Here is a 71227-nt window from a genome sequence, read left to right as displayed (position 1 = left end):
TTTTGATAAGCTGCTTGGAAGAAACGTAAGACTTTGAGGGCCAAAGTCTCGAAGAGATTCAGCAGAAATGAAGAGGAATTTGGGGCGCAGGGTGAGAGAAAGAGAGCAGGAAAGGTGAAGGTTGGAGATAATGTGGCAGAACAGTGGGGGCTGAGTTGAAAAAGTGCAGAAATCTGTGAATACAACGATGGAAAATTCAGTTTGTGTTAGTACAATAATAACTCTCATGCTCCCCAAAGTTTCTATAAAGTCATCTACATATGGAAATGCTGGGGTGAGTGATGAATTTCATGTCAAGATCAAAGCTACCCAGATGGAGGACCACATATGCTAACCGATTAAGATAACTGCTACACGCGACTAAGTCAGTAGAAGCAGGTTCCTGCTGGACCAAAGGCAGCCCTGAGGAGGTATACCTCCAGAGAACTTATCAAAATGTTGGTGAAAGCACTGTACCCGCCACAGCAGTGAAATAAGGATTTAAGCAACTAGATTGGCTTTTTAGGGGTGGGGGAGACGTAAGGGTAATATGGGTAAAGTGATGATGATGCTGATGACAGTTAATATCTTTAAATGTGTATTATGTGTTAGATCCACGGCATCCAATATGGTTATTGGATTTAACCCTCGCAATATACAAGGTTGATTTATTGCTATTGCCATGTTGTAGATGAGAACTACAATAGGCCTAGTTACCTAGCTAGGAAGAGACAGAGAGGATATTTAGACCCAGATTAGCCTTGAGTCTGGAGAATTTGCAGTCTCCCATGAACAATGAGAGGTCTGTTCACGTGGGCACATGCCCTGGAATCACAGGTGAGCCCTGAGCCTCTGACATGGGGCCAGTTACCTGCAGAGACAATGGAGCAGAAACCCCTACGACTGTTCAGGCAGTACTTAGTGTAAGCACTATGTAGGTACACACTACTTAACTCTCTCAAGGAGGACTATTACCTTAGAGGAAGCAAGGAAGAGGCAGAAAGAGAGGAAACAGGATGAAGGAGACGGGGAGGTGGTGAGTGAGAAGCTTCTCTAGAGCTGTTTATACCTAAATAGGAGGAGCTGGACACAGAAGAAATTGGCCCCAGCAGATCGGTCTGGAGCTCTGCCCTTCTCACCTCTCCTCACTCAGAGTCCCCATTCTCCTACCTCTTACTCTGATCTCCAGAGGAATCTCTTGTAATTTTCAAAAATCTAGTGCACCGCCAAGATGCCAACCACAGCCAGGGTTGCCAGACTAACCACAAGGTGCCCAGTTAAGCTTGGATTTCAGATAAATAAGACATCTTTTTGGTGTAACTGTGTCCTATGCAATATTTGGGAAATTCACATTTAACTGCGCATCCTACATTTTTGTCTGCTAAATCTGCCAAACCTATACTTGACCAAGGCCAAACTCTTTCTATTTATTGTTCTACATCTCTCCACTATTCACTAATCCAGGGGGGAGGAGAGCAGAGCTAATTCACCGTGGTTTCCCTCAAGCTCAGATTCTCTAACAACAAAAGGCAGGATAGATAGGATGAGGCCTGATTCTTGTGTGGTCGGAGCTGTCTCAAGACACCTGTGAGTAGTTGTTTTTCAAGGTTGCCGCAGGTGCATGAGGGCAGTGGGGGTGATCTCAGGTAATCAGCTTTCATTCATTCATTCTTTCTTTCTTTTATTCATACATTCGGCTATAGCTGTTAGGCACTCCCTCTAGGCCAGACAGCATGCTAGGTTCGGGGGCTCCCCTGAAAATAACAACAAACAAGTTCCCTTCCTTCATTGAGGAGGCAACATACTGCTATCGGCTGGCTCATGTCCCCTAAAAGTTCATATGTTGACATCCTAACCACCAGTACCTCAGCGTGTGATCTTACCCGGAAATAGGATCTCTACGAGATCAACAACTTAAAATAAGTCCATTAGGTTTGGGCCCAAATTCACTACGACTGGTGACCTTATAAAAGGGGAGATTTGGACACAGAGAAGTGCCGTGTGAAGCATGTGTGACGACAGAGGGTGGGATGATGCGTCTCCAAGCCAGGGACACCTGAGGTCACAGGGAGTCAGAAGAAATGCCTGGGACAGACACCTCCCTCATGCCTCCAGAGGGAGCACAGCCTCGCTGATACCTTGATTTCAGACTTCTGGCCTCCGTGACCGTGAGACAATAAATTTCTGTTGTACCAAGCCACCCAGTTTGTGGTACTTTGTTACAACCGCCCTAGGACATTAATACACACATTAACCAAAAAAACCCAAAATGTGGGTAAAATTATGGTGGCTGGGCACTATGGTGGGGGGGGACAGTGCTGTGTGGGTCAATATCAGAGGGTCTTTCCTGGTCAGAAGACTCAGGGACCACCTCTCTGAGGAAGTCACACTTGCATTGGGAGCTGATGGGCAGAGGGGCAGGGGTGGTGTCCGTGAACCCAAGGGGAACAAACAGACCACCTGTCCCCATCCAGGTTGGGAATGTGGGTCAGCAGGGTCTCACTTCCCATCGGGAAATCCGGGACCTGACACTGGAGGTCAGATTCACTCATCAGCAAAAATCTTCCAAAAGCAATCCGTTGGATGACAAGATCTGTGAATGCATCATTGATACAATGAAGGCTCCTCAAGATGTCATGCCAAGGGGATGAATGAAGTGCGATCCTGAACCCGTAATGCACGCGCTGTGACTGCCGCAGCCTGGGGTGAGCGGCGGAATATTGTATAAGGAGGCAGGGGAAGGAGGTGTGTGTTCACGCTCTCCTGGCCCCATCAGGGAGGGCGGATGCCCCAATTTTAGATGCCCCCTCTCCGTTCGTCTTCTGCAAATAGCCCCAGAGTTGGAAAGGGCACTGTATCTTGCTACCACAGCACATCAGAGACATCCCGTAAGAATATCCAGCTCTCTCGGCTCCAATTTTATGCTTGCTAAACAGCCGTGTGAGTTGTTCTGTTGAGGTTCTGACTCGGTGATTTTTTCCAGGCCCTGAGCCAGGACTATTCTCAGAACCAGCGTTCAGGCTGCAAAGGAACAGAGAGGATGGGAAGCCCACACTTTGACAGCGGACGGGCCAGCCAGAAAAGGGGAAGAAGGAAGAACTGAGTCAAGTATGAAGAGCAGGGGAGCCCAGGCTACCCCCGAGGTCACAGAGGGCCAGCAGCCCAGCTGGCAGCCATGGGGAGGCTTGGCTGACCTTCCCTGGCACGTGAACTGTGTGGTCAGAAGAAGCAACTGGAACAGCCCTGGGAGGGGGAGGCGGACGGCAGGCAAGGCCACTGTCTCCAATCAAGAAGTATGGCGCCTGTGCTTGGTGGGACCCAGAAAGCAAAGCGGGTGTCTGTCAAGCCCTATAGCCCTGCTTCCAGAAGACTCGTGGACATCCCCCACTCTCCACAGCCAAAGCCCCTCATCCCAATGGTACCCGAGACCTCTGGCTCTAACACTGCACACAGTGTGCTTCTTACAGTTCGGTTCGTGCTGTACAGCCACTGAGAACCAGCTTCAGATACTTCCCTCGGCCTACGTTTGCTTTTCCATAAGCCAAGCACCGCTGATGTCCACAGTGGGTGTTCTTGATGCAAAATATATCATATATCAAGCTGAGAATTCTCCTGCCAGACCCAGAAGACTGTAGGATTGACTGAAAGTCTCGTCCAATGGCAGGTAAGGTAGTTTTGTGCCAACTAGTAATGTGGCAAGGTCGAAATTTGTGGTCACAAACTTGGAAGCTCAAAACTGGGTGGTTCTAGCTCCATCATGGACCCCGCGGCCTTGACACTTTGTCCTGAGCACCTGTGGAGCCGGCCCCACCCACACCTCCTTCCTCCCTATGTGCGTGACACCTGGGCTCCTGTGAACTTCTGTAATCATGTCATGATGCCAAGAAGAGGGACAACTTGATCTGTGGCTATTTCGTGTCCTGGCTGGCATCCACGGCAGAGTGCCTTCTACACCATGGTGGGAGCACACAGTGGTGCTCCCATGGCCTCTGCCTTGCTCCCTCTCCAGTACTCCTACATTAGCAGGTGCTCCCATAGTGGGTGCTCCCATGGCCTCTGGTCCTGAGCCCACATGCCTGATACTGGCCATTCTCCATCAGCACCTGTCTCTCCTGGGGCGATGGATGTTTGTGGGGAACCTTCAGACCCTGCTCTGTGCCCAGTGTGAGGGCTTAAGAGTGGGGTCGGGGATAGGGCTTGTGACATCATTCATCTCTGCTTAGATCTGCCTCATACAGTGGTGGTTGTGCCCCACGGATGCCCCTCTCCAACAGGAACTTGCCCTTCAGGAGGGAGGGTCAGGTGCCTACAGCACCTGTGGCCTGAGGGTCTGTGCCCCCTCCATGCAGGGGAATTGCGCAAGCACCCCCACTCCCACTGTCTGTGTGGCGGACGGCAGAGCCTTGACACTCTGAGGCTTCTGGACGTCACTCCTAATACTGAAGGCCAAGCTTTGGCATTCAAAACCCAAAACCCAATAAATAAATAATCATCCTTGTAAAATCCATCCTTGTCCTCAAAACCTCTTGCGCTCTAAAGCTAGAGTTCCCCCAAGACAACTCTTGAACGCAAAGCCACGATTGTAAATCTGCGTGTCCTCCCTTCCTGAGGCCACGAGCCTTGGCCTCACTCACTGTCCAGGTCAATGGCAGAGGAATTAGAGTGAAAGGGAATCACAAGGACAAACACGTGTCAGGTATGATTTCCAAGTAGTGTCCTGCTCCTGTCACCTGCCGGGGGCTGGGCGTGAATGTTCGTGTTGAGAGAGAATGAGGAGCACGGGCCAGTAGGGTGTGGGTTTTATTCCACTGGGCAGGGGCTGCAGGGACACCCAGAGCTCTGAGCCTGAGCCAGACTGCATCTAGGGCAGCTGGCGTCGTCCCCGTCCTCTCCCTCTTTGCTCCGCCCCCAGGATGGGCAAGATGGAGACCCTGAAGAGAGGGCCCTGGGAAGGCTGGCTGTCATGCCTCCCTCTACCCAGAAACAGACCCCAGCTTCAGAAGACACAGCCAACAACCCCTCATCCCACACTTGCCCTCGATTGTTCCACGTCCCAGGATTTGCCATCCACTCCAGCAGCAGCCAGAAGGGGGACCCAGATCCTCGCACCCCGTGCTTTAAACCCGATTCCCAACCAGGGTGCTTCCCTGACAGACAGCTCATTACCTGCCTCTCCCTCCCACTGCCCACTGCTTTGCGTGCTGTTTCAAACACAAAGCAAAACAAAACAGAAACAAACGGACCCGCTGTGCAGTTAAAAAGAAAACGAAAATCTTATGAAGACACAGGGGACAGTTCAATGTGAAGTGATGAGCCACCCAGAGCACTTTGGCTGATCAGAACTAATAGGACCTGAACGCCCAGGAAGGGTGACGCTTGATCACATGGCATGGAGGTGGCTTAACGTCACCACCGCATGCTGGGGCTCTCAGCAGTCACCTTAGGGGCTCACCCAGCCTCTGCCACTGGGCAGCCACTGTCTTCAATTAAAAGGTGACCGCTCTGTGGAGAGTCACTTGGCAAGTCTGTCGAACTCAAGCCCGTCTCTCTTGGATTCTGCTCCCTTCTGACCGTGACCCAAATACAGAAATTCAGGGTGGAACTTGAGGAAACGCCAGGCTCGCACTTTTGACACTTACACGTGGCTCTTCCCTGGGAGCTTGAAGAAAACATCTGTCCCCTGAGCAGACAGCCCCGTGCCCCTGACCGGAGAGCCTGCCACCTGCAACCTCGCCTCCCCCATCGTCAGCCACGTCTCTGGGAGCCCCGAAAATGATGGTGTAGGCTGTGGCGAGGTCGTGGCTGCACTATTACTGTTCCAAATTTACGACCCCCTGATTTATTCCTCCCGTTTTCAGAGAAAGAATAAAGCAATTTCAGTGTGGCTGCACATTATTTTGCTTGCACAGAGGGGCTCTAATCTAGCCGCTTCCACCTGCTTTCTCCCAAGACGCTAACAAAATAATTTTCTGCCTGAAAGAAAGAACTTCAGAGAAAAAGAAAGCCTTGCGTACATTCAAAAGTCATCTGAATTATGTTGCATTTTACCAGAAAGCTCTCAGAGTTGTATTTCGCTGGTGTGAGGGATTGTGAGCAGTTCTTAATTCCAACGTCCCGAGCAGGGGTGGGGGGCGGATGTCTGCCGAGGACCTGTGTCTCTTGTTCCCTGGCCAAGCTCGGGATTTCATGCTGGATTTCATAACTCCTCCTAACGAGAGGGCAGTGCCTGTCAAGGTACTTTCGGGAGCTCTGGGAGAGAGCTGACACAAGAGACACAAGGCCCAATGGAGCACGGAAAAGTGAACCTCTCATCTCTGGATCTCTCTGCACGCAGGCCAAGGAGGGGTTCTGAGCAAGAGGGATGTGTGAGGGGAACTTTGTATGGCACCTTCACACGTCACCCTCCCTGCCTCAGCATGGCCAGCAGCACCCAGTCGCTCAGACGCAGGAAGGAGGAGGCAGGTCTTGGTAACCGTGTTTCAGGTGAAATTGCATGGCCGGCCCAGACTCTAGTGAGACTCCACGTGCATGTGTGCGTGCGTGCGTGTGTGTGTGTGTGATTGGATTAAAGCTGTTTCTTTCCAGGCTTCTCTAGTTCCTTTTCTATTCAGCAGATAACGAGCATTCCCTTTTGTCCAAGAATATCCTCACTTCCCTTTGCCCCTAAACATTATTTAGCATCTAAAATTATATTTGTGCAGCCAGTGGACGCCAGTCGTGAAATGGGTGTTGAGCAATTGCGTCTGTGCTGAAATGCTGGGTCATGCCACGAACGCGCCATGGGCATGGGCAGAGAATGACAAAGGCCAAGGCGTACCAGAGCAAACAACGCACCATCAGGAGGGAAGGTGCCAGGAGCAAGCTGAGTCTTCCCCCTCTCCTTGTGTTTCCTGGGCCCGGTGGCATCACGTGTAGACAGCAGCTGTGGCACTGGGAAGGAAGAGAAGTGGGGAAGAGGCATTGGGAAGGAAGAGAAGTGGGGAAGAGGCATTGGGAAGGAAGAGAAGTGGGGAAGAGGCATTGGGAAGGAACAGAGTGGGGAAGAAGCATTGGGAAGGAACAGAAGTGGGGAAGAAGCATTGGGAAGGAACAGAAGTGGGGAAGAGGCATTGGGAAGGAACAGAATGGGGAAGAGGCATTGGGAAGGAACAGAAGTGGGGAAGAAGCATTGGGAAGGAACAGAAGTGGGGAAGAGACATTGGGAAGGAACAGAATGGGGAAGAGGCATTGGGAAGGAACAGAAGTGGGGAAGAAGCATTGGGAAGGAACAGAAGTGGGGAAGAGGCATTGGGAAGGAACAGAAGTGGGGAAGAGACGGTGGCTTGTTGCAGGGGTGGAAGGGAGCGTTCTCTGTCTTTATTCACAATTTCAGAATGTTGTTTTTTGAGCCAAACCAGAGACGACGACTTTCCCAGCTCCTATGGAGTCCCAGTAGACAAAAAGAAAATATTCTAAAGCCGGTATGTATTATCCTTTAGGTACCCAGAACCCAAGTGGCAGACAGTGGCACCGGTCCAGGGTGGCATTTACCGGGATGGGTGAGGGTGGTAGGAGGGACAGGTTTATGAGGAGCCACAGGGTACTGATGGCAGAGAGGTCAGGAAGCTTACTGTACTGTTGTCACTCCATTCGTGCAGGAGACGGAAGTACACTTGGGTGACAGGGACGGTTTGTGCTGGCCTGGACACCTGGTGCCTTCCTGGTGGGGACCCCATGGGTGGCCGAGTCCTGGCTAGAGGATCCCGGTCACATGGCCACTCATTTCTTCTAAAGCATTGTGGGGAAATGTGTGCCCCCGTCACTTCATGACACAGAGAGACGACCTAAGCAAGCACCCATGTCTGTCTCTTCAAGGTAGAGAGCAGCTCACACACGCGGGTGAGCAGACTGGAGCCTGACACCCACCCTGGTTCCTGGGATCTGCTGACCAAGTTAGCTGTCTTTGGAATGGATCAATTCCAGCAGACACACACGTGCCTTTGCTGATAGAGCTGTTTTTCCTCACCAACACGTCCTTGAAAAACGTCCCAAGTGGGAGAAAGAGAGTTACACCACCATGGCCCCTATTAGAATAAGCAGGGGAGGCGCGTGAATGGTCTGAGAACTTAGTTTCCAAGAATGTTTCTTCAGTGTCTGGGGGGTCTCTTCCCCCACTTCTTTTACTTTTCTTTCTTTCCTTTTTTCTTGTTTCTTTGTTTGTTTGTTTTTAGCACAACAGTGTTTTACAGGTTCTCTGTTGCTTAGGGAAAAAAACCACAGCCCATTTAACAAGTTGATTTCTTCCATGGCTGTGCAATTACTTTGTAGTTTATGAACAAATTCTGTCCACAGGGACAGCAGCAAATATTGGTTACAATGTAATCAGATGGATAGAGCCCAAGTAGGAAAACAAATCCTTTGAATTATTGCCACAGCTTCATCACAGACCTTGTTGTGATTCTGAGCAATTTGTGAGCCTGTGATGGCCAAAGGTCAGACGCATCGGCAGCAGAGAAACATAAATAGGAAATTCAGAAACTGTGTTTCAACACTAGTGTTACTCCCAAAATCTAATGGTGGGAATAAATGGCCTCCACCCACATGCATGGCGTCCTCACTTGTTGAATGAACGTTGAATGATTTACCAGCCATGGTGTATCAGTCAGCTCAGGCAGCCGTAACAAACACCACAGACTGCAACAACAGAAATTTACTGCTCACAGTTCTGAAGGTGGGGAGTCTGACATCAGCTTGCTGGTGTGACCAGGGCTCTCTTCTTGGCTCATAGATGGCCACCTCCTCGTGTGTCCTCCCATGGTCCTTCCTTGGAGCATGGGTGTGGGGAGAGAAACAGAGATCTCTTTATCCTCCTCTTCTTATAAGGCCATCAATTTTATTGGATTAGGACACCCACCTTGATGACCTATTTAAACTTAATTACCTCCTAAAAGCTCTATCTCCAAATACAGTGACAATGGTGGTTGATGTTCCAATGTATGAATTTGGGGAGAACACAATTCAGCCCATAGCATATAACCACTCTATGTAAAGTAACGTCCAAAGATTTGAGCTCAAAAACTGAGAATTTACTCTACTCATATACCATACTACATACATAAAATAGGTAGATAGACAGGTACATAAATAAGATAGATAAATAGACACGTAGATACAGATATGGATATATGGCTTGGGATTCTGTCTCTCCTTCTATCTAACCCTCCCCAGCTTGTGACCTCTTTCTCTCTCTCAAAATAAAAAAAATAAACTTAAAAAAATAATAAAAAGAAACAAAAAGCAGCACAGAGGTGCCCACATCCCTGGAGAAGCGAAACACACACTGTATCACCTCTGCTATGGATGACAGGTGCTACAGATGTGAAATAACCCATCAGATATGTTGTAATTAACAGTAATGAGGACCAAGGGTGTCAGTTGGGGCCACCCTCTAGAAATATCCCTGGTGGTACTGAAAGTCACACCTCCCGTACAGCAGGGTAATCCAATTTCCTTTGCACAACAGACAATTCAGAAGGGGGGAAAAACATGTGTGAACCACTCTTTTAAATTGAAAATGAAATGAGTTCTATGAAGGCATCCAATGAGGGTAGAAGTATATCCCCTTAAAGTCAGATGACCTCAGCGACTGAATGGCAGCATATCAAAGAAAACAATTAAAATGGGTTTTTAATCACGGCAAGCAAACACCTGAGCACATCTGAGAAGTTCCAACACATAGTCAGCTTTCTCCAGGCTAATCCTGTCACACTGGTTCACCTGCTTGCCACCCCCGGGACCCTCCCTCATTCATCACCAGCCTCAGCCAGGACGGGGCGGGGACAAGAACCTGGAGCTGCCTCCTGCGAGGCCTCGACCTCTTCACTGTGAACACTGGCGTTCTTTTCCTCGGCAGCCCCTGTGCCCTCCAGCCCTCTGACACATGAGGGCATCCATGTGTGCTGGCGACGAGCATGATTATTTTCAGATAGCACCACAAGGGAGGCCTGGAAATCACCAGGGAAAGGAAATTTGTCAGTGAAGAACCAACAAACGCACCATGGCATTCCAATGGAGCATACCGTTTCGCTGTTCACATTTCCTTATCTCCTCACCCCCGGGACTGGTTCACACGTCCCCCAATAACTGAGATATTGCAAGGCCCATGAGGTCTTACCCTGAAGTCTGTAATGTCTGCAACAAATAGAGCAGAGAGATGGGAATCACCTTGAAGAGCGGAAGCTCTCGGGCCACGGGCCTCCTGGAGCCAACTCAGCAGAAGGGAGCAGATGTGAGAAGAAACACGGGACGCCAACCAGAAGGCAGGTAGGGAAGAGACCCAGAGAGAAGCTGGCCACTAGAAGGTTGTTTGGCCTCCCTCCCAGTGGTGAGAGGGTACCCACTGTAAAATGGATGCTAAGCCTGGCACCTTTGAACCACTCAGCCAACCAGCTTTGGATTCCACCGCCTGTGGATATACAGTGTGCAAACATCCACTTCAAACCACCCACGCTGTGCACCTGCTGTGCCAGAATTTTCACTGTCAATTAAACAAATCAGGCTGCCGGTTCTATGCATCAGTCTTGCTAGCTTGGCTCCTGTGAGTCTACCCCTGAAAGACGGAGCCACTCTCTGCACGGCTGACCAAAGCCACCTGCGAGATCCTAGAAGGTTCCTTGGAACACTGCGTACCATGACAGACCAGGAGGGAGAACAGTCAGCTACATCCCCACGTGGCTACAGGGACAAGAGCAGGGTGGTTTCCTCTTGACATGGCTACCACAGTTCTGATCTCAGACTTCAGAAGAAGAGAAGGTACATAATGAACGGGCCCGCCATCCTCCGGATGGTGAATGGGCCGAGGACACTTCTCCCTACTCAGCTCCATCTGATCCACCCCCTGAGATGTCCCCCACCATAACTTCACTAGAACACCCAAGGCTCTGAAGATGCTCTGGAGGAGTTTTCAAAGAAACTGGAGGTGTCTCAAAGACAGAACAAAACTCCAACTCATCCTTGCAGGAACGGGCTTCTACTTCACGGCCAAATCCACAGCCTTGCAGGTAAGCAGAGAAGACACAGATCTGAAAGGATCACACATATGGGTCATTGGTTCCTCAGAAGCTACAGGCCCCGAATTTTCTCTACCTGGGTGAATGAGACGCTTTAGTGTTAAGGTTGGTATGGAAGGCTGAATCATGAGAAAAATGGATAAAAATAAAGCTACAATATTTTCATTTAATAAAACACACCATGTGTCACCCAGAGAATGGAGAATTAAGCAAACAGGTGGCAGTCTCAGTGTTTTGCAAGCTGTATCAACGATCACATGAGGATATAAAACAATGCCTGGCACAGAGTAGGTGTGAGGTGAGAGCTTGCTATGTTCCATTATTACTGTTAGAACAAATTAACAGAAGAACAACCACATCTTTTAAATGTTTATTTATTTATTTTGAGAGAGACAGCAAGCACAAGTGGTGGGGGAAGGGCACACAGAGAGAGGGAGAGAGCATCCCAAGCAGGCTCCATGCCGTCAGTGCAAAGGCTGATGTGGGACTCGAACTCATGAACCACGAGATCACAACCTGGGCCGAAATCAAGAGCCAGAGGCTCAATGGACTGAGCCAGCTGGGGGCCCCTCAGTCCCGAGGTTTGGCACCCTTCTGACACAGTGTGTCTCTGCCTGAAGCTGCTGTTCCCCTCCACACAACACTTGTGCAACATGGTGGCCACAGATACTCTGTCACGGGGACAAGAATACAGCAGAACACCCCTCTGGCTGGAATGGCACTCTCTCTCCCATGTGCTCTTTGCCTCCTCCTCATGAGAATCGAACTCCCTGCTTTGGGTCCAGAAGGACTGGTCCCAGGGCACCCCTGGCAGGTGGCTGGTAGACAGGAGACAGAGGCAGGAAGGGCTAACTCAGCATGCTCAGTGAATTCTGGCCCTGCCCCATTCCCCATCTGACGGTTGTTACCATCACAATCATTTTAGTGTTCTTATGTTGTTTTTTAAAAATAAGATTCTAGGGGCGCCTGGGTGGCTCAGTCGGTTGGGCGGCTGACTTCGGCTCAGGTCATGATCTTGCAGTCCGTGACGAGCCCCGCGTCGGGCTTTGTGCTGACAGCTCGGAGCCTGGAGCCTGTTTCAGATTCTGTGTCTCCCTCTCTCTGACCCTTCCCTGTTCATGCTCTGTCTCTCCCTGTCTCAAAAATAAATTAATTAAATAAATAAATAAATAAATAAATAAATAAATAGAAATAAAAAATAAAAATAAAAATAAAAATAAGATTCTAGGGGTGCCTGAGTGGCTCAGTCGGTTAAGCATCTGACTTCGGTTCAGGTCATGATCTTGTGGTTCGTGAGTTCAAGCCCCGCGTCAGGCTCTGTGCTGACAGCTCGGAGCCTGGGGCCTGCTTCGGATTCTGTGTCTCCCTCTCTCTCTGCCCCTCCCCTGCTCACGTGCTGTCTCTCCCTCCCTCTCAAAAAGATAAACATTTAAAAATTAAATAAAAATAAGATTCTAGTTAGGGATCGATTTTGTTTTAATTACCAAAGTTACAATATGAGCCTTGGTTATTTAAATCAAATCCTGAAATATGAGAACCTCCCTGAGGAAGACAAGCGATTCGGAGCCTCCAAAAGGAAGTGTTCCTCTACCTGCTGCAAGGCATTACAACCCCTGACTTGGGTTTCAGCTGAAGACTGCAAGCCAAGAACGATTCCAGACTCAGAAGCAGGAGGGACGGTGGAAGTGTCATTTCACAGACTTCCAAGATGCTATCCGAACGGGTAAGGGAAAAAGCCCCTGTTGCTTTTGTCTAAACCACACTACTGAGTTGGACAGGCTGTTTCTCTGACCCGGGAAATGGAGACCAGATATCCACCTGCTCGTCCCTTTCCACACTGGCCCCTGCAGAGCTCTGAGCCCAGGGCTTTTTTTTTTTTTTTTTTTAGTTTTATTAAGATATAATCAACATACAGTGCTGTATAAGTTTAAGATGGATAGTATAGTGAGTTGCATATATTGTGAAATGATCACCACAGTGTTTAGCTAACTCCCATTATCTCGCATAGATACAAAAAAAAGGAAAAGAAAATGGAAAAACGTGGTTTTGTTTCCCTTGAGAACTCACCATCTCCTCTCTTAGCAGCTTTCAAATACACCATCCGGCAGTGTTAGCTCTATGTATCATCAAGATGTACACTGCCCCCCCAGAACTTACTTATCTTATAACAGGAAGGTAGCACTTTTGGCCATCTGCCTCCAATCCTCCCCATCTCTCGCCTTTGGTAACCACGAAACTCATCTCTTTTGCTGTGAACTTCGCTTTTTTTTTTTTTTAATCCACCTATAAGTGAGCTCATACAGTATTTGTCTTTCTCTGACTTACCTCACTTGGCATAATACCCTCAAAGTCCATCCACATTGTCACAAATGGCAGGATCTTGATTTTTTTGTTGTTGTTGTTGTTTAACGTTTATTCATTTTTGAGAGACAGAGCATGAGTGGGGGAGGGGCAGAGAGAAAGGGAGACACAGAATCTGAAGCAGGCTCCAGGCTCTGAGCTGTCAGCACAGAGCCCAACATGGGGTTCAAACTCACGAATCGTGAGATCATGACCTGAGCCGAAGTCGAACGCTTAACCGACTGAGCCACCCAGGTGCTCTGGATCTCAATTTTTTTAATGGCTGAATAGTATTCCATTGTGTGTGTGTGTGTGTGTGTGTGTGTGTGTGTGTGTGTGTGTGAGCACGCGCATGGCACATTTCCTTTATCGATTCAACCATCAGCGGGCACTTAGGCTGTTTCCATGTCTTAGTTATTGTGAATAATGCTGCTACAGCGGTGCAGAGACCTCTTCGAGATAATGGTTTTGTTTCCTTTGAATGTAGTTCCAAAAGTGGGATTGCTGGGTCCCTTAGTATTTCTATTTTTCGTTTTTTGAGGGCTCTCCATAGTTAAGCCCAGCTCACTGTTCAGTGGCAGCAAGTCTGTGGACACTACACCCTATAGGTCTCTATTTTGGTTTTCCCACTGACCGTGGCCTCTGAGTCTAATGTGCATTTTGCTTGACCATTGTATATAACCTGTTTCTATTTTACTTTTTAAAAACTGTCCATGCTCTCTGCAAACTGTTTCTGATATTGATTCTAGTCATGCATTTCCTGCTTACTCCCTAAAGATTGTCTGCCCCCCCCCCCCCCACCCTCCACGTCTCCATGGGTCTGGCCCACTTCCCAGCCTGCTCAGGTGCCTCAGTGCACTGCCCTGTGAGTGTGGCCAATCTTACCAGCCCTTGGAGGCTCTCGCTACACACTGAGAAATGAGTGCTCCTCCTTGTCCCGTCTTGGATCATGAGACATGTGACTCTCAGGAAGAACAGTGCCTGACACATAGGAGCCACTCACTATTAATGGGATAAGGAAGGAGGGCATGAGGGAATGAACAAAGAAAGCAGGCTACCAGCTTGCTCTGAGGCACAAGTGTCTGTTTCACCTCCTCATGGAGGCATCAGTGAAATTGCTCAGGAATCCATTCCCTTCTATGGATGAATTCTCCTGGGCCCCGAGGCTACACCCAGAGACAGCTGCAAGAAATTCTGCCATAGGAAAGCTTCCTGTTCACCAACTGCCCCTCTGATCTCTGCCTGTCAAGCAAACAAGCCATGTGGAAAATTTGTGCAATCTTAAAACTTCATAGTAGCAGTGGCAGTAACAATAGTAATGAGAGAGATAAAAATAATAATAATAACAATAACACAGGCATCTAAATTTGAGTAGCACTTGAGAGCTTTCAGAGTGCTTTCAGATGCATTTGCTGCTGCCTTCCACACCTCCACTGACCCTGCAGGATACAGGTAATCAGTACCGTGGCCACATCTTTAAAAGTTCCTGTGATTTAAAATCAAGATTCATGAGTGCAGGGAAAAGGAAACTTTTTTTATCACCATATTGAAGGGGATTTATATAGTCCACTCACTGGATCATCCCAGGAAGGATAGGCACCTTCCTTCACAGCCAGAGACCCTGGACACAGGGACAGAGGTCAGGACTGCCACCCCCACTGTCCAAGGGGCGAAGGTCAGGATGCCACCCCGACTGTCCACAGCTGCTAAGGGTGCTCAGTAATGGTAACAACGAACAAGGGAGACTTTATAGGCGCAGAACTACCAGGGAGCAAGTGACCTTCTAAGGCTGTGTCACAATCTCATTTCTTTTCCTTCTCACTGGAATTTTAATCAGTCTGAGCATCAGTTAATGACTCTTTCTTATCCATTTGATTAAAACACAAAGTCATTGAGGCAGTAGCAAATTGGATTTTTTTTTCCCTGGCCCTCAATGCACTGCAGTAATGAAATCCATGACTTCCAACCTCCATGAATGAAGAGCAAACATGTATAGTATGAAAAGCAGGAAGGCTCATTTGTCTCCTTGCTGATGTCCCTCCCCGAAGAAGGCCCTCTGGGAGCCATGCATCTCTCCAACAGAGCACCTTTGTGGGTAGGGCTGAAGATTGAACGCCATGTGCAATACAATTTCATTTCTTTAAAAGCAGCTGCAGCTTTTATTATGTGGATGAAATCATATCCCACATACTAATTTAATAAGCTCTTTTAAGCTTACATAGAGTCGTTTCTTGGGAAAGGATGCATTCATATCCCACTGGCCTGTGCACTGAAAGATTTCCATCGATGACCCAAGGGAGAAAGAGTAATGAAGATAGAAAACAAGGCAAAGCCACTCCAATTCATATTCTGATTAAACCTTACAGATGCTGATTATCACAAATTTGGGTTGTAAAAATTAAATAGCAAGGTGAGCATCCAAACATTTGTCACCCTAATATATAAAGTGGTTCCCCATTGCCCTTGGTTAGGACTTTCCAATGACCCCCCCTGTGTCCTTGTATTTCATTGCCTCCGGTTCCAAGATCACCACCTACAGGCGAAGACTGTCTGGTTGGAGTTCAGCAGTAGTCCTGCTGGTGGGAATGATTTAGAGTAGTTGCTCTGGGTGAGCACAAGAACCTGTGGCCCATCTTTCCCACCCCTTTTCCTCTTCAGGAAGAAAAAAAAATCAAGTGACGAAGAACTAGAGACAAACAAACTGCTGAAGTAGACTTCTTCTTGGCAACACACAGAAAAGCCTTATTATTTACTTTATAAGAGGATAATGTGAGCTCACACAACTGATTTTATGTTTATTCATTCAATAAAAATGTATTGTTTTCTTTATGTATCAGGCACAGGAGATACATATATAAACAAAACTGTTTTTAAAACCCTATGTCCTCACGGAGCTTTCCATTATATTATAAAACTATGCCTTATAATCTTAAAAGTAACCAGGTAGTTTTATTATACCTGTGTGGTATTGATCCTCTGGCCCAAGAAACTTCAGCACCACGGTTCTGGACAGCTCTACATCTCATTACCAGTGCTCCCAGGCTAAGAGCACTAGTATCTCACCATCTGGTTTCTCTGCATCCCAAAGCTGCAAGAGGTGCTGGGTAAGTTACCTGCAGACGGACATAGTTTGGAAGTGGGAAAATCCGTGTCCCAGGGCAATCCTTGGGAGATGCAAATCCATGGGAAAATGTCCTCATGCCACTTGTCCTCCACTGAAAGAAATGTGAATTATGGTTCCTCAAGCCTCCAGTGGGTTGACATTCAGCCTTTCTCAGTGGTAATCCATACAGTAAGAAAACCTTTGTTGATGTTTCTCCTTTCCCTGAAGTACATTCTCACTCTCTCACTTCTATTTCCCTAGATGGTCCCTCTTATTAGTCAGGGTTCTCCAGAGGAACTGAGCCAACAAAAGGAGATATAGACATAGATGATACTGATACAGATATTTGCTTGTAACAGAGTAATATGAGACAGAGATAGAGGAAATGAGCAAGAGAGAGAAAGAGACTGATTCATGATAAAGAAATAGCTCATACAATTATGGAAGCTGAGAAGTCCCATCATCTGTAGTCAACGAGCTGGAGCCACAGGAGACCCAGTGTTGTAGTTCTAGTTCAAGTCTGAAGGCCTGAGAACAAGGAGAGCCAATGGTGTAAATTTCAATACCCGAGCAGGAGAAAACCAATGTCCAGCTCAGTCAGAAAGGTGAAAGAAATTCCTTCTTATCCAGTCGTTTTGTGTCATTCAGACCCTCAGTTGATTGGATAAGGGCCACCCACATTAGAGATGGCAACCTGTTTTACTTAGTCTACCTATTCAAATGTTCATCGTATCCAAAACCACCCTCACAGACATATTCAGAAAAATGTTTGACCAAATGTCTTGGCACCCCATGATCAAGGGAAGAGTAGGGAATACTATTTAAACTGTAGTGTGTGTGTCCTTAAGTTTCCATATTGGGTTTTAAGAAAAGAAAATATATAACTAAATTAAATGGCAACACCACATGCTGACAGGTTAACAAAAAAAAAAAAAAGGTATGGAATAAAACCTATATTAATAAAGACAAATCTGAATAAATAGTATTTTATCATCAAAGTCAAGAAAAGCAGCCAGTAAAACCATCAAGCAACTCGAGAGACATCAATCAAGTCAAGAGACACCAAGCAACTCAACGCACCATCCATCTTGACCACCTCACCTGCAGAGGGAGATTGGTCATGGTGCCCAGTTGGTGGACCAGCCAGGTTTCTCAGGAGAAGCTGTCTTAGTCCTCAGTAGACTAGGTAGAAGCCTCAGCATTTGGCCAGAATCTACTATTTAGCTCATGTTTGGCCTCTAGAAGGAAATTAGCCAAATGCCTATTACAGTATCATTGTTAGATCCCTACACTCGTGACAGCTTGACAGTCACATGAGTCACAGGTTACCATCACATCCAGTCAGCACAAAAATGCCAGCAATGTGGACAAATCACATTATTTAGATGTATTGTCAGTATCCGAAGATCGACTTTCAAAGTCAAGTATAACAGATAAAGCTGGGAGTTAAAATCCCCCAATGGTTTCCTCATGTTAAAAGTCTGTCACTCAGTTGAAGTGTAAATTTATATTTCAAATCATAAAACACAGTGCAGGCGGCACCACCCTCAGCACCAGGGCCACCAAACCACCTTCATGGCAGTGGCTATGGTCAGCAACACCTCACACTGGTCACACTTGCACTATACCATTGTCAGCAGAAAGCAATTGAACACTTCACATCACAAATGTACACAGCAGGATGACCACAAAAGCAATCTATCAAGCTTAAAACCTGACCACCAAAAAATAACAATGATCGTATTTTGAACAAAATTCAGACTTATTCTTATATCCTAGACATTTACTCTGTGATGGTAATACTCAGCAGATGGTTGAGTTTCAACACTTGGCGTGTTGTCATTCGATGCCTCTCTGATTGAAACACCAGATTTTATTGGCCCTTAATAACTTAGTAGGGTACTAATAAGTAGGCCTTAATCACACGTAAAAATAGAAGTCTACCAAATGCCTTTCCATTCATCCGTAAAAGCAAAGAAATGTCTTGCATTCAGGATGGGTATACAGCTCATAACTGTGTCTTACAGTCCACCTCTGGGCCACAGACCAGATGCTGACGATCACTGCCATCCAGTCCCATCCAGGTAACGTGACATGCACCTGCCTGTCATTGAGAGACAGTTCTTTATGGGTCTCTCAGGTTCCTACTTGCTTTGTGATCAGAGACACCGACTTCCCTTTGTTCTAAGAATGCCCATTCTTCTCCAGGATATTTAAATAGTGAGAACATGTTTTACATGCTACAGAGCAGTGATTCCCAATCAGGGGCAATGTTGCCCCTCGGCGGACACTTGGCAATGTCTGGAGGTATGTTTGCTTGTCACAATTGGGATAAGGATGCTAATGGCATCTGGCATGTAGATGCCAGAAATACTGCCAAGCAAACATCTTATAGTGCACAAGAAAGTCCTCACCAACAGAGAATTATCCAGCCCACAAAGTTCATGAAGCCTAGGTTGAGAAACTCTCTACAGAAGTAGTCTCTCCCTCCATACCAAAGAGCAGGCATGCTTACTGCCATTACTAAAAGATTCTGGTCCCCTACACTCAGGTTCTTCAGGTATAAAACACCTACTGTGTGAACAGGCATCCATCATCCATCCAGACTTACTTGCCTCGTGCCCATGGCACTTGCAGTCAAGGGGAACTTCTCCGCCATGTTTAATAAACTCCTTTGTCTCTAGGCCAGGAGTGTTGTATCTTATTCCAGCCTCCAGGAAACTGTGCCAGGCTAACTTGTAGGTTAGGATTAAAAACCAGTAGGATTAAAAACTCATACTCTTCACAGTCCTGACACCCTTCCGGGGACAACGGTTGTGCTTCAGATCCAATCTGTTGATGTCCACCAGCTGGGATGCTTAGATTTGCTAGAAGAGCAACTTCAGAACAAACAAGGTCCATGACGTGTCAGCAGGGGCAACAAAAGAGCTTTGTGCCCAGTATGCCTCCACCCCGCTTCACATGTAACATTTGCTAGGGATGCAGAGGGTGACAGGCTCTCAGAGCCAAGAAGCAGTCCCTGGAGCAAGAAGGGATTCTGTTATAGCTCACTCCAAAGCTAATAAGCAGCCAGACAAAGCAGAGGCTATGGCTGCCAGGTGTGACTGCATCAGGCTTTGGAGTCCATCAAAATAACTCAATAACTCAATATTATATTCCCAGCTTCAATTCATTTTTCTAACAGGCATCTGTTTCTATTTGATCTGGGCAGAGGGAATTAAGTAAGGCAAGTTAGCACTGGGCAAGGGAAGCCACAGTGGCCACACACCCAGCTGCAGCCTAGGGAGGGGTCCACTCAGGAGGATGTAGGGGTGGGGAAGAGAGAAGCCAGGCTTTGAATCCACGTCAGAAGGTCAGGTGCTGGAATTGCCTTCGAGGCCATCAAAACCCACCTCTGATTTCCAGAACAAAGTAACCTGAAAGCATTGCTGGGTGTTCCCACCCTCCATGTCAGGGTACTGACCCCTCAACTCATGGTCTCTCAAATGAGCTTCCACTGACAGACAGTCCTAAGGGTTAGTCAGAATACTGCACTCAAATCTCCTCCCTAATTCCACTCACGGGCCCTCAACAACCAGCCAGGAATCAAGGCCTATGCCTTGGGGTTCGAGTTCGGGCATAGGCTCCAATCCTTGGGTGAAATAAAATGGAAATCAAGTTCTATAACTTGTTATCCAGGCTGTGGCTGAGAGGAAAGATAATAATTTGGTGAACAGTGGAGTGCTCCAAGGGCACCCATGATATATTCTAGAGCAAGGATTGGCAAACTATGGCACTCAGGCCACATGTGGCCACACCCTCTCATTTACCTACTGCCTGCCCGTTGTCACTCCACACTGTGGTAGCAGCTGACTAATTACAACAGAAACCAGATGGCCAGCAAAGCTGAAAATATTGACTATCTGGCCCTTTACAGAAGAAGACTCTTAAATTCCCAAATGCTTGGGTCCAAGGAGAGAAAAGGTGAAGCCTCTGGTTGCAGATCTTCAGTGGATCCACATGGGTAGGCCCCATGAACACCAGAGCAGGCACAGAGATATCAAAGTCCCCCCAGCACAATGGTGACGGACATCTTTGAAGTCTTAGGGAGAAATCGGCAGGCAGAGCCAGGCTCTGAGACAATGAGACACTAGGGGAAAATGTTCGATGAAGAGGCTGGTGGAGGGACAGGTCAGTAGGATTAGGGTCCCTCTAGCAGAGAAGAAACCCTAAGCCAGAAGGAAGCACAGTCCAGGCCTGGGTAGCATGGAAAGTGAGGAGCACGAACCCCCAGAGACCATTTATAGGAGAGCCACGAAGAGGGACAAAGAAGACAAATACAAACCTATCCTTCTCTGTAATTTTTTTAATTTAATAACATCCTCAGACCCTGGAGATTAGGGCTTCCCAACTGATACCCATGAGGCCCCCAGTCTTTCACATCAGACTCAGACATAGATCATGGATGTTTGGGACAACATGAACATCACAGGCCACTGTACTTTAAAGACTCTAAAAAGTCCCACGGCAAAAGGACAGGGCCTGTCCACCTGAGAACTTCTGTCTATACTCTGGCACTGGTATTCCTGAGATTATCCTTTGGGGAATGATGTATTCCAGCCCAGCTCCAACCTTTACAGATCAGACAACTCCCTCCACACCTTGTATGACCCCCAGTGTTCACACCACAAAGCCATTCATGGACCAGCAGATGCCCATCAGTGGGATGGGGGAGAGTCAGAAGCCAGCACTGCTGCACACTGATGAGTCCCTCCCACAAAGAAAGGGCTGCAGTGCACTTGGTGCTCAAAATGTCCTCTCTAGAAGCCGGTGAACCAGAAGGTTTAGGAAGTATTAACCATCCAAGCTACGATAATGGCAGAAAGCTACTCCTACCACCTAGGACCCCATCCTGTTCTAAAACACTGACCCAGTGTTCACCTTGGCATTGACTGACACAGAAGGAGAGAGCGAGCTGAGAGTGGATGGTCACTAAGGTCTTTATCTGCTTTCTGCAGAAGAAGGAGCTAAGTGGCCCCTCCGGTCAGGAGGCTGGCTCCAAGAAGCTTCCACGGGCGTCTGACTCCGGGTGTGTCTGCCCCACCCACCACAGGTGAGGTTTGGGCCACAGGCTGACAGGGACAAGCATGCTCCCAGTTCAGACCATGGGATGAGCTCCACAGAGGCCCTGGGAGGTGGGGGGAGGGAGGGAACACTGCGCACTTCCCACTTCAGAGCCAGTGTTCCTGTTTATGAAGCCCCTCCCTTCAACAAGCAAATGTGGAAAAACAAACAACCTGAGACCTACGTTTGGCCATGGGACCTGCCCTTCTTGGAAATTCGCTTAGCTTCGGAAAATGCGTTTTTTATTTGACCTTTGGACCACTTCTCCAAAAATATTTTTATTCCTGTATCTTCTTGTTGAAAGGTGGTTTGTGCAAATTGTTTAAAGAAAAAAGTCCAAACTACAAAAGACTGTAGTTCTCTGCCACCCCTGAACCTGAGCACTCCCTTCGTCTCTGAGACAATGACTCTCACCAAGTTACCTGTCTAGGTCAGTTCTGAAAACAAGCCAAAAAATTAACCACCGATCCCCTAGGGGTGGGGAATGGGGTTGGAGGAAAACAAGGAGCCACCCTTTGTCGAGGAGTGCTCTCTGTCAAAGGGCACTGCCACTGTGCATATGGAAACCCATGCTCCCGATATAAGCAGCAGATGGAACCTGTTCTCTCTACAGGTAAGGAGCCTGACGTTCTAAGCTCTGATTGCATCTGTCCACCAAGGCCATGCAGCCAGTGCTTCAGGAATAGTGTCTGTGAATAAACAGTCAAGCCACAGTTCTAGACTATTACATACAGTCCATTCCATAGCATAAAATCTATTCATAAATCAGATTTAGTGATTTCTTGATGCAGAACGAATTACGCCGAGGCTTGGTGTCTTAAAACAACACCTATTTCTTTTGTTCACTCTTTTGCTGAGCAGGGGCTTAGCCGGGAAGCTTGGCTGTGCTCCACATGGCATCAGTTGAAATACAATTCATCTGTACCTGCTTCTAAGGTGGTGCATCACAGAACTGGCAAGTCGGGGCTGGCTGCTGGATCCTCTCCCGGTGGGCGTCTCCACAAGGTGGCTTGAGCTGCCTCACAGAAAGGCAGCTGGGGTCCCACACTCTGTGTCCCAAGAGGTGGAAAGCAGAAGTTACCAGTTTCTTGAAGCCTGAGAAATGAGACAGCCATCATCCCCACTGCTTGGCCAAGCAGAACAGACCCAGATTCAAGAGGCGGGGACAACAACTCCATCCCTCTGTTGAAAGCGTGTCAAGGAATTTTGGAAACATGTTTCCAAGCCTCCACAATTGTTTATTTGTTGTATCATTTATGCCTTCGTTTATTTATTCTTTAAAAGCTACTTTGAACATAATTAAAACTGTCATTCAGCTCAGGTACCCCATTTCATTAGACCATGCTCAAATGTTAACCAGAGCAGCCCCGAGTTTGTATCGGGAGACAGATGCAAATCCTCCCAAAAGCCTGTCCCCGTGGCTGGGTGGTGGTGACAAAGAGGAGACCACAGCTGGAGAAAGTAGCTTCTTTTTCTGAAAACTGAGGAGAGAGTGCCCTGTGTGGTGTCCGTGTCAGTGGTGGTGGTGGTGGAGCTCACAGCTGAGACACATTCCTCACAACAGGCTCCTCCTCGTTTCTGCTCAACTGATTGGTTGCAGCCCAAACCTCCATTTCATCACTCTCTGTGCTGTTTTCTCCGCTTTCTCTATCCTCTTCAGGCTCAGGGGAGTTTCAGCCTCCCAGTGTACTCAACCTCCCATCTGATGTTTCATTAACAGTCCTTCCCTGTTTCCTTGGTACTCTGACACCAGCTTGGCCTTTCTACCTCTTCTTAAAATAGGTATCTATTAACACACACTAAGTGAGCTGGAATTCTGTGAGCTGCGGGAAGAGCAGGCACCCCCTGAGAGGGGCCGTAGAACCCCCCCCTCCCACACCCATCCACTCAAAAGGCTAACTGCCCTGAATGGGCAAACATTCAATACTATTGTTGAGAATTACAGGCCTTTCCATCCAGCTGTCACTTTGCAACGATAACATTTACAAACAAGCAGGTGTGATTATCACAGGAACACAGGGTAAATTATGCACATGTGGGCTAGAGGGAGCCCAGGGAACCCTCTAGGCTGAACCTTGGAGTCAGTCCTGAGCATTTTCCATAGCGCTTCCCCCACCCCCGCCCCAAGGGAGGTCTTCACGGTCTCCCAGTCCGAGCCTCAAGTGTTCCAGTGCTGCTGCAGCCCCGTCATGGAGGAGTCTGTGCACGTGTGTGCCCACGCGCACTAGGGTCCCATCGCCTGGGGACACAGCAACTGGGGGCCACGGGTGCCCCTGTCCTTACCCTCTTGTCAGGTTGGGACTCTGCGAAATGCAGGGAGGCTGGGAGCTGTAGGGACAACTCAAGAGGACAGAGCTGAGAAGCTAAGGAGGCATCTGGAAACTCCCTCCTTAATGCCTCCTGACACCAGGCCTTTCTGCTTGGCCGCACATGCGCAGCACAGCCTGTGAGCACAGTTTGGCACCGCGTTCACGTGCACGTGCTCATGAGTGTCTCTGGAGGGCGCTGATCTTAAAGCTTTTTGGATGCCTCATGCCACGGCATCTGGGCACCACGGCCGCAAGGGGTTCAGTACCTCCCACGCTGAGCACTTCGGACACCTAGCAGGGACTTGACCGGTGTTCACTGAGTGAAAAAACGGGCAGCCACTGAGCCATCTCCAGGGACAGGGCCGCGCCATTCAGACCCTCCTCTGTCTCAGCCCTCGTCTCCGGGGGCACTTGACATGTTAGCTCAGCTCCGCACGGCAGGCAGCCCCCTCTTTTGTCAGCCCCATCCGTGTCCTAGAGCGCCCCCGCCCTCCAACCTTCCAGTCTTCCCCTTCTGCAGCAGAAACCTGCCCTCCCAGCCTTTCCCCTACCCTGTCTTCACACTTTATCTCCCACCAATTGGCTTTTTTGCCACACACACACGTGCGTGCACACACCAGCTCCTCCTTTAAACCTACATATCCCCCTGTATATGAAATGCCCTCCCCTCCTAGCATGAAACAGATCAACCTCCACAAAGGCGAGACCCCCACCTCCCTCGGGACGGCCTCCTCCCACATTGGGATGCAACCCTTCCTCCTCTCTTACTCCTAGGTCCCCTTTTACAGAACAATTTGGATCGCTACTGTGATGTTCATCTCTGCCTTCTGCACAGAAGTTGTGCGTGCTCTCTCGCTCTCGCTCTCTCTCTCTCCTGCTCTCTGTGCAGCTGCCCTCCATAGCGTCCGGTCCCTGGGGAGAAGCCACAGTGCATTTTCCAGCTTGGCTCTCTCTCTCAGGGTCCCCAGCAGAAAGCACTGCAGTAGGGATGTGCTCAAAGTCTACCGAACTGGGAAGGGTAAGGAGCGCTTGGACCAGAGAAGAGGGCAAGCCCGGCTGCCCGCTGAGCCCCAGTGCTGCCACCGCAGAGTCCTGGCATGGGCAGAGGGCAGCCCTGCCTCCTCTCCACCAAGGCTTCCCGCCCTTCTGTCCAACAGTGCTCCCTCCAGCAGCCTGGTGAAGCTATTAACCCTGTGCAGAACGTTGTTCTAAAAGGCATAAAACAAAACACTCAGATTACAAAGGACCCAGTGATACTGAAAACCAGATAGCTGCATGCACTTGAGCAGGGGAGCCTCACCCCAGCACTGTGCGTCCACGGGCTCTGCCCTGGAGCCCATCCCCCCCATACCTCTTCCCCTGCCCCCCCCCCCGTGGGAAGCACCCTCGAGGTGATGGGATGCAGAGGGGGTGCCACGGGGGAGGGAGAAAATGTAGGACAAGGGAGTCTGAAACAAAAGGCACGCTCACCAGGGATTCCTGAGAGGCTGCGGCTGCTGTTCATACAGAAAGATCTGAATCATGATTTATGGTTTGCAGAGCTTGGGTGCACATGGAGAGAGAGGGGAGAAAGAGAAAGAGAAAGAGAGAGGGAACTGTTCTCATGGACACAGCACAAGAAATAGCTGCCCTTAATTATAGCTGGTAAATAATTGTTCCTACTGCAGCGACAATGTTTTCAAATGAAATCTGTGGACTCTGGAGGTTTTTTCTTTGCTTTCATCATTGTCTCCATTAAGCACTTAGGCATACTGAGCATTAAAACCACCCGCAACCTAAGTAATATGAATTCAAGGACCACACTACCTGGAAATAGGAAAAAGAGCTTGTGGTTTTTTCTTTTTTTTTTCCTTCTAAACCAGCTGCAAAGCAGAGGAAATCGAGTAATTTTTATATTATGAGATGTCAGGGGTTTTTTCATACTGTGTCTATTTCCTTTTAATGACAGTTGTCAGAAGTCACTCTTAGGAAAGTACTTGGAAACTGAGTAGAAAATGTCTCACACATGTACTTTCCCTGTTTTTCTGAAATTCAAATACGATGTGAGCGACAGGCACTGAGTGCTTGTCCCCCACGCGCAGCAAATGGAAGTTTCCTTCAAACCTTTTGTTCGCAGAGGTAGGAGGGGAGACCAGGAGTCCGTCAGGAGGCACCTGCCTAGGATTCAGCCCGGATAGGCCAGGACTAAACGCACCAGGTGAGCTCCTGTTTTGTGGGGTGGGGTTGGATGGGGGGGGGGGTGCTGGCAACCTTGAGCACCCCCATTTCAGGAGTTAGAATGGAAGCAGACTCAGCCCCTCATGAGAAGCCAGATCCCAGGCTCCGGCCCCAACAGGAGGCAGGGTCATGTTGGGCTCTGCATTGAAACCTTGTGTCTGTCACTGGGAAGCAGGCTTGGCAGGAGGCAATCCAGCCAGCATGGTGGTGCCCCCACGCTCAGTTCCCAGGGGCCCAGGAGCTGGGGGTGTCAGGGGCTGGGACCCGGCTTCGGCTGGTCCCTCAGACCACTTCTGCAGAAGGCCAGGGGACAATGCTCCTGTTTGGGGCCCTGCAACCCCGTTCGTGGATTCTGCTAATGACCGAAGACCCATTCTGGCTAAAACTAGTCAGGAAGAAACGTTCTCTTCTTTATACCAAGATCCTGGTGAATGCACACACCTTCCACGTGGAGGCAAAAATCCCGAGTTCAAATCATGGCTGGGCCAGCCATCAGCTCTAGAATTCTGGCTACACGGCGTAAGCACTCTGGGTCTCTGTTTCTCAACAGCGATATGCGAAGGCTCAGGCCCGCGTGCGTGGTGTTTTGCACTGGGTTGTTGAGGACCTCCCATGTTCACAGAAACATCAAGTAAGCGGACAAGGACCAAATCTGCTGTGTTAGCTGGCGCTCTGGGCCTCCGCATGGGGCTGTGTGTGAACCCAAGTTCAGCGGTGACCCCGCCTGTGTCAGAAGTCCTGTGAAGGTTTAGAACAAAGCCCAGGGGGGCAGGGAACCACCTCAGGAGAGGGGGCACTAGGAGTGGAGACAGGAGAAAAGACACATGTCGTTCCCAGTGGGGAAGCCCACCCCTCACCCAGCCCATTAACACCTTCCCAGCCCCCACCTCTGCCAGCCAAGCCTTCTCCTTCCTCCGCCCCTAAGTAGAGCCTTATGCATCTAGGCCAGGAAAGATGCCGGGCATGAAGTCGTGTCTGATGGAGCCATCTGCACATCCTTGGGAGATGCTCCTATCTGTAGAGCAGGGCTCAAGCAGGGGAAAGCAATTAACGTTCTGCCCTGAGGTGTCACCTTCTAGAATAAATCCTGTGGCCCCAGCAAAGGACAAAGGGTCCAGGACCCTGATACCAGAAGGAGGGGACAGCCAGGTGTATGTGGCAATTCCATACCGACCCCCACCCCCGCCCAGGTCCTCACGGGCACAGCAGCCTCGCTGAGGCAGGAAGGCAGGACTGCTGACCCCATTTCACAGACCGGGGAGGGAGGCCCAGAGAGGGCCCCTCACGCGCACACGCACAGAGCTCAGGAGAAGTGGCCCCAGGATGGGGGGCCCAGCCAGCTGGCCCCTGGACTCCAGGTGCCCCTCTGCTCCTCCTCTAGCGCACTGGAAACAGCCTTCCCGCGCTGGTGGGTGAGCGCTGCCGGGCAACCCAGGTGTCCTCGTCCTGCCTCTCCGACTCAGCACCCACCAACAATGCGCCAGACAGAGTGGTGGGCAGAAGGTACCCCCCAAATGCTGACTCGCGTCCTAATCTCTGGGGGCTGTGAGTATGGCGGGCTGTCCAGCAAAAGAGAACTGAGGTCACGATGGAATTAATGCTGCTGATAAGCTGGCCTTGAGTTAGCGAGGACATCTTGGACCACCTGGGAGGCCTCAGTGTAACACCAGGGTCCCCCAAGGTGTGGCAGGCAGAAGCGGAGCCGGGGGGCAGGGGAGTGACCGTGGAAAAAGGCACAGCGGACCACAGAGCTGGCAGCGAAGCCGGGGGAAGAACCCAGGAGCTCTAGACAGACTGCAGACGGGGAAAAGGCAAGAGACCGATTCTGCCCTGGAGCCTGCAGAAGGGTATGGCCCTGCTGGCCTCGAGGGCGGTGAGATCACTGAACTGTGGCAGTTGGTGACAGCGGCCACAGGACACGAACACGTGGCTGGCACGTCATCGTGGGGGTCAGAAACACTGCAGTCTGAGGTCCGGAGACCTGCACTTACAGCCCCTTGGAAGCTGTGTCCCCTGAGCAGCTATGTCAACCTCTCTGGGTCTGGTTTCCCATTTCTAAAATGTGCGATCAGGCCTCCAGGATTGCTGTTAGTGCTGCCAGAAGTCAGGCTAATTAACTGTCAACAAGAAAAGTAGGGGTGCTTTCATCGATTTGCCAGGGGCCCGAGGCGGGCGGGGAATTAAGATTTTTTTGAACCCGAGACAGAAGTCGCTAATTGTTGCCCACAGAAATTGCTTGAATATCTGTAAACATTTACTTTGCTTTTCAATAATCACGTATATGGCTTTAAATCAATATAATGAGCCCCCTTGGGAAGGACTTCTGCAAGCCAGGAAGAATCCCAGCGTGGGGCAGCACCAAGTCAGGACCCCGAATCATCCGTGCTCCAGGACTGGAACACAGATCACAGGACAGGAACTGCCCCACCGGCCCGGCTCACACGGAGCACAGGGCCACCCAGTAAGCGACAGGGTGGGAAACATACGCTCTGCACTCACCGGCCACGCGGCAACTGAAAGCTGCTTTTGAGCTTTCTGCTATTGGGGTCACATTATAATGGGATAGGTGGTGTTACCGTTAGATTCCCAGGGGTGAACTCCTCTATGGAGAAGCATTTTTATAATTCCATAAATCACCTGGCTTTCACTTATCGTAGTCGCGTCTTAGAATTGTAATGCATCACGTGTTTATACAGGCACCACACAGCAGAACCCAGAATTGTTTACGTAGGGAGCCAGCATTTACTGAACATCTCTGTTGGGCTAAACACCACACCAGTTCCGTATAATCCCTCACACTCAACTCCTTCCCTTATGAAATATTTGTATATATACATTAATAGATGTATATATTTATATATATATATATAAAGCTTATTTATCTATATATAGTTACGTATATATAACTTTATATTTATAGAACCTTATACTAATAACTGTACAAATATAAAATTATATAAATATACTACATATTATATATTAATTGTATATTGTATTAATTATATTGTTATTAATATAATATATAATTATTTATATCATTGTAAATATATACACATATATAAAATACCTACTTCTGAAGGATATCAAGGATTAAGCTAAATAGAATAACGTAGCCAGGGACACACATCTGGGAAGAAATAAGACTGGAGTCACCCCCACTCTCCCTGGTGGTCACCCCATGCACTTTGTTGGCCCTACCACATTGCATGGCCCCTCCTTATGGAAGGTGCTAGGTCTTTCCTCCCTGTGAGTTTATTCCTCATCCTACCATTGGACCTGGCTTTTGATTTCACAGTGTGGCAAACTCCCCACTCCCACATTCACCTACAACAGCACACTTTAAAAAAAAAAAAAAAGTACATTAACAGTTAGAGAAAATATTGTGTCATGGATCCCATTAGGAAACTTTAAAATTCATTGAGAATATTCACCAAGTCCTGGTAGTTTGCGGGAACTCTTTTGGGAACCTGGGACGCCAAAGGCTCGGCGTTCTCGATTCCCCGGCAAAGAGTGGAGAGCACAGGAAATAGACAATGAGCAACCAAGAAGGGAAAAAGAGGGGCTATCAAGCTGTGGGTGAGCACCACCCAGAGAATGCCCTAGACCAATGTCCAATAAAACCTTCTCTATACAGATGAGACCAACAGGAATATGCTCCTGGCAAAGGAAACAGCTGGTGTGAGGCCCCTAAGGCAAGACTGAGTATGCTTACTGGGGAGCATAAGAAAGGAGAGCCGCCCAAGAGGGGCAGAACCAGATCTCATCGGGCTTTATGGTCAAGGAGCAGGAACATGAGTTTTTGTGAGAAGCCAAGGGTGGCATTGAGCAAAGGAGTATCATAGCCTGTTTTGCATTTTGTTGGGTTGTTTTTAGATCACTCCAGCTGCCGTATGCAGAATGGACTGTGGGAGGTCCGGTGAACAGTGGAAGCAGAGAGAGAGAGAGAGAGAGAGAGACAGTATGGTAGCTTCTCTGGAGGGTGGTGGTGGAAGGGGAGAGAAGAGAGAGGTGGGGGCTATGCTCTGGACAGACAGGCAACAGGACTTGAACCGAACCATGGCTGTGGTCAAGTGAACCACTTGTTTACAGGGAATCTATCCCCGCAGAGCATGGCGGCCCTGCGGGCAGAGTACAAGTCTCTCCTCATTTATTTTGGACTTGGCTACATGACTTCCTTTGGCCAATAAGATCTACACGGGAGAGCCAGTGTATCAGATATAACAGAGGGTGTAGAAGGCACCACTTATTTCTGCCGTCCTTCCTGAGTTTGTCCTCTACGCTGTAAACCAGGCACATCCCAGGGAGTAACTGCTCTGCCAGCCTGGGTCCTGAATGGGAAGACCTGTAGACCCCACCTAGGCCCAGTTGAGGCCATCTAACACCAACAGACCCATGAGTGAGGAGTAAATGTTTATCACTGTGAGCTACAGAGATTCCAAGGTTATTTGTTACTATGACAGAAGCCGCCCTCTACAAGACTATCACCTAGATCTTTGGCTTAACCCACAGTGTACATAGTGGTTCTGTTTACCAATTTGGGGGTTGACAAGTGGGATAGAAGGTGGGAATTGAGATTTCATTTTAGGACACATTTAACAAACAGGAATACCGGCTATTTTAGGGAAGACACACTCCTTGCATCTGTAGGAGGATCACATTGTTTCCGTTTGGAATTTAACATCCCAAATAAATTTCTAGGTCCCTTTATATGCGATCTGTTCACTGTCAAACATTTTACTCCCCGGAACTGTTTATTTGACTTCTTTCCAAAAAGAAAGTGCCTTTCAAGTTACATCTAGTTTCCCCCAAGAGGTTCTATCGAGATGAAAGATAGAAACAGGGTCACAAAAGGAGCAAACCCACTGCCCATCACACTGTCATTCAGCTGGGTGACATTTCCAGGGAGCGAGCCTGATGAGATCAAGGTGGGGAAGGCCTTTAAAAATCACATCCGGGTCGTTGTAAGTAATAAAATCCACATGGATAGCCCATTGTGAAGACAGCCAAGGGAATCTTTCCCAGAAAAGCAAATTTAAGACAAATCCATCTTAAACAAGACGAGGAACGTATTTTGTTTGGATATTTGGTTTGTGAATAATTGTATTCGTGTTTCATTTATTGACAATCGTATCTCCATGTCATCATATAATCTTGCCAATTCAGGCTTAAAATTTTTAATTCCATCATAGTTAACATACAGTGTTATATTAGTTTCAGGCGTACAACATAGTGGTTCAATAATTCTATACATTACCCAGTGTTCACTAAGGTAAGTGTGCTCTTAATCCCCATCACCTGTTTCATCCATCCCCCCACCTACATCCCCTCTGGTAACCATCAGTGTGTTCTCTATAGTGAACGTTCTGGTTTCTTATTTCTTTTTTTCCTTTGTTCATTTGTTTTGCTTCCTAAATTCCACATTTGAGTGAAATCATACGGTATATGTCTTTCTCCGACTGACTTATTTCATGTAGCATAATACCCTCTAGCTCCATCCAACCATGTTGTTACAAATGCCAAAAATTCATGCTTTTTTATGTCTAAGTAATATTCCATTGCGTGTGTGTGTGTGTGTGTGTGTGTGTGTGATATATCTTCTTTATCCATTTATTGATGGACACATGGACTGCTTCCATAATTTGAGTATTGTAAATAACGCTGCAATAAACATAGGGGTGGATGTATCTTTTCAAATTACTATTTTCATGTTCTTTGGGTAAATACCCACCAGTGAAATGACTTGATCATACGCTAATTCTATTTAATTTTTCGAGGAACCTCCATACTGTTTTCCAGAGTAGCTGCACCAGTTTGCATACCCACCAACAGAGCAGGAGGGTTCCTTTTTCTCCACATTCTCATACTTGGTGGTTCTTCTGTTGATTTTAGTCATTCTCACGGCATGAGGTGATATCTCATTGTTTTGATTCTCATCTCCCTGAAGATGAGTGACGTTGAGCATCTTTTCACGTGTCTGTTGGCCATCTGGATGTCTTCTTTGGAAAAGTGTCTATTCATGTCTTCTGCTCATTCCTTCACTGGATTATTTGTTTTTCGGGTGTTGAGTCTGTTAAGTTCTTTATAGATTTCAGATACTAACCCTTTATCCGATATGTCATTTGCAAATATCTTCTCCCATTCTGTCGGTTGCCTTTTATTGATTGTTTCCTTTGCTGTACAAAAGCTTTTTTATCTTGATGGGGTCCCAATAGTTAATTTTTGCCTTTATTTCCTTTGCCTTCGGAGACATGTGGAGCAAGAAATTGCTGCGGCTGAGGTCAAACAGGTTGTTGCCTGTCTTCTCCTCTAGGGTTTTGATGGTTTCCTGTCTCACATTTAGGTCTTTTATCCATTTTGAGTTTATTTTTGTGTCTGGTGTGAGAAAGTGGTCTAGTTTCATTCTTCTGCATGTTGCTGTCCAGCTCTCCCAGCACCATTTGCTAAAGAGACTGTCTTTTTCCCACTGGATCCTCTTTCCTGCTTTGCAAAGGTTAGTTGGCCGTACATTTGTGGGTCCAATTCTGGGTTCTCTATTCTATTCCATTGGTCTATGTGGGACAATTCACATTTTAAGGGTTTCCCAAGAAATATCACAACGTATTTTTAGCTAATCTTTTATAATAATATTTTTCTATAAAAAATAATATACATTCGCAGAAGGTTGTTAAATACGTACTATTGAGTAAAAAAAGACAGAGCTATAATACCTTCAGTATAATACAATTAAAATTAAAGTCAATAACAAATAGTATATACATGTATAATAATAGTGTGTATACTATATACATAAAGATATCTGGACAGATTACTGTTAAATTACAAACAAGAAGTAAACCTCTGGAAATTTCTGTTTGTTATTATTCATTTCTTTTTTTTTTTTTCTTTTCAAATACGGAAGGCGTCACGAGTTGGTGCATCGTCTTTGTGTCGAGGCCATGCTCATCCACGCTGTATCGTTCCAGTTTTAGTGCTGCGCTTACCACTCATTTCTGTATCACTTAAATCCTTAAAGATAAACACACAGACTTTTCATAACGAAAAACAACAGCAATAAAGATATTTTACCGAGAAGAACCAGAAGAGGAAATCATTCACATGGGGAAGCCTGAGGAAAACATCTTGACGCCAAAGCAAAGGCCTCGAAGAGAATAAATTACATCCTTAGCGAGGCTCCTGGTCCACGGGATAATGAAGAATCCGGCCCCAGCTTACGCTGTTCAATCCAGCATGCCTCCTGACAGCTTAACACATGCTTACTGCTGCTTATTATACTTTAATACAGATTCAGAATTAATATTTGATGCTCTTCTGTTGTTTCCCTGTTGATGCGTATCTACAGCCTGAAGAAGCAAGCTGCGGACTAGAGACAGAAAAGCACGCAGCAAAATCCACATTTCCCCTTAATGTCAGAAACCACAGATACGTTAAAAAGGATCATCGGGGACGCAGGTAACACTCTGACGTTTTGATCTAACCCATTTTCACATTCAAAAGTGTTATTCAAAGTACATAATTGTGCTCAGAGCAGAAAGCACTTAGTGTCAGCTTAGCACTAGCTCCAAATCTCAACGGGAGATTTACGGGAACGTGGCGGCAGACACGGGCTCGGGGCTCCTTCGGGGCTCTGTGGAGCTCTGGGTGGGTTTGACGGGGTCTGCGTGTGCCTCCTGGCTTCTCCCTGACCCTTTCTGTGGGCCTCTGTTCCCCGCCTCCACCGTCACCCCTCCGTTATGAGAAAGGGAGATGCAGAGGCAAAGGAGACGCTGTTCCGTTCTGCAGTGGATGGACTGATCTCATAATCTCCGTTGTGGAATCTCCACTCAGGAGTTTGCAGATCCACCCCTCTCCCTTGGCCTTTGGTGTCTCAGCTTGAATGAAGCCAAAGGTCACTGAAAGCCTCAGGGGAAACCGCTGAATTTCACTGATGGCTGTGTCAAAATCTCCAAATCAAGCCCGGATCCATCTTCCAACAGGGATTCACCAGACTGACGCATGATGTTTCCAAGGCTGGCTGGCCGGGGGAAGTTCGAACAGAATCTCCAACCTTGCAAGTTTTTGCCTGTTTGAAGCCCTGCCCACCCCTGGGGCTTCTGATTAATAGCCAAATGGAAGTGCTAGTATTGGACGAGCGCCAATGCCATATTCTGATAGCACCTCTGAGAGCAGTTCACGCCTAAAATAGCCCATGTGGGTGCACTGACACTGTACTTTTCTTCCAACTTTCCAGTCTCTCACAGGACTGTGCTCATCTTGTGAACTGCTGCTTTAAAAAAAGGAATCTTTTTAAAGGTTGATTCAAAAAAATCAATATTCTATTTTTGGCCATAACACTTAAAGTCAGTATACGCTGGAGCTTTATTATAAATCTCTCCTTTAGAGCATGGACCAACTCAAAGAGGTGTCTTATTAAGTACAGGAAGACCTGATCACCATACTGCTTCCTTTGTGGCCATGGCCAAGGTCCCTGGGCCTGGAGGAAGATATTGTGATGAGTCAGATGAGTCAACTTCATCGTTGTCAATGACGAGCTATCACTGCCTTGGCAAGATGAAAAGCCAGGTGTCCACAGCCCACGGCAGAGGTGTATTTGTAACCACTGCAAAGGCTCAGGACCCCCACTGAATCACCTGAGGCCCTCCATGAAATACTGCTTCTGGGGCCAAACTCAGATCTGCTATATCAGAGGCTCTGCAGAAGGAGATGGGCTTAATAGACTTTGTAACCTCATCACAGAGACAAAACTCCTAAGAATCCATTAGAGTAAACAGGGTATACGACGAATGCCCAAGTGTCGGGCGCAGAGGATTAGGGACTAAGATGGACATTTAACAGGAGGAGACGATGTAACTCAGACCAGCTGTGCTAATCGCTGGGTCCAGCTCTGTCACAGAGGAAAACCAGAGCCCAGAGAAGCTACTTGGGCTTCCCAGGACCTGACGATGAGTTCGCCTCCGAGCTGAGTCCCACACACAAAGACTCAGGCTCCCGCTGACCCACTCAAAGTGAAATGGAACACTCAGCCCATTGTGTGGGTAATTACACATTTTTTAACTCACATCTGATAAATCCACATAATTAAGCCCCCCTCCTTCCCCCCAAAATATCTTTTTTTTTCTTTTTGAATTATCTATATAATTGCCTTCATTTTCCACTTCATTTTGCTCATGTAACTATGCCTTCACCCCTCCTCTGGCAGAGTCAGCAGGAAGCAAGCTTTTCCCCCAGACAATCCACGCATACTGAACTATTCCCATGTACAGAGCACTGTGATTGGTAGACTGAGGAATTGTGAACACAAATTATAAATGACCATATCCAAGCGCCCTGCCTTTCTAAGCTCACAACCTGTTCGATACGTGGTCTTAGGAGAAGGTAGCTCACAAGACGAGGTAAGGCGTCATGCCCAGAGGGGCTGGGGGCATGGCACAGTGCTGCATGGGGGAGAGGCAGGGAGAAGAGAGGGCATGAGAATGACAGGGGCAGAGCTCCAGAGATGGAAAATGCCAGCTGGGCTGGGGCGTCCTCTGGGAAGAAAGGGAGCCATCGAAGGGCATCAGATGCCTGGTGATTTGAAAGCAGGTTGGACTGGGCTCTATCACTTACCAGCTGGGTAGTTTGGGTAAGTTACTTAGCCTCTCTGGGCCTCAATCTCCTGTTTGTAAAAATGGGTATCACAGTGACTTTCCTTGTTAGATTCTCGTCTCAGTCTGGTCTGGTGGAACAAACTACCATAGACTGGGGGGCTTAAACAGCAAGCTTTATTTGTCACACTTCTGAAGGTTCAGTCCAAGGTCAAGAAGCCTGTAGATATGGTGTCTGCTGAGCACCTACTTCCTGGCCTGCAGAAGGCTGCCTCTGGCTGTATCCTGGCTGAGAAAGAAAGCTCTGATCCCTCCAGCTCCTTACGGGGGCTCTAATCCCATCATGGGGGCTCCACCCTCATGACCCAATCTGATTGTTACTTCCTCCCCAAATCCTCACTTCCAAAAACCATCACACTGGGGATAGGGTCCCAACTTACGAATTTCGGGAGGATGCAAACACTCACTCTACAGTGAGTTTAATCTGAGGATTAAAGGAGTTGAAATCTGCAAATCATTTTCAAAGGCCCCAAGAGCATCATGCTCAGATCCTATCATGCTCAGATCCTAGAGGCTAGAAGGTGACCGTGGTTCCAGGCGCTGAGTAGGAGAAGGCTGTGATGATACCACATCTACTCCACTGTCCATGAAATAGACACAAAGAGCCACACTGTCCAGGGGTAGAACCTGGCACCAGAGCCTAGGAACATCAACAAGTCACAAACAAGAAAGACATGGCAAGAATGAAGAAACCGGACGCCCTGACTGGCATGCTACCCGAGAGGGAGGCAGAGCACACAGATGGCCTTACAGTCCCTACAGCTGGTTCTGACAGAGGAATAAGAATGCCCTGGGATCTGCTGAGCACAGGGCCTCACATGGCCCACCAGTAGGAGCCCCAGAGGCCAATGGAGGAGAACGACCGGATGTGGCTTGGGGAGTTGGAAGGAAGACACTTATAGGAAATGGATGCCCTTGAGGGAATTGAGAAAGAGGAGAGGGGGTGCTAAGGCCTGGGGAGCCAGGAGAGAGGCTTTGTCACCTTACAGAGACTGGTTCTTGGGATGGCAGATGTGGCAACTGAAGGAGAACCCCAGGTTCTATATGAAACCCGTCTGTCTGCCAGCATCTGTCACCCATGCAAAATACTGAAACCAGGATGGATGGGACAATGGCTGAATGGATAGGTAGATGGATGGAAGGATGGATGGATGGATGGATGGATGGATGGATGGATGGATGGGACAACGGCTGAATGGATAGGTGGATGGATGGAAAGATGGATGGATGGATGGATGGATGGATGGATGGACGGACAATGGCTGAATGGATAGGTGGATGGATGGAAAGATGGATGGATGGATGGATGGATGGATGGATGGATGGATGGGACAATGGCTGAATGGATAGGTAGATGGATGGAAGGATGGATGGATGGATGGATGGATGGATGGATGGGACAATGGATGGATGGATAGGTGGATGGATGGAAAGATGGATGGATGGATGGATAGATGGATGGATGGATGGATGGACGGACAATGGCTGAATGGATAGGTGGATGGATGGAAGGATGGATGGATGGATGGATGGATGAGTAGGCAGGATGGTAGATGGAAGGATGGATGGATGGATGGATGGATGGATGGATGGATGGATGGATAGATGGATAGGAAGGTGAGTATATGGATGGATAGATGGAGAGATACTCCATAATAAACCTTCCAACTAAACAGAACCTAAAACTAACAATAACCTCACTTTCCCATCTGTGAAATGGAACTGTTGTTTTCTATAGCCTTTATCTTCACATTGTACAATTCGGTTTCAATAAATTGGGTGGCAGTTCTGATGTCATACCACAAAATGCTGCACAAAACTCTTCTAACCTTCTTTTCCTCCACCACTCTGTGTCCTCCTGCCTTTGTGTTCCCACCGAACTCTTGGAGAGCAGGGCTTGTGCCTGGCCAGAGTCCAGGGTCACTCACCTCACCATACCCATCGGCACCCAGCAAGAGGCTCTGTCCCCACTGGACACCAGCTTTTGGTTTGACCCCCCCAACTTGTAGTGACATCAGGACCCGTGCACCGTGGCTGAAGAACTGTTTCTGAATGTGTCTCTTAGCTTCTGATTATGCTGAGCAATCCAGTGGTGGAACCAGGTCCTTGCTCGCAGCTGGCCGCGCATCGCCACCGTGTTTATTATCATCGCTTGCCAAATGAGTGAATGTGTGAACACGTGAACCAATTCTCAGGCTTCTCCTACGCCGTCAGAAGACAGGCCCCCCCAGCTCACAATGCTAACTCTGTTCAGACTCTGGAAAAATAGGTTCCAGAAAATACCGAAATTAGACCGAGAATAACAGCCCCTAACATCTGGGGAATATAATCTGCTCACTTCCCTACATCTAGTACGCGCCACCCCCCACCCCCCCCGCCCTGTGAGCTAGAGAAGTCGTCTCAGAACGCATGCTGAGTGGTTTGTCTTCCCAGAATATGAACCCCTGCACTGTAACTGAGATAATGTAGAATAGATGTTACTTCAGTTTCAGTGGCTTTCATTGCAACTGATCTGTTTCTAATGGAGATCTGACTACTACAATGAAGTTTATTTCTTTGCATCCCTAAGCTTCTCAACTTGACTTTCAATACCATTTCAATGGGCTTTTTAGTTAGTGACGAGATGCTGGGGGGACTGCCTTTAGCAGTTTTTAGTAAAAGCTTCTCTCATAAGCACAAATGTGTAACACCAATTTATTTCTCCCTGAACTTATAACCAACGTCATTCAAAAAAAAAAAAAAAAAAAAAAGGTCTTAAACATAAAGGTCACTGATTTACTTTTATGAAACTCATCAAAAATACAGCTTCCCAAGATGAGCAAAGCTCATGCAGACTGAACCTTCCCCCCAGTTCTCCCGGCCTGCGGTCACGGAGCATGGCTAACCAGACGCCTAGCACAAAGGTTCACTGAGAGCCTTGGGCCCTGGAGGCCACCTGGGGGCCGCTCCAGGAGCAGTGCCCCCGTGACCGGGGTTCAGACACCTCTGCCGAGGGCAGATGGGTGGGGACAGCAGGACTCAGCTCCCTCTCCCGTCAGGGTGGAGGCAGGAAGTCTGCCAAGGGCGAGAAGGCAGCTGCGGGCGTCCCAGCTCCGGCAGATGTGTGCAAGCTGCTTGTGGCATGGAACCGGAGTGGCCCTGCAGACTGGGTGGCGCGGGAGACCTGGGACACGGGGACACAGAGGGCCTGGGGTGACAGAGCAGGCTCACAACCCGCACTCGTCCCTGGGGCTGGGCGGCTGGAGGCCAGGGTCCTCAGGGTGGTGGCAGGACCTTGCTCCCTCTGCGGGCTCCAGGGGAGTGTCTGATCCGCGCCTCCTCGCAGCCCTGGTGCTTGCCCAGGTTCCCGGTGTTCCAGTCCTTGCCTCTGCTGCCACGTGGCAGTCTCCCTGCGTGACGTCACATGGCCTTCCCTCCTGCTTGCCCACCCTGGGATTCCTCTTCTTATGGGGACACCACCTGTGGGATGAACACCAGCCTAGTCTCCTACCTCCTCACCGTAACTTGATGACGTCGTCAAAGACCTTCTTTCCAAATAAGGTCACATTCGCCAGGCTCTAGGACTTCCACACCACTTTTGGGGGACAGATTCAACCCCTAACAGACCGGCTGCTTGGCAGGCCGCAGGAGGCAGAGGCAGAAGAGGGCTGCGCCTGGCGGCAAGGCTGGGGGACAAGAACGCGGGGCTGTGGTCCCAGAGAGGGGCCCCCAGAGCAGGAGCCCAGCTTCACATGGCTTCGGGGCTTCCAGCCGCCAGCGGGGCGCAGGCCCCCTCTGTGTCCTCACAGGACAGGTAACATTCCACCTGCTGCTACTTCCTTAGGGTCATGGAAACCGCCACTGCCCCCCACCCCGAACCCAACGACAGGGTCATGGAAATCACCACTTCCCACCCCCTGAACCCAATGACAGGGTCGTGGAAATGCCCCACTGCCCCCCACCCCGAACCCGACACAGGGTCATGGAAACCCCCACATCCCCCCACCCCGAACCCGACGACAGGAGCCTGGGGGTGGCTGTTTGACCCTGACTGAGGAGCCAGATTCTGTCTCCCACGGAAGAGGCCGACCCACAGGGGTGGTAGGAAGCCAGCCTGGGACCCCAAGGCCCGGATTCCAGGCCCCACTCTGTGCCTCCCGAGCCAGCCTTCTGATCTACAAAAGGAGGGCTTTGGGGGAGAAATCTCAAGTGATTTCCACTTCCACCGCTCTGAACCCCACTTTCCTGCTGACTGATCTGGTAACTTCACAGTGGCCGGACCTCCCCTTCTCCGTGACCTTCAGCGGCAACCTCTTGACCTTCCCATCGCTAGTTCACAGACACCTTCCAGAGAAGGAGCAGAGGCTTGGAGGGGCCCTCCAAGGCCCAGGAGAGCCACTGCCACACCTACCGCCCAGAACCTGAACCCCGCTCTAGCTTTTAACGTGGTTTCCAACAGCTGAGGCAAGAGAAGGTGGGTGGGTGGCCAGCAGAAGGGCCCCCAGGGCCCTGAGTCAAGGATGCACCTTTCCGGCCCCGCCTTTATCTCCAGAAGTGCTTGTCCCCACGAGAAGCCACACGGCACCGTCACCCGCAGAGAAGGAGGAGGCGGCAGACGTGGCTTTAAGGGCCCCGCGCCAGAAGCCCAGCCTCACCTTGGTGCCCCACGCGTGTCCCACACTGGACACCACTCCTCGTCCCCTGGAAGGAGGGGACGGGCCTGGCCGTCCCGCTGGCAGGTCAGGGAACCGTGCACGCTGGCTCTGAGATGCGACAGAGGTGCCCTGGCACCATCAGGCTTCCTGAGGCAGAGGCTGACTCGAGGCGAAAACCCTGGCCAGCTCTCACCTCTCCTTGCACTCATATTTGGGGGCCATATTATCAATCGGCCATTAACGTTCAAGAGGTTACGAGGGACAGGAAGTAGTGAACATATGTGTCAACACATGAGAAAAGAATAGCGTCCAAGGGAACGTGCCAGTCTGGCATCACTTACCTGAAGTCGGCACACACTCGTCTAACGGGTTAAAGGCGCTAAGAAAATGAATGATTTTTTTTCCCTCATGCATACACAATTATATACAGGATACTGCCTCTCTCTGTACGTAGCTTCAAAATCATTATTACCTTTGTCAAAGGGGGCAGCTAATGAAAGTGCAACGCTGCATAATTAGTGAACTCTTTAATAATAAGGTTCATTTAATTGACCTTCATTTCTGGTTTCAGAATAAGTCTGACAATATTACTTGCCAGCCACTCCCAAAAGCAATAGTTGTACCATAAGAGCAATCATCTTGGGGCCTGAAAATTCATCTCTAAATGAAAGAATTTTCTTTTTATGGCCAGAACCCTAAAATAATGGCAGCGCCCTGGGTAGAGGGCAGGGGAGAGGAAGTGGGAGAGACAGGATTGGAAACTTTCTGACAAAGAGGCGCCGTGGTGCTCACAGTTGCTCTTGTCCCGTCCGCGCACTATTTTATAAGAACTGTGTAAGGGCACCAGTTGGTAAATACCAGAGGGCTGTCACGGCAGGGATACCCGGCTCCGTAAACACATTTGCGCACAAGTGCTTACAAATGGGCCGTTGATCATGCCAGGAAGACTTTCCAGCCTGTGCCATCGTGTCCCAGGGTGTCTCTGGCTACAGGAGGTGTTGTGAGGTGTCTCTGGGAAGCGTAGTCCCCACCTCTTCTCTTCAAGACCTACAGCATCACCCTCGGTGCAGGGACAGCACCATCAACAGTGACCCGTGGTGTGGGACAAGCCTGCACCGGTGTCCAATGAATCTGGGCTCCCACTGTGCCCTGGACCCGGGGGGGGGTGGGGGGGGGGGTCAGGAGGAACCCACTGCCCCTCAGCACCTTCCCTACCCCTGGCTGGTGTCCCATGGTCTCCTCTTCTCTTCTCCAAGCCTATGCTCTTCCACTGGGTTCCTGGAAGGGCAAGGAAAGAAGGGCTTCTGTGGCCTCATCATCACCGAGAGTCCCCCGCTCTGACAACTGCACAGCTCTGTGCAGAAGCCAGCATCATCAACAAGTAATGAGAGCAATAGAAACACAGTAGCCAACAATCCCGAAATTCTGAAATCCACAATTAAACACTGGAAAGTTTCTGCAACTGGTACGTTGGTCCCAGGCCGACTCACCACTAGGGGAACAAGAACCGGCCAGGATCGGAATGGCGTGTGCTCCAAGGCAGAGACTGCGGAGAAGCAAGGAGGGCGGGCCGTGACAAGACCCCGGAGCAGAAGCAGGAGGAACATCTGACCAGCGTTCCCGCCAAAGGGCTCCCCTCGGAAGAGACGACCCGCGTTGCATGGAGAGCCATGCAGGACAGTTGCTTAGACGTGAGTTCCTTGTTTTACACGTACCTTGTTCGTTTCATCTTCTAGCAAACTTCTTTTCTCCCCAGCAGAGGGGTACTAATTAGTGCATATTAAGCACCTATTAATGGCGCTTTGCCTACTTGGCCCTCAGGCATTGCTGAAAATGCAGACCTGGCTCCAAGAACCAACTGGTAACTGGGTTTAAAACCCTAGGAGCCAATTGTCCCACGATTCTACACCCTTCCCAGCCCACCCCACCACCATGCTTTTCAACCAGGGGCCACGAGCACACCAAAGGGACAAAAAGCACCAGGGTAAAACAAGGAACACTTTCCGTGCCAACAATGTTGCTCAAGGCAGACAAATTTTAACTTCTTTTATTTAGAGCAAATGCAAGCCTATTAAACTAGACAGTATTCATTATTCTTTAAGTGAGACGAGTGATGATTTTTCAAAAAATGTTCTGTGGAAGGTCTTTTTTTTAATTCACTTATTTATTTTGAGAGAAAGAGAGAGAGAGAGAGACAAGAGGGGAGGGGAGGGGAGGGGAGGGGAGGGGAGGGGAGGAGGGGGAGGGGAGGAGAGGAGAGAGAATCCCAAGCATGTTCTATGCTATCAGCTCAAGAAACCTCGAGACCAAGACCTGAGCCAAAACCAAGAGTCGGATGCTTAATGGACTGAGCCACCCCAGTGCCCCCTGAGGCAGATCTTCTATCCCTGCTTCCAGACCAGGAATCCAGGCTGGAGTCCTTCTCCGCTGTGAAGAGAGGCTTTGGTGAAAGGGTCCCAGGACACTGAGCAGAGGCGGGCCCCCTCTCGCCCAGCTGCAATGGCCCAGCGCGCTGAAATCCCAGTCCATCTGTGGGCCTGCTGTTCCTCCCAGAGCCTCTCACCAGTAGACCTGGAAAGGTCCACAGAACTGGGCTCAGGCTGCACACGATTATGCTTTTAACTTCCTCTCCGAGTACTGTGCCGTGTTTGTGCTCACGGGGACCCCAGGCCAGCTCTACAAGTCTTCCTCCTCAGTGACATCTGGCCTGGACTCGGCAGGCAGCTCCGGGCTCAGCGGGGCTCTCTCACGGACCTGAGCTCGGCTTCCGGGTCAGCTGGGGGCTGGCCGGTCCAGGGGGCCTCCGCTGGGTAGGTCAGTCTACACCACGAGGTTCTGATCCTCTTGCACACCAGCCCTGACCTGCCCACGACGGCAGCCGGGCAGGGTTCTCAGGAGACCACAGAAGCGCACACGGCCCCGTGAAGCCCGCACTTGGCAGTGACACGGCACCACGTCCGTTACCGACTGTCGGTCAGAGCAAGTCGTGAGATCGGCCCAGATTCAAGCAGGAGAAAAACAGACGGTACCTCCTGACAGAAGAGAGCGGACGTCACGCTGCAGACGGGGAGGGGAATCATCGCTGCCATTTTTTGCAAACATGCAGCGTTTTCTCTTCCCGTATGCTTCCATCCAGAACCTCTAGATCACAGCTTCCCAGGAAGCTTTACCCGTTCCCAAGGACGTGCAGTTGGGGGCCCCACAGACAGATGCGCGCACACGTGTGCATGTGCGTGAATGTGTCTGCCTAAGAAAGAGAGTAGGGGTTTCAGCATCATCTGCAAGAATGAAGCATCTGTAAATTGCACTTCGTTGGGTGGAGGGTCCGTGCATCTCTTATATTCCCTACCACTGCCAAAACACGTCCGCATGTCGTGTTCTGTTGCCTTTGCCAGCAACTGTCGTCTTTCTCCTTTCTTTTCAATTCACTCACCAGCTATTCCAGCTCTACGTAGCCAGAAAAACAAGGACCGTACCAGACAGCTCAATAGACAACATTTAATATGGGAAACTGGTTACAAAGATGTTAGAAGAGATAGAAAACCAAACCATGAGGCAACCCAAGGATTGGCTAAAGCAGGAGAACCCTGCTTTAGGATGGGAGGATGGGAGGACTACCAGAGAGAGGCAGAGGTTAGTGGAGCCCAGAGGCCAGGTCCCCTGCAGGAGCTGGGTCCTCAGGAGGGGCCGCAAGGCAAAAGCTGGAACCACAGCCAGCACATAGCAGCTGCCAGAAATACCTCCTGGGGCTGAAGAGAGAGGAAAGGGTCCTGGGACACCTGCTGGGGCTGAAGGGAGGGGAAAGGGTCCTGGGACACCTGCTGGGGCTGAAGGGAGGGGAGAGGGTCCTGGGACACCTCTGGGGCTGAAGGGAGAGGAGAGGGTCCTGGGACACCTGCTGGGGCTGAAGGGAGGGGAGAGGGTCCTGGGACACCTCTGGGGCTGAAGGGAGAGGAGAGGGTCCTGGGACACCTGCTGGGGCTGAAGGGAGGGGAGAGGGTCCTGGGACACCTGCTGGGGCTGAAGGGAGGGGAGAGGGTCCTGGGACACCTGCTGGGGCTGAAGGGAGAGGAGAGGGTCCTGGGACAGCTCTGGGGCTGAAGAGAGGGGAGAGGGGAGGGGGTCCAGGGACACCTGCTGGGGCTGAAGGGAGGGGAGAGGGTCCTGGGACAGCTCTGGGGCTGAAGAGAGGGGAGAGGGTCCTGGGACACCTGCTGGGGCTGAAGAGAGGGGAGAGGGTCCTGGGACAGCTCTGGGGCTGAAGAGAGGGGAGAGGGTCCTGGGACACCTGCTGGGGCTGGAGGGAGGGGAGAGGGTCCTGGGACAGCTCTGGGGCTGAAGAAAGGGGAGAGGGTCCGGGGACAACTCTGGGGTTGAAGAGAGGAGAGAAGGGAGAGGGTCCAGGGACACCTGCTGGGGCTGACAAGCAGCAAAGACACCCTGGCTGCTGCAACCCTCCTTCCAATGCTGCCCACGGGCCGACCCAGGCCAGGAACCTGGCTGTGCACAGGGACAAACCATCTCGGTGGCTCACAAGGAAGGCCTGTTTCTCACTCTGCTCCAGTGCCCATCACACCTGGGTCTGGGCTGAAGAGCAGGTGTGCCGTCCTCATGGCAGACAAGGGGGGTCAGAGCAGGTCAAGGACCACCAAGGAGGCTGTGCCGGGCCCTGGAAGGGCCCACACTTCATGGGACGACGCAAGTCACGGGGCCCAGCCCAACACGGATGAGAGAGCTCCGTCCACACAGGGTCCCCACCAGCCCCGTGGCGGTAGGCAAGAGAGGTATTCCTCTTGCAGAAAGGGCAGCTGTATTAGTTCCCTGTGGCTGCAGTAAGACATCACCACACGCTGAAAACAACACAAATGTATTTTCTTACAGTGCTGGAGACCAGAATTTTGAAATCGGTCTCACTGGGCTAAAGTCAAGGAGTCGCCGGGGGTTCCTTCTGCGGGCGCCAGGGGAGAATCCCTTTCCTGTCTTTTCTGCTTCTGGGGCCACGCACACTGTCTGGTGTGTGGCCCCTCCCTCACATCACCCCAACCTCTTACCTCCGTTGTGACTTTCCCACTTCCTCCTCTGATCTCCTGCCTGTGGTTCCCCCATAAGGACACTTATTGTTACTTTGGGCCCACCTGGATCATCCAGACAGCCTCCCCATCTCATGATGCTTAACCTAATCCCAGCTGCAAAGTCCCCTTTGCCGTACAGGATAGCATTCCCAGGTTCTGGGGGTTGGGATGTGGACGTTCAACCACCACAAGCAGCACTAGCTTGATCCACCAGCAAGGGGTCTGGAGCGATGCAGGGTGCAGGGACCAGGCTCCCGCACCAGGGAGCACAGCAGAGGAAGGGCAGGGAGGTCTTCCGGAGTCTCCTCCCAGCCTCTTCTTTATCAAGAAACAGTCCTTGCGTGCAGGGGGGGCTCCATCCCACCCATGAAGGGAAGAAATTCACAGCTCCTCGCCTGCCGAATAAACTCATGAACGGTCTGCTGCTAAAGTCTGTGCAGCCCGGTGTCGGACTCTCGGACAAGTGAGATAAACAACGGTCATAATTCAGGTGTCCTACCTCGTAACACATTGTGTTTATTAACACACTGGCTAAGAGCTCCAGCTCCAGAATCCATCTCCTTGAGCACTATGATTCCTACAGGCTGTCACTGGAGGCCACCTCGGTTCTACAGGCAGGTCACAACATGGCCGTTTGCATCGTCAAGGCCAGTGGAAGAAAGAATGTCTTTCTTCCAGTCTGCTAAGATGGCGTCTTAGATGATGTTATGTGGTCTGGGAAGGCACATGTCCTCTCCTTGGTTACACTCTATTGGTTAGGACTCACAGGTTCCACCTGCACTCAAGGGAGAGAGGATTATACACGAGTGTGACTCATTGAGAGTCATCTTAGGGTGTATCAACCAGACATAGAGACAGAGAGAGAGAGAGAGAGAGAGAGAGAGAGAGAATGATAGATAGACGATTGATAGATGACAGATAGCCCATCGATATATAATAGATGATTGACAGACGATTGATTGGTGATATATAACAGATGGACAGATGGATGGATGAATGGATGGATGGATAATGGATGGATAATGGACGGATAGATAGATAAACAATTGATAGATGACAGCCCATCAATATATAATAGATGATTGATAGATAATTGATAGATAATTGATAGATAATTGATGGATGGAAGGACAGATGGATGGATAGATGAATGGATGGATGGATAATGAATGGATAGACAGATGATAGATAGACAATTGATAGATGGTAGATAGCCCATCGATATATAATAGATGATTGATAGATAATTGATAGATGACAGATAACAGATGGACGGATGGATGGATGAATAGATGGATGGATAATGGACGGATAGACAGATGATAGACAACTGATAGATGATAGATAACAGATGGACAGATGGATGGATGGATGAATGGATGGATGGATAATGGACGGATAGATAGATAAATAGACATACGATAGATAACAGATGAATGGATGGATGGATAGGTAGATAAATAAAAGAGGGATGGATGGATGGATGGATGGATAGATAGACAGAAGTTCACTCAAATGGAAAGTTACTGAGAAGACCCCAAAATACATTATATTGGAACTGTCAGTAGACATACGGCTATCTTGTTCCAGGAAGAGCAAAACTGAAACCACCAGAGGAAAGCTGCAGGCAAACACACTTGGTCACTACATAAGAGAACTTTCTGACAGTCCAGCGTTCAGAGGTGGAAGGAGGGGGTGGCCTGGGGACGGACCAAGTTCTTCCCTTGGCGCTCACGAGGTGGCCCTGGGGACACTGACGGTCCTCTGAGGAGGGTTCTCAGCAAAAGCAGCCATGGTCCCTACCACCTGAAGGCCCAGGCTTCTTCCAGCTCTAGGTACCAATAACTTTCCATCTCCAAAGTTTTGAGAATAGATTCCTTCAAAACTAAAGGGACCCCGGCCCATCAGAGATACGGAGTTTAGAAGGCATCACGGCTTTGCGGGACCCCGGCAATGGTGACCATCTCTAACATTTTAGCCCTGGCTGGGAAGACAGCAGCCAGGGCATAGTGAGACGGTGCATGGGTGGAAGATAATGGGGGAGGAGTGATCCACACTGGGGTCACTGACACTAGAAGTCAAGATCAAGAAGAAGGAAAATTCCAACATTTGGTCTTCAGCTGAAACCAAACGGACGTTTAGAGAACTGAGAGGAGCTTCGGGTAAGACGTACATAGTTCAAGTTGCAGCGACTGAGAGGGGTACCTCAAAGTATCTCAGATCCGTATCATTAACGGCCCTCGAGGAAGACACGGGAGCTGAGAAGCTTGCTCGTGGCTGGTCCGGTGGCAGCGCGTTCCACGTCTCGTGCCCCGCGAAAGCCTGGGGATGTAAGCACAGGATTTCGCCTCTCATGAGGCCCTGGCCCAGGACCGGAAGCAGTCTCTCTCCCTGCTCCCTCTCTGTCCTACTCCTTTACCTTCCGCTCCTACGGCTGGGATTGCTCACCTCTTCACAGCAATCTTGAGAGACGACATCCCAGCATCCATCCCAGAGCTCTTTTTGCAAAGCCCAACTGGACCTCAGCCTCCTCTGTCTGAGCGAGCCGTTCCCGAGGGCTCCATCTGCCATGCCCCCCCCCCCCCCGCCCCACTCCAGGGGTCGGAGCCATGTGCCGAGAAGGTGGAGCGGACAGGGGCTGCAGGAGGCCGGTCGTGGGCTGCCCACCTCAGAGGACATCTTCAGGGACAGGCGGCCATCCGGTCAAATGAAGTGTCCTTAGAGGGCGGTGTCCCATTTCCAAGTGTGTGGTTACAGATCGGTGCTGCTTTGCTCCCAAAAGAAACGGACCTCTCCTGGCTCCGTGGTGCCAGCAGGCCGCTCTGAAAGGCCACGCGCACGGCGTGTTCCTGGGCTGTCCACAGCCCGACCGGCGCGTACTAACTACACGGCCAGAGCCACACCAGCAGCTACAGAGGAAAAGGGCTGTCCATGGAAGGACAGCCGCAGCTGGCTCTCCAGCTTGGGGCAAGGCAGCCCAGCTCCAAGCCAGTTCCGCCGTCCTGGGCCCTTGGCCGGGACTCAGCTTCTCCGGACCTGCTTCCATGGCCAAGTGGGGAGGACACAACCGTTGTGACAATAACCTTCCTTCAGTGTCAGTGTCCTCTTCCTCCTCCTCGCCCTTCCTGGGAAGAAGGCTTCCACATGCACGGACCTCTCACCTGTGCCCTGGGTGACCGTCTGATCCACAGCCCATTCCTTGCAGACGTCACACAGATGGGGGAAGGAGCCACCAGGTCTGAGAGCATCACTCTGTGCCCGCGGGGCCCCCTTCATGTCAGACCCGTGCAGGGTGCCCGGCCATGAGTCAACCAAGGCCAGCTGGCCGGAGGAAGGCCAAACGGCGGGGGCGGACATGGGTGAGGACAGAGGAGTGATAACAGAGTGGTGAGATTCAGCCGTTTTTAACCTTGGGTGGCTTGAATCAACACTGCGCCTCTCATCACAAGAACACTGGGGGAGCACAGCTTACTTTTCCCCCGGCAGGTAGGGGCCCCTCCATGGGTTGTGAACCCAATTTAGTGGATCACCATTGCTTCCGGGAAGAGAAGGAGAAAGAAAGGAGGGGAGGGGAAGGGAGGGGGAGGGGAGGATCGGGTAGGTCAAAGCTCACACGTATGGCCAAAGTAGGTATGATTCTGTGAAGCTTTGGGTAGGTGGTCCTGGAAGGGGATGTAAACTGTATTTCTGACCATGGGTGCAGTGAAGCTATTTGAAAGCAGAAATGGACGTACTGACCTTGGCATGAGCCGGCCAAGCGCACACAGAGCCACCCTTCCCCTTGTTCCAACCACAGCCTCCGAGCCACACAAGAGTCAGGGCCGGCTTGTTCGGGGTCTGCATCCCTCCTCCCCAGCCAGCCTCCTGAATGAACGTGGACACCCGTGTCTGGAAGGCGAGAAAGGGACACATCTCCGATTTCCTTGGCCGGACATGGCCATCGCTGTGGGGCCTGCACCTCCCCATGCACTTCCAGTGCTCCCAGGACCCACACGTCCCAGCCCAGGGAGATTTTCCAGACTATTTGGGGGATTAAGGGAGCGAGCACGCACACGGCCTCGGCACACATACATGACCGCGGGAAGGACACCCAGAAAACCTTGAGCTTGGAAGGTCTGCCCACCTGTGCAGAGGGTCCAGAGAACCAGTGCTCAGCAACTCGGAGGTCAGTCCCGGCTCAGGGCTTCCGAGCTCCACACTGGGAGACCTACTCGGGGCCTCTCTCTGGCTAGCAATCTGGCAATAATTATCAAAATGTATATATACGTGGAATTCCCCTTCAAGAAATTAATCTCAAGGGATACCCTCCGATGTCGTCGGTGCTGAACAAAGGTGCATCCTGTGGTATCTATGCTAGAGCTGAGACAGAAGGGCCCAAGGACCACCCGACAGAGACAGTGTGGGTGTCGGACAGCGCATCCTGGGGACAAGGCTCTGGTGCCAGCCTGAGGTGGCCCCACACATGCTGACAGGAGGGCATCTCCAGAGATACTGTAAGTAAAAACAGTGAGATGCTGAACAGTGTATATAATGTGATCCTGTTTGTATTTTTTGAAGTTTGTTTATTTTGAGAGAGAGAAAGAGAGCGCGACCAGGGGGGTGGGGGGGGTGGGGACAGAGAATCCAAAGGGAGCTCTGTGCTGACAGCAGGGAGCGCTTCGCGGGGCTCAAAGTCACGACCCGTGAGATCATGACCTGAGCCGAAGTCGGACGCTTAACTGACTGAGCCACCCACACATGCTTCTGTATAAGCAGAAGCGTGAACATATACTTAGAGCATCTGTGGTTGCCGGGAAGGTATCTGGATTTAATAAGCTGGGGGCTGGAATATGCCATTCACACCGTACTGTCTGCATTTTTCAAGGTGGAAAACAAGCACGTGAGATAACAGCGCTAAGCACGCTCTCTGATTTCGCTTGCTGTACATTTGTACAAACAAGACCACTGAAGCTTAACGCGAGACGCAGGAAGAAAAACCGGTCCAGATCGATACCGCGTGGCCCGCCTTCGCTATGTGGGGAGGCCGCGATGCTCTGTGCGAAGAGCCTGGCTGCACACTGTGCACGGTGAGTAAACGGTTATTAATAACAGTAATGACGGCCTCCATTTGCTCCTGCAACACCATTGGCTTCACCGTGGGGCAGGATATACGCTGAAGACGGGCCTTCGGCTTTCCACTCCCATCTGGAACTTAAAGAGGTCAGAAGACAGTTTACATAAAAGGCCCATCTCCTGTTCTGCTCTCTGCCGGGGCCCCAGCTGCTTCCTTTGATTAAATCCGCCGACAGCCGTGTTAGCATCCCTTTGGGACACTAAACGCTCCCGTCTGCACACACTCGCAAATTCATAAATGCCTTGGCACACACGGGATGCCCACAGGCTACAATACGTGCACAGGTCCCCGAATGTGGGGCCCCGCCCAGTGAACAGAAGGGTCCTGCAGTGTCGCCTGGGGTAGCACACAGAGAGGGCGGGAAGGGAGGACGGGGCGGAAAAGACCAGTCTCTCCTTCACCCTGAGTGCATCTCACACTCGGCGCCTCCCTAGGAGGGCAGCTGAGACGGTCTGGACGGAGCTCAGGGCCTTCTCCAGGGGAAGGGGGGCAGGGGTGGGGCTGGAGGGCAGCAGACCCTGCAGGAACCCAGCCTGGAGAAGGGAGAACGCAAGGAGGTGGAAGAGGTGACGGCAGATGTTGGGGAGAAGCGGGCAACGCGTGGGGCAGTGGGCTCTGAAGAGGCCGATGGCTGTCCCCGCGCTCCCCAGACCCCCACTTCCCCTCCCCCGCCCCCTCCAGCTGCAGGAAGCTTTAGAACCATGGGGCACCCAAGGCTCTTGCAGCTCAGGGACCCGGGGCTTCTCCACCTGGCCTTGGAGGACCAGAGCCAGCACTGGCCGCGGCGGCGGCCTCTGGAGCCACTATGAAGGACCACACAGGCAGGGACGACAGTGAAGCCGGGTCAGAGGCGTGACAAGGACCTGGGGCAAGGCACTGCCGAGGCCACTCAGCTCCCTGGCGAAAGGAGAAGTGGGTCACAGGCTCCACCTGCTCTTGATCTCTGGCGTCCAGATTATCCCCCGGCGCCCGGCATGAGCCTGGGGAGGGCCCTGCGTCCTGCCCCTTCTCCTTCCACACGCTGTCCACGCGGCGGGACCACACGTAGCTTTGTACCTTCGGCTCCTAATACAAAAGACACCACGTGTGCGCCAAGTAAACTAAACTTGAAACACTCCTAGCGCTGCATCTGCGATCTAAATTTACTTCCACGAAATTTAAGGTTTTGGCCTTAAGTTACCCCTACCGGTAAGCTTCTGCGGGAAAGAATCAACGTCAGCACCTGCTACCTGGAAATCCAGGTCTCATGTCCTGAATGTGCCAGAAGGGGCCCTGTAGGTCACCTGACAGCTCCCTTTCCCAGTCCCCTCCCTCCTGGCCTGCCTCTGCCCTACAGGCCGTAAAAGCTAAGATCTAGATCCCCTCGCCACCCTCGCGATTCGGGGTGCCCAAGAGATACCATCCTGGCCAATGAGACGCGGTACAAGCCCCTCAAGGAGACAGTTCCTCCAGAATGAAATGGCGAGGCCTCCGCAGTCACGGTCTTTCTGTCACCCTTTGCCCATTCCTCTTCTACGTTCTCCCTGCCTGGAATGCAGTCGCTGTGCCCGGAGGGAGAGCAGCCATCTTGTGATGTGAAGGCAAGACCATTTGCTACAAGTGGCATTGACAAAGGTGTATCGCTGTGGAGCCTGGTTAATGCTTGGGAGGGGCTGTAGCTGCTCTGGGCAGACAACTTCAAATCGCTTGCCACGGGAGAAAGAAATCTAAGCCCCATCTTTTTTCACAATTGTTAGTTGAACCTTCCCTAATTTGCTGCCTACACACCTGTAAGAGTGATAGAGGCTAATAATGATGGCAACCAAATAAAACTGTAACAAAATGAAAGCAATGAAATTATACACGCACACGCGTACATAATTATTTTCAATGTATGTGGCAATTATCAAATGAGATAAGTTATACAGCATTGTAAGTTTTAAAGCATTATTGGTGCCATTATTCTACCTAAGATTGGTCATGCCCTAAAAGCCTTTGAAACTTGAAAAGAAAGTGGACAAAGTAAATGCCTCTGGGTCCTAGTGAGAAATCCCAGCCCAGGTGAGACACCATTCCCCAACAAAAATGGAAAGGTGGGAAAGCCCTCCTGAAAGAGGGATTCTCACAATCCAGCTTCTCTCGCACACGAGTCCCTTCGTTTACCGGGCAGTAAAAGGCCTCGCAGACTGTAACTCGGCCACAGAACCCGACGACCGGACTGCAGGAGTCGGAGCAGAACACAGGTCAGGGCTGCGGGAGGAAACGAAGCCCCAGAGCCCACAAAGTCCCAGCAGCGGCGGGACACGGGAGGGACGGCCCCACCTATCTGCTGCTTAGCGGATTTCTGATTCTGCACCAGACGACGCTATAAATAAAGCCAGGAATAAATATTCCGTCAGCACATCCCTTGTTTCCTCAGCCTGTGTGTGTTCAGCTGCAGAGCGAGGCTGGCCTCCCTTCCCACCCTCATTATCCTAACGGCGCCCCCCCCCCCCACCAAAAATGGCAAAGACAGCTCTTGTGCCCCCCATTGGTCTGTGCCCACCTCGAGGAGCAGTCTGTCTCCCTTCTGCCCACACTGCGTGTCTAGGCTGGAAAAGCTCCAAGAAGATAACAAAGGACCTGAGTCTTGTCTTCTCCAAGCAGGCTGTGGTTGCCCGAGGTGGAGAGGCCATGGGACCACCCTCTTCCTTCTCCTCATCCTCCCCTTCCCCCTCTTCCTCCCCCAACCACCCTCTTCCCCCTCCTCCTCCTCCCCCTCCTCCTCCTCCCCTTCCCCCTCCTCCCCCACCTCCCTCTTCTTCCCCCTCCTCCTCCTCCCCCAACCACCCTCTTCCTCCTCCTCCTCTGCCTCCCCTTCCCCTCCTCCTCCTCCCCCTCCTCCTCCTCCCCCACCACCCTCTTCTTCCTCCTCCTCCTCCTCCCCCTCCCCTCTTCCCCCCCTCCCCCTCCTCCAGCCAGTGTAAAGCACCCCACTGCGTGGACGAGCTGGGTGTGATGGGCGAAATAATCAGACAGTGGCTCTGGGAACCGAGACTAGCAATCAGACTAAGTAAAATTTAACAGAGAAATCGTAAAAGTGCATGACTCTTTATTGACTGATCATTATCGGTCGGTCGGTCTGTAGATGGATAAGCTGTTGTGTCCCAAGCACAGAGTACACGGGTGTGTCCCAGCCAGCTCGGCTGCTGCCAACAAAGCACCACAGGCGGACGGCTTCAACCTCTGGCATCCGCTCCTCGCGGCTCTGGAGGCTAGAGGTCGGCAATGGGGCTGCCGAGGTCGGGTCCTGGTGCATTGTAGACGGCCCCCTGTCCCTGCCGTGTCCCCACGTGGACTTCCAAGCCCGCCAGCATCCTTCCTCTTCTTCCTCTGGTGCCATCGATCCTATTTGATTAGGACCCCACACTACGACCTCACTTAACCGTACTTCACGTCCTCGGAGGTCCCATCTCTAAATTCAGCCACACTGGTGGTTAGCACATGTGAATTTGGAGGGGGTGGGGACTCTATGGACGTGTGTACGTACATGCATGCGTGTGTCTGTATACACATGGTGCTCGTGATGCATCACACAGTGTAGAAACGCAGGCGGGCACACACGTATTTGCACGTCTATCGTTAGACCGACGGGAACCCACGGTTATTATTTTGGCCACCTCTGTGACTTAGGGGCCACCATCTGCACCGAATTGCAGAGCTGGGCCTGGAACACCCCCGGTGGGGTTCCTTGAGGTCCCTGCTCCCTGCGTGGCTCTTCCAGAGCCAGGACAGGCGGTGCCTTCCACGTGGCACGGATCGGGGACCACGGACCACGACCGGCACCCGCCGCCCTGCCCACGCCCCTCCTGAACAACCGTGCGAGCACATTCCCCTCCGTGCCAGCAGCGAGAGCGGCACCGGCCGGCCTGGGGGGGGTTCCGGGTGGAGTTCCTGCAAACAGAAGGCATTACGGGCTGCACAGGCCGGCAGGCACGTCCCCACCGCGTCTTTTCACTTCTCCCTGGGAGCCCCGGCCAAGTCCCGCCCACTGTCCCCAGCACCTCTCCTGCAGCACACTGGTCCCCTCACCGGTGGCCTCTGAGCACAGACCCCCTGGGGGGTACGAGACCCCAGGAACACACCTTCTGTCCCAGGTTCACTAACCCTCTCAGCGGGAACAAGAGAGGCCTCGCGAATGTGGTCTGAGGGTGAAAGGAGACAGGACAGTCAGTGATTGATCGCCATCAGCCATCCCTGCCACCACGCAGGCTTGGAGGGGCAACAGCTTCGTTTTCTCCGTGGGGTCAGTGACCACGTGCTCTCACGCTCCCAAAGTCGGCGGCAGCCAGATCCCCTCCGCAGTGTGTGTCTGGAGGACAGCCCTCTGCCTCAACACCTGGCACCGTGGGGAGGCCTGATGTGGGGCGGGCAGGGCCACCGGGGTGCCCACACACCCAGGCCTCCACAAGGCTCCCGGTGGGATGGGGCAGGGTTCCCAAGAATGCCTCAAGCGGTTCATCTCGGACACCCCGAACCAAACAGACTTCACCTCCTTTGGAGGAATCATTTTTAAGTCCAAGTTCAGCTCCTGAGTCCATGTGGTGAAAACCAACCCTCCAGCGCAGAGACCAGAAGGACAGGGCCGGCCCCGTCCCTCCTTGTCCAGCCCCACAGCACAGGCCGTCGTCAGCCGGCCCCCGACGAGGCTCGTTCCCACCCCACTGATACTCAAGGCTGCTACCACGTCAGGTCAGTAACAAAGCCCTCTGCTCCTGAGCACCAGATTAGAGGTCAGGCTTGGGACGGCACTGTGCCACCATTTAGTCCGCTCGTGACCCAGACGGTTCCTATGCAGGTGGCCCCTCCCCTCCCGTCACTGCTGGATGAGGCAGGACGCAATCCCGTGCACAGATGGAACTAAAGCCCAAAACGATGGCCGGTGATTTAGAGCTGTCCTCTGCCTGTGCTTCCAACGTGGTTTAAGTTTGTTTATTTTCAGAGGGACGGAGAGACTGCAGGCAGGGGAGGGGCAGAGAGCGAGGGAGACAGGGAAACCCGAGCAGGCTCTGCACGGTCAGAGCAGAGCCCGATGCGAGGCTGGATCTCACAAACCCGAGATCATGACCTGAGCCGAAATCAAGAGGCAGACGCTTAACCGACTGGGCCACCCAGGTGCCCTCCAACGTGTCTTACAATTAAATGGACGTGTGCGTCCCGTCACTCTGTGTTTGCAGCGCACTTACCCAAAAATCGGAACCCATTTTAAATGTCTGCTTTGGGAGGCCGTACTCACATAAAGAACCAGCGGGAGCTTGCACGGCACGTGCCACCAGAGAGGACACGTCCTCCGCTCGGGAGAAGGCCGGCGGGCTCCGCACCCAGATGAGGAAGTGTGGCTTTGGTCACTTCACGCTACCGTTCCTCCCGTGGGCGTGACACAGGGCTCCCCAAGGCTGCCACGGAGGCTGCAGTGCCCTTCCGGAGCCTCTGTCCTCAGGATCCCAAAGCTCCCCCAAGCTGCAGCTGGGCTCCAGTCACTGCCTTTTCACACACTGCCTTCCCTCACACCCCCCACCCCGGCCCCAGCACACCTGCAGTAATGCAGTCGTCACTGACGTGTCTGTGTCAATGCACGCGGCCACATCCGTCTGGATCTGTGTGTACGTGCTTCTGTGTGTGTGTCTGTGTGTCTGTGTCTGTCTGGATCCGTGTGCATGTGCCTGTGTGTGTGTGTGTGTGTGTGTGTGTGTGTGTGTGTCTGGATCCATGTGTATGTGCCTGTATCTGGGTCTCTGTAACTTCCACCACCGTCACCCACAATGCTGCTTCCTTGTCACCAAACCATAATGCCTGTGTCTTCCTTTTTTGCACAACTTAGTATTTGCTTTCAAAACGTAGAAAAAGATCTTACGGAAGAAGGAAAAAGTATCATTCTGTCTCCACGTAGACACACAAAGCTTCACCGTCTTCACCAGCCCGCAGCTTCAAACTCAATTTGTGGCCCGTGGCCCCGGGTGACAGGGGCTCATCAGGCAGTCACACAGGCAGCAGCCCGCTTTGAGCGGATCTGGAGGCGCAGACACGGCAGTCCCCCAGCAGCAAAGCCAGGGCACTTGACGGCCGGACCCGCCAAACAGGGCACCGTGTGGGTGAGTGGAGGGCGCCAGAAAGGTGTGTCCCCTTGGACCCTGTGAATGTCACCTTATTTTGAAAGTCTTCACAGGTGCGATTAAGATTCTGGACCTGGATTGTCCAGGTGGGACCTAAGCCCAGCAACAAACATCACTGGGAGAGATGGGGGAGACACGTGGAGAAGACAGAGCCACGTGAACACAGGCACAGATCGGGGCAGCGCTGCCTCAGGAGCACCCGGAGACACCAGAACCCCGCAGGAGGCAGGAAGGATCCCCCCCCCCCGCCGCCCCAACCACTGCTGACACCTTGACTTCCGGTCTCTGGAACCAGAAGCTCAACCTCCATTGTTTTAAGCCACCCGGTTTGTGGCGCTCTGTTTCGGCAGCCACACAAAACTCCCAGGGCACAGGCAGACGTTCCGGAGCAGGTCCCTGTGTTCAGTGCTCATCCCACTCCAAGGATTCCTCCTCAAGGCCGCTGTCCTGCCCCAGGAGAATCGCCCGAGTTTATGAGGAACCAGGCTCCCGGGACCTGCACATCCTGCGGCTGAAAGGCGCAGCCCTGGGCCATTTCACTGGTGTCCGTGAACCCACCTCCCTCAGGATGGTACACCCTCTAGGAAACCGGCTGCAGGAAATCACAATGCTGCTCTGTATTTTTTAATGTTTATTTATTTTGAGAGAGAGAGAGCGAGAGAGCATGCAGGTGAACAGGGGAGGGGCACAGAGGGAAAGGGAGAGAGAGAATCCCAAGCAGGCCCTGCACGGTCAGCGCAGAGCCCGACACAGGGCTCAATCTCACAAACACTGAGATCGTGGCCGGAGCCAAAACCAAGAGTCAGACACTTCACGGACTGAGCCCCCAGGCGGCTCCAGAATTCTGCCTGGAGAACGAATTGTATGAATATTACTCACGCTTTGGGGGAAGCAATAGTTGACGGTTCACAAGATACACTGCACTACACTATAAAATGTTATAAAAATAACTGCACGGAATGCATCATGTAAATACTTAAAGGCTTTATTATGTGCTTACGTCTAATCGAAATCCACGTACGGTTACACTGAACACATTCTTTATGCACCATAACTGAAAATATAAAACACAAAACCAACTCAAAGTATTGCTCAAATAAAAGCAATTTTTCTTTAAGGTGTGAAACCATGGTAAAATGGAAAAGAAACAGCACATAAAAAGAAAACCATTAGGTGGGTTTTTAAAAACTTAACTATTATAGCGAATATTCCCGAGACTACTCTGCTGTGGACAATTAAATGCATCGCACTCAAAGACGTGCGATCCCCAGCCATTTGAAAGCTCAGGGACCGAACAGACGCACATCGGGGACAGAGGGGCAGCCGGGGGCACAGCTCTGCCAGCCCTCCGGGCCCCACCGTCCCCCAGGGCCAAGGACGAGGACAGGGTGGCTGGAGGACGGGCCCGGGAAAGCCGCGCTGGTGCCGCGGTCAGTCCCAGCCTGCCTGAAGGTCACAGCAACTCACACAAGACCAGGAGGGTCTTCAGAAAGCAGGACGGTGAAGTTAGGAAGGGGGGTGGTCCTCCCCTCGGATGCTTCGATATTTAGCCATGTCTTCAGGGAATACTTTAGAAAGTTCTTGAATCAACAGGCTTTTAAATTTCTAAGAAGAAAAACATACAGCATCAAAGTATCTTTGTTGGTGACCCGTCACCCAAGTTGCAGACTACTTACTCCCCACCCCCCAAGCCTCAAACTCAAAAGAACAGAAACTGTGCCTTCCCTTTGCATAAGCGGCCGTCCACACTGCCTGCTCATGACCCGGCTACGAGCAATGCCTATGAGCTTAGAACTGTGTTAGAGGTACGTTAACAAACTATCTGAGAGAGGAATCCATGAGCACAACATAAATACTTCAACTAGAAAAGCCCCTCCTGTGAGGTGCCAGCCACACACGTGGAAATGACTTTTGCAGACAACACACGTAACGGGAATCCTCACACAATATTTAACTAAGCAATTATTAACTCAAACCACGTCAAACTCGCTGTGTGCAAACAGCTTGATCAAAGCTTTCGGAGCACCTGGAAACCTCTCCACTGCAAATGCTGCGGCTTCTTGATCCTACTTACCCGCCTCACACTTGTCTAATCCAGTCTGAAAAGCAGCGAAGTACCTGCCAGCATCTGAAAGCCTTTCCTTGAGAGTCACACTGAAAGGCAGCTCTACAGACACGAGCAGACCTCACACATGTTCTCAAGGGACACCGCACCTCAACACAACCACCGTCTAAGCTGGAACTCGGGCAAGGTTAAACACACGGTCCGCGGGGCAGACGAAGGCCACGGAACTGCGCCACGAGACCCGCACAGATCTCCGATGATGGAGACGGATGCGCGCTGAAGGTCACAGTCCCCATGCGTCACCGCCCGCAGGGATCCCCACACTGTCCGCGGCGCTGGAGTCGACCAGGGCAAGGCCAAAGCGGGAGCCGAGCACACACGGCCCACAACCCGTCCGCTCACTCACAAGGACACCGGCCACCACGGCCTGATGTCCTGAGGGCGACGCTGAGCTCAAGGGCAACGCACCCCAAACTGACAAAACAGGAAGGAAGCTGCGGGCACCACACAGACCATCACAGCAGTGCCACACGCAGGGCAGGCTACCCGGCACCAGGACGGATCACCGGGGGGGATGTTAGGAAGCCCGGTGACCCAGGGCAGCAGGTGACAAAGTCGTCACGGTCATCCAAGCAGGGCCTCTCTGCTCCTTCCCCGCGCTCAGCCACAGAGCCCTGGGCCCCGAGCCCCGAGGTCACCGCGTGGCCATCCCCGCACACACGAGATATCGGCCTGGCACTCAGTGAGCACTGGGCCCCAGCAGGGACACAACGCTTGTCCCCAAGGTGCTGGAGCCCAGGCTGCCATGACGAGATGGGAGAGGAAGGGAAGAGGGGCATCCTCCTCAGGCGCCCCCATGGAAAGGTTGGTCCCCAAGGCCTGAGGAGGAGACGCAGGCTGAGCCCCGAGGACGGTGGGTGCAGTGGACAGGCCAGAGCTCCAGAGAAGGACGCGTGAGAGGGAACAGGAGGGAGGGGGACATGAGGCCGGGCAGCCACGCAGGAGTGAGGAGTGGGTGGAGGCGGGAGCTCGCAGCACGAAGCCAGCACGCACGGGCGACGAGGGGACGGCGCAGCGCGGGAAAGGAAGAACCACGCACCCCAATCTGAACCACCACTCAGTCAATGTAAATTAAAAAAAAAAAGGCCCCGCATATTTCACGTCCAAGATGCATGGAATTTTCTAGTTCTCATCAAAGCAAAGAACACACAGAGAAGTGCTCTGTGGAGCGCTGAGGACAGGGGCCACAGCACGAACGGGCCTGGAGCCAGGCGCTGGAGACAAGCACTGAACAAGGAGCAGGGAATAAAGGTTTCAGAACCTTCTAAGCCCCGGAACCATCATTCCAGGAAATGGCAGAACAGACGGCATCAAAAAGCAGCAAAGTACAAACCTGCAGTTGGTCTTACGCCAACGTCTGGCCAGCGACAAGGAACCGTCACAAGAATTCGCCTGGGCTCTCCTAAAAGGCAGGCCGCCACCTGCTGCGTCCCGTCCGCCCCGACCAGGCCCTCCACTGCTCTGTGCTACTTACCGCCCGTTACACACAGAGGTCTCAGCTGTGCCACCGTGTGAAATAGTGCACGTTTTACCACGTGTGGAAAGGAACAAGGTCTATCGGCCAAATCTGCTTTGTAAGGATCTCTTCACATTCGGACCTTAGTTTGTGCTCACAGGCGCCTTACCTTCATGGTGTCGATCTTGCCTTTCACCTGTTCATTCCTGGCCAGGGCCCTCTCCAGGCACTCTTTGGTGTAGAGTTGGGGGTTTCGGCCTTGATCTATGTATCTGGAGACAGCAAACACCTCCATTAACGTTCTCCTGGCTGACACCTATTCTCAAGTTTTCTCAGGGACAGAAAGGAGCAAGCATGTACAACTTCACACGGCCTTGTTTGGACGAAACAGTGCCCGGGAACCAAGTGAATCAGGATTCTTCCATTTACGCAAGTATAGATGATTTGATCTATGACTTCTAATAGCGCGACTGACTCACACAATCAAGCAATGACCACTTACAACCCAAGCGAGCTTCACATCCTCAGCGTTTGCTCTGCTTCAGTTCCCTTGACCCTCACAATAACCTGTAAGGTCAGGCAGCTCTCAACAAAGAGAGGACCGACGTGAGCCAGGGTTTCAGGCTGGGGAGGGGAGGGGTTCTCGCCAAGATGTGGCCTCCACTCCGGTGGGGGGGGGGGGGGGGGGGCACCCCATCAGTCCCCGGGGAATCCCTTTGCAGAGGAGCCTGGGGGCTGCCGGAGCAGCCGGGGAGCTGTGCACGGGGCAGCCCCAGCCCTGCCGGCCCCAAGATTACACACAAACTGTTGTACCACTTTTGGGGGGCGGGGGCCCTGACACACTACTTCCCTAAATACACCCAAGTAACATGAATTTAACAGAGGGATTCTCTCCAATTGTTTCTAAATTGTAGAGCTGTTTTTGAGATTTCTGACACTTGTCCCCAAGATGTCTTCATTCCCCTGCAGACTTCACCAAGCGCACTGGCTGGATGAATATCCACGTTTACCAGCCGTGGGCCACGTGCCCGCTTCCGTACCTTACAGACCTTCATACCCTTCAGCTACACTAATTACTCATTACAAAGGAAAAGAAATCACGGCCACGAAATCCAATTCATGCTCCAACAAAAAAAACTGTCACCAGAGATTAAAAAAAAACAAAAACACAAACACTGTTCAGTTACTGTTGATGGCATAAAAACTGGCCTTTAATTATGACAGATAAAAAAATCAATACATCACGTTTTAGAAATTCCATTTTATTGTAATGTTTTTGAAATGATGGAATGAAAGAAGCCAAGTTAGGGTTAGTTCCGAACAAAACACATCCAATTCTGAAGAAAAACACCTGACAGGCTCAAGTGTCCAAGACAAGTAACTGTCTCAACAGCAACAGCGTTCGGATGGGGCTCTCTCTCCAGGCCCGAGGGCCAAGTGCGCTCCCGCGGACAATCAACCCCCAGTCCCGGAGAGAGGGGCACGGGTTACAGTTTCTCTCTGCCACAGTCAGTGTGCCTGTCTGGAAGCGTGAGCTACAAAAGGCCCCTGAGACCCCGGAAACTCCTCCCACATCGTGCATGTGGACCGACAGTTCTCACCTGCTACCTGGTGGAGCTCAGAGGCCATCGCGGTCCCAACGCCCGGGATGAACCTCAACCGTCCCTTCTGCCCACCGGCTGTGGCCGTGGCGGCCCAGGCCGCACCGCCTGCTGCCCATACACAATCAGTCCACATCCCTTTCTCTCACTGGCCCTTCAGAAGGCTGGGGCAGTCACCCGGCATCTGGCCTGACATCCATCCCACACATTCACGGCCAGAACAGCACTAATGAGGACACTTCAGGAAAAGCAAATTAGCCTCCACGTTCCTGCAATTCACAGGCAGGCAGGCAGGCAGGCAGCCACCGTCCGGGAGCCCAAAGCCGTAACACACGCACACGGAGAACTCGATGGGCTGACAGAACACGCTAAGAACACGCAACACCATGGCCAGGGAGAAAGGACAGGGCCAAGAGCAGTAAGAGTGCAGCCTGTGTGTCCCGTCTATGTGGGCAGCTCCTGAGCTGTGCTGTCACGAGGCCCTGCATCTCTGACTTTTCCGCGACGTTAAAATGGTAACGTTTCCCTTAACTGTCCAAGGAAATCTAGTGACAACATTTGCAGTTTTAAGGCCAAAAGGACTGACATGCTCTTGCCATCAATGCTGGCTCCGCCTCCGGAGAGAGACGCTGCCTGGCAAGAGACGTCGGCTCTGGGCGAGGAAGGACGAGTCCAGAATTTTTTCTCTTAACTCTGACACTTAGGAGCCACACAGCCCGGCGCAGTTACTTACCAGTTCTCTCACCTGTAAAATCAGTGTGATAAAACCTGAACTAAACAAATCTGTAACTTTATTTCCTGGAGGCGTTCTCTGGGCCACGCCTAGGACAGGCACACACAGCTCTCCAGCAGCAAACAGTGAACAGCCTTCCCAATTTCACTTGGTCTGAGAACCTTTATTTCCCCCCCCAGAGCAGATATTTGCCATCTCCTAAAATTAGCACTCCCAGCGCAGCCTGAAAGACACCACACCAAATTACTTCTCACGCTGTTTCTGCCTATAGTTTTTTCTTTTTTCTTTTATAACAGCCCAAGTAGAACTTTTTATCCCTCAAGAAAAAAAGCGATATGGACTTTCGAGAGCCTATGGTGTTTTTCACATATTTAATAAACCTTTACTCACATGTTAACTCTTTTTCAAGAATATGTAGATTTTTTTTTTTTTTGAGTTTTTAGTCCCATTAAAACACAGACTCCCTGAAAGCAAGTAATTTCCGTCTATCTTCACTGGCTTATCCCCAGCCCCTATAATGTGCTAAAAGCCAGTAGCTGAAGGAGTCATTGTAGCATCATTAAACAAGAATTCTACTCAAATGAAAATCAAGAATGATACTTACTCAAAAACTTCTAAAGGCACAGTAATGTCATGAAGCTGCTGCCTGCACTTATCAATATCCTGTAAGCCAGTAACGATAAAATTCCTGGGGGAAAAAACAAAAGTGGGCCATGTGGTTAATTCACATGACAGCAGGAACACCACCCAGGCGGCCAACCAGAACTCCACAGGAGACAGAGTTCCTTACCCCAACAAGGCGCATGGCTCTGTTTAGCTACAGAATTCCTAGGAAAGCTCTGGAGTTGGAAAATACCCTCAGGTATCTGACTTTCTTCCTTTTTTCATGTATTTATTTTTGAGAGAGAGAGAGTGAGCGTACGCAGGGGAGGGGCAGAAAGGGAGGGGACAGAGGATCTGAAGCAGGCTCTGTGCACACAGCACAGAGCCAGATGTGAAGCTCCAACTCATGAACAGCGAGATCATGACCTGAGCTGAAGGCAGACGATTAACCACTGAGTCACCCAGGCAACGCTTGACTTTCTTTTCTAAAGTAGAAACAGCCAATCCGGGGGGACAGAAACCAACCCTTTTGAGAATCTGATGAAAACTATCAATCTTCCCTCAAAAACAATTACCCTGACTTCCACCTGGTTTTGTGTGCAATTTCAGAGAACACATGGGGCAGCGGACTCCCACTTAAGAGCCCATCCTCCGAGTCTGGGGGTAAGAAAACCATCCCTGGCTGGTTCAATCTCAGCCTCCTTTTGGAGGCTTCAGAGATCACCAGGCTAGTCCCCCCGCACTGGGTTTGTAACGCTGGGTTGCAATTATGTTGGATGTCTGCACCCCCTATAAAGCCGAGCCCTTCATCAGGACATTCTGTTCGCGTATTTGCCTCTTGTTCATCCCCGGGCCTAATACCATGGCCAGCACGGCACTGCTGCCAAAAAAGTTAATAAACGGTCTGCAACCTTCCACACCACCTCCCCCATCCAACTCCTCCACATTCAGACCTCCGCAGCAAGTGGTTTCAGACCCCTCTCCTTCCGGGGCTCAATCCGGTGCACTCCCCCGTGAAGTCCGCCTCCCCTCTGGGGACGGGGACAGAACTCCCCAGGAGGGCCCAGGAGAAAAGGAAGGAGTCACACGCGCTCGAGGACAGGCTTTGATTATCAGGCCCAGAAACTGCACAGTCGGCCCATGGTGACGTCTCCAAATGGGCCCCCAAGAAAAGGTTGCAGCAAAGCAGAGCGGGAGGGAGGAGGGCCGGCAAGAGGCGGCGGCGAGCCCGCCCCGGGCGCACAGCCTGGAGCGAGACCAGGCCCAGACGACGGCGGAGAGGGGCGGCTCCCGGCCAGGCCCCGGCTCCCCGGCTCCCCGGCTCCCCGGCGCGACTCCCGGCAGACGCCGCCAGCCCCGGCAGACGCCCGCGGACTCGGGCCGCCACTCACAGCTTCTGGTTGAGCCCGGCCTGGCTGCTGGGCTGGAAGTCGCTGACGATGATGCCGAGCTGCCGGATGTTCTCCACGAACTTCTCCAGGTGCTCCTCGAGGTGGTCGAACTTCTCCGCCATGGCCCCACAACAAACACCGCCCCGCGCGTGGTCCTGCTCCGCCGCTTCCTGCTTCCGCCCGAGCCCGTCGCCACTTCCGTTTCCTCCAGCGGCAGGAGGCGGGGTCTGAGGGGCTACCCGCGCGGCCGGGGGGGGGCGGGACCTAGGCTGTGGGCGGGGCGAGCGTTGGGGGCGTGGTCTGGGCCGGGATGGGCGTGCGGGGGCGGAGCTCGAGCGCAGGGAGGGACGGAAGCCAGCTCAGCCCCGCCCCAGCAGCTCCGAGCCGCCCAGGTGAGCGGGATCCTTCCAGCTGAACCGGGTCCCCAGGTGTTGTCAGTCCTCAGACTGCCCTGTTGCTCTGAGGCCCGCCAGGAGCTAGCCCTGGGGACCTGCGACACCTCGTTCTGCCTCCCCTAGCCCTGCGCAAGCTAGCCTCTGAGCCTTCGTTCTCGTCCATCAACTTGGAATATTGAGTGTAGACAGCTGCTTGAGATTAGACTGGTTTAAGACCCCGAGCGCAACAGGCAGTGCTTGGAAACACTAGCTTATCCCCACGAGGAAAATGACTTTTTTTTTTTCTGAATATACAAATTACTCATTGCAAATAATTAAAACAATACAGGAAAAAATGTAATGAAGAAAGAGGGAAAGACACCTGAAATCCTGCACCCTGACATAACCATCTTTAAGATCTCGGATACCACTCACTCCTGCATTTCTTTATTTGCAAAGTCCAGCAGGCACCCCCCCCCCACCCCACCCCCCTGCCTGCTCCCCTGGAGGCTGGCCTCCCTCAGCCAGGCTCAGGCCCTCTTGGAGCCACCCAGCCTTGGCCCTGGCACCGAAAGGCAGCTCATGCTGGGCTTTGGACCTGCGACTTTCCCAGTAGCGAACTATCTGCCTTCCCCAAAGGAGTACACGAGCAGCCAGGACAGCTCAGGGTGACTAAAGCCTGGCGTCACAGTTGAGGCCTTCCAGCACTAACTCCTGCCAGTCCCACCAGAGGCAGTCATCTCCATGCACCATACGGTGCAGCGCCTTCACAAACCCCCACCTAGATGGAAATCCAAAAGCTTCCATGAAAGGCCCAACAAAGGTAGTTTCCCTGCCCCGCCGTTGGAACCCTTGCAGTCAGCGCGGGCCCCCCTTCCTTCCGCTAGCATCCACCTCCTGAAATTCTTCCTTCCAACCACCTCCCACTCCGCTCTTCCTTCCCTAACTCCTGCCAGCTCTAATGAAACTGCCCTATCTATGAAGAATAACCCTTCCTGCACGGAGCTTGTGGTGAGCTGCTGCTCACTGATCTTAGGAAATTCCACCTTGATCGCATCACTCTTGTTCTTAAGAAACTTTTCTGCCCATTCTTCTAGGGCTAACCGTGGTTAGCTCTGGACTCTTCGGACTACAGTGATTTCCTCCTTTACTAAATATCATCATATGCATCGTCCTCCCTCTTCAGTTCCTAGAGTCTCAGGCAAAATGAGGTAGCTCCTTTTCTAGATGTTCTCTCCCAGGTGTGACCAAAAATGGGCACCCAGTGAAGGTAATTGATTTGTCAAACGTACTGAAATCAGGGACTCCAATCGATGTGCTGTACGAAACTTACATGGGAAGCCTCTGTTCTGCGCTGAGTACACAGAAATATTAGGTAAAATACTTCCCTCCCCATTCAACAACAACTAACCTCAGGGGGATTGTCAGACAAGGCAGAAATTAAATATTTGTCAAAGAAGAAAAAGATGATTGGGGAGAGATCAGGATACAAAGTCAACAGTCTTCCATTTCATAAGAAAGTGATAGATATTGATGGGAAATTAGAATTTGTTCAGTATTTATTTTAAAAATTTAAGGTTCCCTCTTCAGTAGAATATATAATGTCCAACCTGGTCAGCTGAAAGGGAATTAGGAACACATAATCAATTCAATAGAAGGCAAGAAAAAGAGAATATGTGAAGCAAAGAACAAACATGGAAAAAAAGCTACAATAAGGTGAAAGAATGAAGGACAAATGTGTTGGTGATCAGAATAAATGTAAGCAGATTTAACTAGTTTTAAAACAGACTCTCAAATTGGAAGTGCCGTATGTTGCTGATGTGATGGTTGCTGTTTTAATCTAGGTACACGGTTTTTCAAGGGCACACCTAAAACAAACGCTCAGAAAGGTTGAAGTAAAGAGATGGGATACAATAAGACATGCCAGCAACCAAATGAAAGCTGTGAAAGCATATAAAATCAAAAATTCATAAAAGGTATAAAGATCGTTTTCCTGACAAAGGGAAGAAACCACGAAGATGACGTAATATGAATCTATAAGCAACTAACAAAACAGCTTTATGATATCTAGCACAAAAATTGATAAATAATGAGGTATCATTGAAAATCCATAATCATAACAGGAGATTTGGAATACCTCTATCAGAACATGATAAATGAAGTAGATATATACATAGAGAGAGAGAGGATTTGAATAAGAGGGCTAATTAATGGGATCTGTGAGAACAGGGAACCCTGAAAACAAATTGTTTCCAAGCACATGTGGTATATTTATAAAAATGGGACCACTCACTAGACCACAAAGGAAGTTTCAGCAAATTCCAAATTTTATTACATAGACCCGACTTTCTGACTTCAGTGTAATTTTAACAGAAATCAATGAAGTTATTTGCTCTTTACACACACACACACACACACACACACACACACACACACACACTTGAAAACCAAAACACACTCTGAAATAATCTATGGGTGTCCATACATCTGAATTTGCATGGGCAAGACCCACTGGTTGGTTGTCATCCTGGAGATTGCTAATGGCACCTCTTTCATTCACCACCAAAGACGTCTCCATCTGGTTGATACATGCCATGGTAATTCTAGTTAAAGGGGAAAGTGTAAAATATTTGGAACTGAATGACAAGCCTTTCTTATCAAACGTCTGCTTTGGTTCTAAAGCTATACTTTGAAGGGAAATTGCCCAGAAATAATAAGCTCTGGGTTCAACTCAAAAAGTAAAAAAACAAAACAAAAAAAAAAAAAAGGAAGAGAGAAATCACGAGCCCAGAAATTATATGGAAAGGAGTGATAAAGACAGGTAATGATGAAAATGAAAACGATTTCATTCGTTTCCTTTCTACTTTCACTAGAAGCCAAAAGATAAGCAGTAAAAAAAAAAGCTTATAGCTGAAAAGATGAATAAAAATCAAATAGACATACTTCCAGCCAGTCCCATCAGGGAGACCGAGAGACAGAAAATCAACAATATTATACATGAATGAGGGGACATAATTCAGTTACAATGAAACTTATATGTCCCTGTTTCGAAACCTTGGAGGATGTCACAATTTTCTAGGATACTTATGAAAATTGACCTAATTTGACCTGATAGGAAATCAGAATAGATCCTAATCTTTCAATAAGCTGGCCAGTAGACAAAAAAATCTCTTTCAAAGAAATGAAAAGTATCAAGCCCAGACAGCTTTTTACACTAGTTCATCTCTTTTTAATCAAACATGAAGGAAAAATAATTTCCAAGTTACCTGAATGCTCTCCAAGGCTAGAAAAACAAGAAATACATCCCAGCTCATTTTTAAAGGGTTATATAACTTTGATATTAAAAAGCAGACAACAAGGACAGTGGAAAGAAATAAAGGAGAGAAGGAAGGGAGGAAGGAAGGAAAGGGAGGGGAGGGAGGGAGGAAGGAAGGAAGGAAGGAAGGAAGGAAGGAAGGTAAGAAGGAATGAAAGGAAGGGAGGGAGGAAGGAAGGAAGGAAGGAAGGAAGGAAGGAAGGAAGGGAGAAAGGAAGAAATATCAGTCAATTCTCCTTCTGAAAATAAATGCAAAAATCCTAAATAAAATAGCAGAAAATTAGTTATTATGTATCACTTATCATTTATTTCTGCATAACAAACCTCCCTAAAACTCAGTGGCTTAAAATACAACCATCCTCTATCTTGCTCTCAAATCTGCGGTGTGGGCTGTGTATGGCATTCACAGCTTGCCTCTGTTCCTTGTCACATCGGCTGGGCTGGCTTACCTGGGACTGAGGGAGCTCACGCACATGGCCACCACGTTGGTAGTGGATGTGAGCTGAGAGCTTAGCCGACGGTAAGCCAGAGACCACAGCTCACCTCCGTGCTTCTCTGTGGGCTTTGGAGCTTCCTCACATCATGCCAGTGGGTTCCGGGAGCACACAGCTCAGGAGAAGCGGGCAGAACCTTTTATGACCTAGCCTCAGAAGTCCCACTATGCCACCTCCACCACAGCTGTGGCATAGCTAGATTCCCAGGGAAGGACCGTGAAGGCAATCCATCAGTGGAAGAGGCAAGAAATCATACTGTTGGAAGAGCAGGTAAAGTAGGAGATATTACTGAAGCCCATTCTTGGAAAATACAACCTGTCCCACCTCACAGTGAAAACAAAGAATGATCTATTGGGCCTCTCCTAGGACTGCAGGAAAGGTTCACCACCATAACATCTATTATATAACTAAGTCCATTGAAGACTGAAGGAGAAACACATGTCAGGTAGATTTTTAAAAAAAATAGACATTTGAAAAAATCCAACCAGATTTATGATCTAAAACAACAACAACAACAACAACAACAACAAAAACAAGCACAAAAACACCTCTGGGAAACCGGAGAACGAAAGAAACTTTCTAAACCTAAGAAAGGACTGTCTTGAAAAACTTCCTGAAGGCATCGGACATAGCCAGGAAATTTCAGGAACATTTCCATCAGAGTTATGGACACAGCCAGGGTGTCCAAGGTCGCCCCAACTATTAAGCGTCGCCCTGGAGTTGGGCCACTGCACGGCAACCATGGACGTAGCCTTGCTGTCATTTGTGGCCTCCCTATCATCAGCCTCTGTTTTTAATGTGGAAGGCTTCTGGAATCTGCATGCTATTCGTAAGCAGGGGCCATGCTGATCTTCTCCGAATCGTTCCAGTTTTAGCCTGTGTGCTGCCGAAGCAATCGCTGTCTGACTCTTCTGACACTGAACTTCCGTGTGGCCCCTGAATTGTCCTTAACACTCCTGGGTGTTTCATGCCTCAGCGTCCCAGCTGTATTTAAGCATTCTACACTTACACATCCCCCAGTGTCCCAAACATAGGCAAACTAACTCTGTAAATGATTTTTGATCATCCGAAGGCCGAGGGAAAAGGAGACCAAGAAATCGGCGTAATGAAACCAAACGCCTGTTTTCCTGTTATGGCTGTGACCCCTCAGGAAGCTGCCCTCTCCTGTTGGGTAGACCCGGACCTCAACTTGCTTTCCAAATAATTAAGAGAAATCTGTGCTTCTGTGGTTTTAACTTCTGGCCCCTCCGCCACACCCCTGTCCTGTATTTGCGCTGTACTTTTATCCAGTGCTTCCTGAGTGCTTTCTGCTGTCTGCTGAATTTTGCATCGATAGCCCCCCACGGGGCCAGCTTCTAAGAGCAGCTTTGTCCTGAGGCGGGGTTCCTGTTCTGCTCTGCTATTCTGGTCCTTCCTAATTAAGGTGCCCCAAGTTTGTGATCATGCTACCCTTTGTATTAGTTCCCTAGCACTGCTGTAACAAAATATCATAGACAGGGGGCTTAGACAAGAGAAATGTATTGTCTCACAGTTCTGGAGTCTATAGGAGCAAGATCAAGGTGTTGCAAGGGCTGGGTCCTGAGGCTGTGAGAAGAATCTGTTCCATGCCTCTCTCCTGGCTTCTGGCGGTTGCCGGTAATCTTTGGATTCCGTGGCTTGTCAAAGCATCACCCTAATCTCTGCTTTCATGTTTACACAACACTTGCCCTGTATGTCTGTGTTCAAATTTCCCCTTTTATAAGGACACCGGTCAGATCAGGTTAGGGCCCACCCAAATGACCTTATTTTAACTTGATTACATCTGGAAGAACCCTAATTCCAAATAAAGTCACATTCGGAGGTACTGGGTGCTAGGTATCTTTGGGCGAGGGGGAAAAAATTCAACCCCTAACACCTTCCTCTTTTGTTCAGGAATACTAGCCCTAGCTTTCTGTGTTGTGACCACGGGGTGGTTAACTCAGGGCCAGATCGCGATGAGTCCGACCGTGCTATCATTCCCAACACTTTTGTGATCCGTGATTAGTCTGCCAATTACCAATTTCATCCCCATAGACTTTTCTCCTTCCCCTCTCCTCCTGTTTGCATGGGCTAGAGTGAGAGCAAGAATGGAAGGTTGTGGGGTGCCCTGGTTAAGGCCGGTTAAGCCTCTGACTCTTGATTTCAGGTCATGACCTCACAGTTTGCGAGTTCGAGGCTCTCATTGGGGTCTGTGCTGACAGTGCAGAGTCTGCTTGAGATTCTCTCTCTCTCTTTCTCTCTGCCCCTCCCCTGTTCTCTCTCAAAATAAATAAATAAACTTAAAAAAAAAAGAAATGGAAGGTTGTAAAGTCAGACTTTTAAAACCATCCCAAGTGGAACCATTGAGGTCCATTAAATACAAGAGAGTTAAAAAGTACTTCTAGGGGCACCTGGGTGGCTCAGTCGGTTGAGTGTCTCACTCTGGA

General features: G+C 50.5%; 1 protein-coding gene, 1 long non-coding RNA gene and 1 other non-coding gene across 5 annotated transcripts; all 3 read right to left on the bottom strand.

Annotated features, from left to right (window-relative positions):
• Window positions 1-41616: 41616 nt before the first annotated feature.
• On the bottom strand, window positions 41617-64798 carry MED10 (mediator complex subunit 10). Of its 2 annotated transcripts, none has more exons than XM_027073974.2 (4): window positions 64600-64798; window positions 63210-63293; window positions 60441-60543; window positions 41617-41652 (listed from the first exon to the last, which is right to left on the bottom strand). In XM_027073974.2, exons 1-4 carry the CDS (start codon window positions 64719-64721, stop codon window positions 41632-41634), a joined length of 330 nt encoding a protein of 109 aa, XP_026929775.1. In that variant the 5' UTR covers window positions 64722-64798; the 3' UTR covers window positions 41617-41631. The 2 variants fall into 2 exon arrangements, with proteins under 2 accessions (XP_026929775.1, XP_026929764.1); XM_027073963.2 differs by lacking the exon at window positions 41617-41652 and adding an exon at window positions 57660-58295 and having other exon boundaries at window positions 64600-64794.
• Window positions 43859-53249, bottom strand: LOC128311595 (uncharacterized). 2 transcript variants are annotated; one of them, XR_008290102.1, is made up of 2 exons: window positions 44785-53249; window positions 43859-44585 (listed from the first exon to the last, which is right to left on the bottom strand). It is a non-coding gene; the product is annotated as an uncharacterized LOC128311595 (long non-coding RNA). The 2 variants fall into 2 exon arrangements; XR_008290103.1 differs by having other exon boundaries at window positions 43859-44547.
• Window positions 64799-69575: 4777 nt separating the features above from the next.
• LOC113594843 (U6 spliceosomal RNA) lies at window positions 69576-69678 on the bottom strand. The gene has a single exon (XR_003415297.1). It is a non-coding gene; the product is annotated as a U6 spliceosomal RNA (small nuclear RNA).
• Window positions 69679-71227: the final 1549 nt, after the last annotated feature.

The sequence above is a fragment of the Acinonyx jubatus genome, chromosome A1, assembly GCF_027475565.1.
Source record: "Acinonyx jubatus isolate Ajub_Pintada_27869175 chromosome A1, VMU_Ajub_asm_v1.0, whole genome shotgun sequence".
NCBI classification, from domain to species: domain Eukaryota; kingdom Metazoa; phylum Chordata; class Mammalia; order Carnivora; family Felidae; genus Acinonyx; species Acinonyx jubatus.
Note: the sequence above shows the minus strand (reverse complement) of the source record. Positions and strands in the feature narration are given on the sequence as shown.

Bases quoted from the DNA above. Each gene is read 5' to 3' on its own strand.
- MED10 (XM_027073963.2), bottom strand. From the start codon at position 64,721: ATGGCGGAGAAGTTCGACCACCTCGAGGAGCACCTGGAGAAGTTCGTG. The intron at 63,294-64,599 runs GTGAGTGGCGGC...TTTTTCCCCCAG, and splicing joins GCCGGGCTCAACCAGAAGCT to GAATTTTATCGTTACTGGCT. The intron at 58,296-60,440 runs GTAAGGCGCCTG...TTTTCTTCTTAG, and splicing joins GCAAGATCGACACCATGAAG to AAATTTAAAAGCCTGTTGAT.